General features: G+C 41.0%; 2 protein-coding genes across 3 annotated transcripts; both read left to right on the forward strand.

Moving 5' to 3' along the window:
- Window positions 1-384: 384 nt before the first annotated feature.
- SGCB (sarcoglycan beta) lies at window positions 385-15,818 on the forward strand. Its single transcript, XM_033106081.1, has 6 exons — window positions 385-491; window positions 4,489-4,698; window positions 8,086-8,271; window positions 8,932-9,123; window positions 9,437-9,568; window positions 12,667-15,818. The coding sequence occupies exons 1-6, from the start codon at window positions 453-455 to the stop codon at window positions 12,868-12,870; spliced, it is 963 nt and encodes a 320-aa protein (XP_032961972.1). The 5' UTR covers window positions 385-452; the 3' UTR covers window positions 12,871-15,818.
- A 209-nt stretch (window positions 15,819-16,027) lies between these two features.
- LRRC66 (leucine rich repeat containing 66) lies at window positions 16,028-40,602 on the forward strand. Of its 2 annotated transcripts, none has more exons than XM_033106078.1 (5): window positions 16,028-16,267; window positions 19,042-19,542; window positions 31,348-31,517; window positions 36,665-36,854; window positions 38,093-40,602. In XM_033106078.1, exons 2-5 carry the CDS (start codon window positions 19,047-19,049, stop codon window positions 40,417-40,419), a joined length of 3,183 nt encoding a protein of 1,060 aa, XP_032961969.1. In that variant the 5' UTR covers window positions 16,028-16,267; window positions 19,042-19,046; the 3' UTR covers window positions 40,420-40,602. The 2 variants fall into 2 exon arrangements, with proteins under 2 accessions (XP_032961969.1, XP_032961968.1); XM_033106077.1 differs by lacking the exon at window positions 16,028-16,267 and adding an exon at window positions 18,463-18,753.
- The last annotated feature ends 21,488 nt before the right edge of the window (window positions 40,603-62,090 follow it).

Raw genomic sequence — 62,090 nt, forward strand, 5'->3', positions numbered from 1 at the left:
TCGACGCTTTCAAGATTTTAGCAGGCTAACTGGCAACTTGTCACCCTCCGTCCACATGGTCGCCACCCCATCTTCGTCCACCTCTACCCTCGAAAACGCCCCTTTGGGCCCCAGCCAGCGAGACCCCGGCCCATGAAGGAATGAGAATACGCCCGCCGGGGATGGCCTCGGCCCCGCGTGGCGCGGAATGGGGTTGGGGAAGAAGAGGCGTCCTCAGTGCTTTGCGGGCGCCCTTTCGGGAGAGTCCAGACGCGGCCCGAAGTCGCGTGGAATCGCCGTGCGTGGAAATACGTTCCCGAGGCCACAGTCCTGGATGCAGGGCGCAGCGGAGCGCCGCCTCCGAACCTCCCTCCCGGGGACAGGGTTGGGGGGCAGCGAGCCGCAGGTCCCCCCTCCCACCCGGCCGCCAGGGCGCAGGCGCAGGCGCTCGAGGTGCGGCGGCCGCGGGGAAGATGGCGGCGGCAGCGGCGGCGGCGGCGGCGGCCGAGCAGGTCTGTGAGCCCCGCCGCGGCCGCGGACTGCAGGGGTAGGGGCCCCGGGGTCCTGCCGGTGGGGCCAGCCGCGGGGCTGGCCGGCGGGAGCGGGGCGGCGCGGGGCGGGGCGGGAGGATGCTGGCAAAGGCCGGGCGAGCCCCCGGGCAGGGGCTCCGGGGCTGGGGAGGAGAAGCGAGCTGGGCTCTCGGCCTGGCCTGCCTGTCCCTCGGCTGGGATGAGGAGGGGACGCTGTCTTAAGAGGCCGGAAGGCGGCCGCGGCCGCCGGGAGCCTGCGCGGGGACGAGCCGGGGACGTGCGCTCGGTGGTACAGCTGAGATGCGGGTAAAAATAACCTCAGCCCCGCGGCCGCCAGGCTCCCCCAACAGCAGCCAAGACACAGCTGTTGCCTGGGTGTCATTCTGCGGCCACTTGTTTCTGTCATCCCCAGTATGGAGGTGCAGACATCCCGATTTCTCCGCCCGCTTCGGTTTTTGGAGATCTAGTCACCAGTATGAAACTGTCTCCTGACCGATTGGCTTAAAATCATTTTTAAAAATGCGTTATGAAGTAATTCATGATCGGCATCGTGAGCTTGTAACTTAGAAAAGTTTAAAAGGCTATTTTCCTCCAAAAGCAAGCTGGACATAATGTATGTATATATATACATGAATGTGTGTGTGTGAAGATACATACACATACCTATAGTTACTAAGGTGATTTGTTATAAAAATAATTTTCATCGTCACTTTTTTCTTTAACTGTTATTTCCCTTAAAAAAAAAAAAAACTATGATACTATGATGTGGTAGTGTCTTTTGAAAAAGTACCATTCTTCAACACTGTTTAAAAAAATAAATAGGAGTCAAGCAGCCAACATTCTGTCCCCAGAAAATCTTTTTTTTCTGGGAAGATTTTCTTAGATAATTAACAGCTTTTAGAGATCTATTGGATATATTGGATATATATCACTGGAAGAGTCATTCTTAGGGACCTAAAATAAACTCGCCTTTTCCAGTTCATCTCTTACTGGTTTGATTTTGCTCTAATGCAAATTCTCTTGTTTCACTAACCTATTTCACATCTTCAGTAGTCCTCCATCGCCTTCAGATAGAATCCATCATTCTTGACATGGTACTTACATCCATTCATTTACTGGTCTCTAACCACATCTCTCACACCCTTTTGCCCCTTTCCTATACAATGCCTGTACACATTTCATATATAGCTGCACTTTTGCTTAACTCCTGTTTATCTTTCAAGATCAACTGAAACCTCAACTTTTCTTAAAAACCTTCACTGATGCTTCTGCTCGCTAAGTGGAGTTGCATTCCTCTGGTGTCTGTGCACAGCTCCTCTACAGCACTTGCCACGTTGAACTGCATTTGTTAATGACCTTGACTATGTACCCTACTTACCTGTAAGTTCATTGAGAGTAGGTGCTGTGTCTTGCTCATCTTAGTAGTCTGAGCATCTGGCATATAATAACTCTTCAATAAATGTAAAGTGCATTAAATGAATATAACAGTGCACGTGAATTTGCAGAGAAGAGTAAAGAATGCATCCTTGGAGGGATGCATTTTGCCCTGTCTCTCTCATCAGACCTATATTCAAACTCTGGCTAAGATTTTTAAATTGCGCATCTATCAGCATTGTCACACGTCTGTGAACAGTAGAAGAAAGCACACCTTCCTTAAGGGATTTTACTATCTTTGGGGGAGGGGATCTATCAAAATGCATATTCAACTCTAAAACATCTGCAGTGTCATGCACCCTGATGTCGCACCTCATGCAGGTACACAACCACCACAACTGTATTCAACATTGTGTTTTGTGATAAAATCTATTGAGTAGATTGTATTCTCTTCTACAGAGCTGTCCTTGCTGCTTTGTGGAATTTAAAAATTTTTATCTACCACATTACCCAAGATGATCTTTCCTGTCTTTTTCCATAAGCCCTCAACCAGCCTGCTACCCCCTGATGAGATTCCAGTAACCCTCTCCTCTCTTTCTTGGCATCCCTAGGAAAAAGAAGAAGGTTTTTCCCTTCGTGTTGTGGGAGCCCACCCTGTAAGACTGTTCTCTTCTCTTGTACTCTGTACCACTTGCTTTCCTGCCTCTCTTGGCATCTTTCCCTCTACCATCAAATATACTAGTCCTCCTACAAATTGAAGGACCGGGGAGGTACTAACAACAACAACAACAACAAAGAAAAGCACAATTTTTCTCTAACAGTACATGATTCTTTAGCTAGACTCCCTCTTTCCTCTTTTCTCCTTCTGAACTCAAAACTAGATGTGTACATGCTGGCATCGTTTCAGGACTAATTCCTACTCTCAAAGTTCATCTTACGGAGGCACTTCCTGACAAATCAAGTTCGGCAACAGTACACATCCTTGATTTTCTTACCATTCATTGTCTTTCTCATTGTCCACATTCCCTGCATATTTAAAGTTTCCCAGGACTATGTCCTGGGCTCTTCTCTTCCCTCTATACTGTTTTTCACAGTAAACTGACACAGTCTCATAGATTTAACTTACCTCGAGGCTGAGGACTCTCAAATCTCTCTCTAGTCCTGACTCACCTAATATCCCATCCTTCCTATGGGCTTTGAGGCGACCTAATAGCCCATCCTTCCTATGGGTTTTGAGGCACGTGGCATTTCTCATACAATTCAAATGCAACATATGTAGACTCTTCTCCCTCTTTCATTCCCCATATTTAACTAGTCATCATTCAGTAAACATGAGGTTCTTTTTTTGACCTAGCTACAAATTCAGTTAACTTTTCTGTTGAAGTATATTTTTCATCTACCTTTTTCATCCCACCTTAGTTTAGGCCTTCATTTCCACTAACTCCATTACTACAGCATCCCCAACAGCCTGCTTACAGTCTACTTAATCCTCTTTCCTACCGCCTACCAATGCCACATTTAGCATCCTGAAACATACATGTGCCATTCATGTTCAGAAATCTCCAGTGACTCCCAATTAAACAGACATAAAGACTAGAATTTGCACCCAGCTGTCCAAGAACTTTAACAACCTGCCCTACGTTTCCAACTTTATTCTCCCTGAATTACCAGATCTGACCCACCTACGCCTTCTGGTTTCCCTGACAACTCCAAGCCATCCTGTCTCTCCTCTCATTGAATTCCACAGCATATATTGTCTATACCATTGATTTTGGCACCTGAACATACAGAATCCTATTTATTCTAATTATTCCATATACCCAAATCACATTTGTATGTCCGGAGGATAAGGATCCTGGCCTATATTTCGTTTGTATTCCTATTTATGTTACTAGTGCTTAAGCAGAAAGTGCTCACTAAATACCTACTTAATAAATGAATTTTCTCAAAGTTCTATAAAATATATAAATTGTACAGTATCCATTTCTACCCATTTCTTTTGTGTTCGTGATGGGCCAGGTTATCACCTAAAATGTCATTCAACCACAGTCTAAGTCGGAGGTCACAATCTTTTTGGTCTCAGTTTCTCTTTGAACTCTTAAAAATTACGGACAATTCCAAAGAACTTTCGTTTATGTGGGTTATATCCATTGATATTTACCATATTGGAAATTAAAACAACTTTTTAGGGGGTGGCTCGTTAGATCAGTTGGTTAGAGCGTGGTGCTAATAACATCAAGGTTGCTGGTTCAATCCTCACATAGGCCACTGTGAGTTGTGCCCGCCTTAAAAAAAACACAAGCAAACAAATGTGTATGTCAGTTCTTTCCCCAAATGAGCTAACTGTACACTTACTGAAGTAGGACTGTTCACAGCAGAGAATGGAAATATGTTATCCAATAGTCACCCTGAAAGTTCTCTACGACACCTCCAAGCACAGTAAGGCCCTTACTGCGCGCCTGCAACTAAATGTGGCTTGAAGTTTATTAGTGGAAAACATATCACTAACCAATTCCGCTTTCTTTGGTTATGAATATGCACTTAATAAATAAATGGATCAAAAAGAGAGGCTATAGCTGTCCCTATGTGTTGTACTTTGTTTTAGCAAAGTTCCAATGGTCCTGTAAAGAAGTCCATGCGTGAGAAGGCTGTTGAGAGAAGAAATGTCAACAAGGAGCATAACAGTAACTTTAAAGCCGGATACATTCCAATTGATGAGGATCGCCTCCATAAAACAGGCTTGAGAGGGAGGAAGGGCAACCTGGCCATCTGTGTGATCGTCCTCTTGTTTATCCTGGCTGTCATCAACTTAATCGTGAGTATGCAGCACAGCATATTCTTTTTTTCCTTACCATGGGGAATTTTTCATCTGTTTTTCATTGAAATCATGGACTTCATTTCTATAATTTCTTTCAAGACCCTCTTACTTTCTTTTCTACACGTTTTATCTCTTACTGTGTTTTAATGACTATATATAAAAACATGCTAATATTGCCATGTATTCATTTTATTTAGAAAAAAATGTCCATGGATCCTTCCCTTTAAAGGACTTAAGTTTTAAAAGAGTAGGATCAACTCAGCAGAAAAGACCTTTGCCAAGGTTATTTTATTGCCTTCACCTCTCTTAAAAATATAATCGTGTCTGTTTTCATTTAGCTTTTCCCACACTTCGTCTTGTCTCCTTGGCTAGATTTTAAAATTGTAAACCCTTGGGATGGCAGTAAAGGGTTATTTTTTATAGTCTTAAATCTCTGTTATCAAAGAATGAAAGGATCTGGTAGGCTGGTTTACACTAAGGTGCTAAGTCCCTGGTAGGTTGCCTTTTCCAAAGATATTTGCTTTTTTATTGAAGAAGACTTTCAGTCCAAGGGCATAACTATCTGAGGGTTAAATCTGAAACCCTCTGGCATGTGTGTGGATACTATTTTCAGAGCGTGATTATTGGTGTACTTAACCTGATCATGAACATGGACTTTGGCAATTCTAAAGTGATTCCATTTACTTTCTTCTTTACTTCTAATATTCTCAAACCAGTCCTCTGTATTTATGTACATCCAAAACATTTGTGTCTAATTCTTTACTTAAATCAAAAAGAGCTGGTATTGTAAATAGCTTTACTAGGAGCACATATTCTGAATTTATTTTATTTTGTAAATTTATTTTCTTGGAAACTTTTGATTAAGATGGCAGAAAAAAGATATTATCATCCCTTTCTCTCTAAAAAGCTCATCTCCAGGTGAAAATGTCAAGAGACAGAAATATCTTAGAAGAAAGTAGGAGTTAACTGAAATCTAAATCATAACATATGAAGACAAAAAGGAGGAGGAGGAATAGCAGATAACTTACAGAGAAGAGAAACTGCTGTGTGTGTGTGAGACGAGGTTGCAGCGTGTGTTGGTGAAAGCTCCCTGCAGAATCCTGAAACGCCTCAGAAACTGGAAGTACAAGTACCCCAAAAAGCAGAGGTGAGGCGGGAACTGAAAACAGAGCTTGTTTGAAAATCTGTAGAAGGAGCCAGGAGATCCCTAGCCTTCCTCTGCCTTCCAGCCAGCAGTGAGGCAACTACTGCTCCTAAGCCCACACGAAAATACGCTGAACCAGAGAGGATTCTTTCTGCCTGAGGCTGTTGCACAGAGGAGGTAGGGGTGGGGTTCCCTACGGAAAGCAGGGAAGTCTAAATCCTGAGCACTGAGACTCCCTTTCCCAGGCTCCTTTGTCCTTATCTTCCACCTCGTTTTCTGATACTCCAGGCAAGAGATACCCTGGGCAAGAGATAAAATAGCCTCCTCTGGAGAAACTGAAGCACCTGGAAAAAAACCTGAAGATATTACCCTTGGCAGGTCCCAGTGAAAGAGTCACGTGATCTCCCACCTGCGAAGCCTGTCAATCACAAACCCCACCCCACAAAGAGAACTTTCTATGGACTTTTTACAACCTCACTGTTAAATATGAACACTGAGTCACAAAGTATCAATATATTTTGGAGGAAAACTCCCAGAATGGAAAAATGATAGAGACCTAAAATATCCAAACCATGGGGAAATTAGGAATTCAAGGAGATAGAGAAAAACGCAATGAATAACAGAAAACTTAAAAAACAACAACAAAAAAAAACACCTAAATTCAGTATTTTCAGAGAAATGAAAAGATATTACATCCATGAAACATGGATAACATGCCTTCAAAAAGGAGCAATTAAAGAAGACGGACCAACTCCCAGAAATACACATGGATGGATGGATGGATGGATGGATGGATAGATAGGTAGACAGATAGATATTGGAAGATAAAGAAAAGGAACTCTTCCAGAAAGTTCAATAACATTAAAGAATCAATTCAAGAACTGTAACATTCTGTTAATAGAAGTTTCAGAAACAGAAGAGGGAACATACTGGGGAGAAAGTTGTCAAACCAAGAAAATTTCCGAGAACAAACTGAAAACTACGTTCCAGCGTACTGCATAGAAAAGATTCACACCAAGGCCATTACTGTGAAATTTAAGAAAACCAAGAATAAATAGAAAATCCTAAAATCTTCCAGAGGAAAAAGAATACAAAATCAGAGTGGCATTGAACCTCTTCAAAAGCAGCACTGAACACTAGAAAGCAAGAAAGCAAAGGCCTTCAAAATTCAGAGAGAAAACAGTTTCTAATCTAGAAATGTTCACCAACCTAGACTATCGATCAGATGGGAGGGAATATAAGACATTTTTTAGCCATGCACACTCTCAGAAAATGTTACTTCACATAGATTTTTAAGGAGCCCACGGGAGGATGTATACTACCAAAAGAAGGTATAAACCAAGAAAGTTGAAGATAAGGATGCAGGAAACTGGGTATCCAGAGGGAGGGAAGGGAGAAAAACAAAAGGAAGTTCCAGCATGAAAGTGAAGGGAAAAGTTCATGACTACAGCTGTGCAGCAGACCCAAAGGGTAACAGTCCAGACTGAGGCAAGAAAACAGGGGTTCCAGGAAGATTTCTTGGGAGAGAAAAATAGAAGTTATAAATGATCTGAGAGGTTTGGACCTCTAGAACGTTTTAGTGAGAGACATTTGGCAGAAATGTTGGAAGGTTTGAAAAGATTTAGTTAGATTTTCGAAGAAACTAAGCAAAAGAAAAACAAATATTAAATTCAGAGACACAAAGTACAAGAAAGGATCTGCCATCATAATACAGTATTTGGCTTAGCAGTGAATAATATTTACATGGTTATTATACTGAAAGTATTGAACATGGGTTTAACCAAAACTTGAGATTGGAGTTGGAAAAGAAATACAGATGAGCTAAAATTCTTTCTTGCTAAAATAGGAAACCAACAAATAAAACCTAAAAATTGAAGAGTGAAGAAACAATATACACATATTATTTAGAAATAAGGAGGTAAATTCTGGACGAAATAGTGAAAATTATTGAAAGTGGTTGTCCCTGGATGAGATATGGAGAGGGTAGACAAAATAAGAAACTGCCCTTTTTTTTTTTATAGACCTTTTAGCGCTTTTTGACTTTTAACTATTTGCATGTAATACCTTGATAAAAATAAAATTGATTTTGTTTATAAGTGGAAAACCAATTGATATGTTCATCTCACCGATAAAACACTTTAGAAAGTTTAATCCTTTGGCAGTTATCTTTTCTATTTGTTTTCCAATTATGTTAAATGTATGCTACCTTATATTAACAGTGGGCTTGTTTTCTGTTTTAGATAACACTTGTTATCTGGGCTGTGATTCGCATCGGACCAAATGGCTGTGACAGCATGGAGTTTCATGAAAGTGGTCTGCTTCGATTTAAGCAAGTTTCTGACATGGGAGTTATACATCCTCTTTATAAGAGCACAGTAGGAGGAAGGCGAAATGAAAATTTGGTGATTACTGGCAACAACCAGCCTGTAAGTTACCACGTTAATTGAGAGACATTAAAGAAACCTAGGGGAAACCTAGAGTTGATTCTTAGAAATGGATGTTTTCCTTTAGGGAAAGTTCATAAATATATTTAATAATATTGTTGGTCTTACAATTTATTAATATTAGATACTTTCTTAATATTCTGGATTTTGTTCCATGGTAGCATTTTCTGTGATGTAATTACTGTAAGAATACATAGTTTACTCTTTTCTTCTCCGTACGAGGAAACCATTAAAAAAAAGCACCTTCCCAGATTAGAATACCCTCTACTTTCTGGGAGTCTAGAAGAGAGTACACCCATCTAGTCAGTGGCAGCCCATGCCAAGTGGCTGCTGTCACACAGGTTTGTAACTGCCTAGAACCTCAAGGAGGTATCCTTACCTCCTCCGCCCATCGTCAGCCTCCGTCCATTTGCCCTGTGACCCATGTATTTGTGCAGAGCAGTATAAGCAAATAAACACATAAGCCCTCATTTAAAGAACTCTTCTCCCAAATGGGTGGAGGGGGAATAGACAGGCGCAGTTAAAACTATTTAAAATTCTATTTAAAATTAGTCTGTTATTACAGAGTGTTCTAACAATGTTCTTGATGAAGTTTGGATGCAGTCTCTTTTGAAACCATTCATGAAAAGTGTTTTTCTGAAGATTGTTTTTCAGCAAGGGACAACAAAGCTCAGTGTAGAAAAGAACAAAACTTCTATTACAAGTGACATTGGTATGCAGTTTTTCGACCCAAGGACTCAAAATGTCTTATTCAGCACAGACTACGAAACTCATGAGTTTCATTTACCAAGTGGAGTGAAAACTTTGAATGTTCAAAAAGCATCTACTGAAAGGGTATGATTTATTTTCTTTGCTTTATTAATGGAAGAAAATTATTGTCTGAAGTTACAAAATGGGAGGGGAGTTTCACTGTTTGCTAGTGGTATGAAAGAAATTCCAGAGCAATGGAACGGATTAGTTCTAGATGTGTTATTAACTAGCTGATGTGATCATTATCAAGTCATCTCTCTTTGTCTCAACATCTGTAAAATGTGAATGAAAACACTTGCCTTTCATATTTCACATTGAAACACCTATTCCGCTGTCTCTGATAATAATTCTCACTGTAATTTAGAAACTCTTTTCACTACTTCTTTTTTTTTTTCAGATTACCAGCAATGCTACTAGTGATTTAAATATAAAAGTTGATGGGCGTGCTATCGTGCGTGGAAATGAAGGCGTGTTCATTATGGGCAAAACCATTGAATTTCACATGGGTGGAAATATGGAGTTAAAAGCAGTGAGTATTTTTTAAGAGTTTAAGAGAATTAATAGATTCTTGGGTACAGAAATCCATATGTGGAATAATATGCAATTATTGAAAATGGCAGGGTAGTTGTATATTTTTGACATGGAAAGATGTTCAAAATGGATTGTGAAGTAAAAGAAAATTATAAAACAATTTGTGAAATATCTCATTTTTACTTTTCAGAATATATGTATGTTTATAAAAACCTGGGCAGGTATGTCAATAGATCAACAATGATTAGCTATGGGTCGCAGGATAATAGATGATTTTAATTTTAATTTTATTTCTGCTTGCCTGTTATTTTCTAAAAAAATATATATATATATATTTTTACATAGTGATACCTATATTATTTTAAAAGGAAAAAAAAACAAAAAAACTTCCAAAAGAGAATTCTAGAAGATTAAAGTGAATATCTATTCCACAAAGTTGCCACGGTATTTTTTCAGTTAGATTTTTTATATCTCTTCCAGGGTTTTGTATCTAGTGATGTGAAAATCAAATAGCAAATGTATAAAATGTATTTTTATTTATACATCTATTATTAATTACAAAGGAAAAACCTTTTACCTTTATTATAGCTATTGAAAAGTGAGATTTTCTCTGTGCGTTACAGATTATATCTGAACTTTAATAGGTAACATATTTCATATGAGGGAGCCGTAAATCCAAAAACATTTTACCTACTCACAGTCCTGGTGAAAGTATCTTTATTCAAAATGTCTTTGGGCACCTGCTATATGCTACTTAACTAAAGCTAATTAAATTTGTTTTAACAAGCATTAAATGAAAAAAGAGAACTTAAACCTATGGACTTACAAAATAAATCTTTCCTTTTTTAAATTTAATTTCATAGGTCTTAGGAGGAAAAAACTTTAAAAAATTAAGTTCTTTCACTTTAAAAAATAGCTCTTCCCACTAAAGCACATATTCCAACCTCTAAATAATAAAGATGAACCTAAAATGTGATTCTTGCCAGAAATTCAATAGCAATACTGAGTATTTTTTACATGTACTGTATAGTAAGAAGCCATTTCTCTAAGAGAATAGTGTTTAAAAATGGTCTCCAGGGGCTGTTCTCTGCACTAGAAACTCGAAGAAGCAATAGATGTTATAGATTTGTACTTAGCCATTAGTGAGTTACTAAATCTTTTATTTTCCCCCCTGAAAATTCTACCTATTGTTAATATGACAAATATTAAAATACTTTAAAATATACATACACATGTCACTTTCTCCACAGTTAAAGAAAAAGCCAGTATTTAAAATAATAATTAGCTTTGTAATTCAGTTAATATTAGTGGTTAGTTTTTAACTGTATAGTTAATCATTGAAAGAGTTTTCTCAAACTGCTTTTAAAAAGTGACTGCTTTAGCAATTTAAAGAAAATAAAATTAAATGACCACAAGATGGCAGCACTGGAACAAAATTGGAAAAGTCATCACTTAAGACTTATTTATTCCATATACTATCACTTCATAGTCAATTAGCCATTTTCATTACTTTATAACCAACTTCCTCATTTCTTTAAATACCCTCTATAAGCTGATGATTCTCAAATTTGAAATTCTCTCTTTAATTTCTCCTCTGAACTGTGCTTATCATATCCACCTGCCTTCTTATCTTCTCTACTTCAGTATCTAATAGGCAATTCAAATTCAACAAGACTAAAATCTTCATATCCTCGCTCCCTCCCCAAACATACATTTCTATCAGGATTCCCTTCTAGTTAAGTGGTACCTATCAGTACATCAGCAAAGCCTTCAGGCTCTGCCTTCAGAAGACGTACAGAATCTAGCTGCTGCTTTCCACCTTCACCACCAGCACCACCACCACCATCATGGTATAAACCATCATTATTTCCTACCTGCACTGTTGGAACAGCCCTTAATTGGTCCCTGCTTCCTCTTTCACCCTGTAGTTAGTTCTCTATACAGCAGCCAGGATGATCCTTTTTAAAAGATCATACCACTTCCCTATTCAGAATCCTCCAAATGGCTTCCTGTCTAATTCAGAATAAAATCCAAAATCCGTTCCCTGGACTTACCTATCTGGCCCCTAGTTATTTCATTGACTCATCTCCTACCAATCTACCCCCTCACTCTCTCTGCTTCAGCCGCACTGACCTCCTTGCTGTTCCTACAGCACCAGGCACATCTTACCTTGGGGCCTTTGTGTGTAGTGTTTCTTCTGCCCAGAGTGTTCTTCCCCAGTTACCCACATGGCTTACTCCTTCACATTATCCAGTTTCCATTGCTGCGTGACCTTATCAGAGGGGCCTTCCCGACCACCCTGTGTAAAGTAGAACCCCTGCCTGGTCACTTTCTCCCTACTTTTCCTGAGTTACTTTTCTCAGATATCATATTTGTCTTACCTGCTCATGTGTTTACTGCCCCTCTCCCATTAAAATGTCAACTGTGTGAGAACTTGAATCTTGCCTGTCTGTCGACTGCTATATCCCCAGCACATAGAATAGTGTCTAACACAGTAGACATTTAATCGTTATTTGTTGAATGAATGAAAAAAGAAAAGGAACGAAAGGAGAGAGAAGCTTAGGAATTCCTTTAAAAAAGGGAGGTAGGGAGCCTACAATACAAGAATGTTCCTGGAACAGTGGGATTGAGGAAGAAATCCTCCAGGCAGTTTCCCTCGAGTGCCCGGTCTTCAAAATTGTATAGTTTGAATCCTCATTTGAGATGTTCAAAAACGTTGGGAATTAATTTTCTCTAGGAGAAAAAGTCTTTTTCTGCTTATCGTCAGAAACTTATCAACCAGTAACCTTATTAAAACTCTCTTAGGAAGAAACAAATAAAAATGATCTGAGACTTTATCAACATTAGTCTTATTATACACTTAGGAATTTTGATGTAATTTTAACTGAGAAATAAATTGTGTTACAAATATATTTGTATACATTTGAACTATTACTAAGAGGTCACTAGTTGAATCTTGATACTAGTTTTGTTTTCTTTGTTTTGGTCATAACTTTACTCTTTCTTATGCCTTCTTGTTAATATGCCAATAAGTTTTATTAGATTTGTTTTATCCTCATTTGTGGAGGTAAATAAATTATACTATTGTCCTAATAGGAAAACAGCATCATCCTCAATGGCACTGTGATGGTTAGCACAACTCGCCTCCCCAGTTCCTCCAGTGGAGACCAGTTGGGTCCTGGCGACTGGGTGCGTTACAAGCTCTGTATGTGCGCCGACGGAACTCTCTTCAGAGTGCAAGTCACGGGCCAGAACATGGGCTGCCAAATCGCAGACAACCCCTGTGGTAACACTCATTAGAAGAACCTGAGAGGTCATCCACATGTTCATGTCTGGACTTGACGTTTTTTTTAAGTATGCATGCAAATCATGTTTCTACAGAGTTTGTGATAACTGATAATCATTTTATCTGCAGAGCACTAACTACTGTATCTATTATATATAATCTCCATATTTAAAATATTCTCAGAGAGCCTACCTTCTGTTTCATTAATTTGCACTGATCTTCAAATTATAATTCGCTAAAGTAATTATCAGAAATTAATAAAATCAAAATTAATCTTTTAAAAAGTGTTTTTAAAATTCCACTATTCCTTGTCTAAAGGATAAAGGGCTGAAGCAACTGTTGAGACTCCCTATAAGTAAGCTTTTGGTAACTAAATATAGACCCACTTAAGATATTTAAAAGGTACACATCGTCAGTAAATGTTACGCACTGTGTCTCATGGCTTCTTAGAGCAAAGACAGGTTTTTGGTGCATTAACTTGCAGCCATATTCTCACATGCAAGTGAAGTCATTAAAGAACTTCACGTATGTGAGATAGTAAGAAACTGTGGTTCCTTAGTTTTGCACAAGGAAGAAAATACTCTAATATTATAGAATGTTTACTTGTTAAATATTGATAAATATTAAGTGTTCACAATGTGGTAGAAATTAAAATTCTATCCATCTCAGCTTTAACTTTTAGATAATGATAATAGCTGTCATTTACTAAGCATCTTATATATCCTAGGCTTTGTCCTGGGCATTGCATGTGTTGTATCTCTAATTCTCACCAGAGCTCTGTAAGTAGATGTTATTATCCAAGTTTTACCTATTAGGAAACTGAGGATCAGAGAAGTTAAGAAATTTGCCTAATGTCACATAGGAAATAGCAGAGTTGGGGTTGGAATTCAGGTGTGGGTCAAACCTAGATGTACCTGCTTCCAAATACCATATTCTTTTCAATATCAGTACTGTAGTTTTAATTATTTAAAACTGTAGAAAGTTGAACAAAGACTAATTCAAACTTACAGGTAAGAATCAAATAAAACAGGTATGCTTACTCTTGTTAAAAACATCAGTCACTCAATTGTGTCAAAAAGAAAATAGCCAATCCCTGTTAGATTTTAAACTATCCTAAGCCAATTCCAAAATATTATACTATAGAGATGTTAGATGGCCTAGTTATGGGTTACCCTACTTTCCGGACTGATGGGCCTTGGCACACTGGAGTACCTGAACTGGGGAAAAGGGTTGCCAAGGAATTTATCCCCTCCGCCCTCAGGGCAACACAGTAAGAAGTGAAGGGGTTAGGTAGGCCATGGCCCCAGGTAAGTCCCGCTGGCCAGGAATGGCCAGTGGCTTCACCCCAATGTGCGATGGCACCCTTTTTAATGTGTGTCATGCCTTGAAAAAAGTTGGGAAGCACTAAACAGTGCTAATGCAGGAAATTGTACAAGTAATTTTTAAGGAAGTAGGAGAACTGACTGCTCCTAATATCACCATCCCACTGTAATGATTTACAACCTTCAGGTCGGTTGATTTTTAATATATTTTATATTTAACTTGAGAGGAACTCTCTGGTATTATTAAGACATACACAACATCAGGGGCAGAGACTTCCAAGTAGTTTGCTATAAAGTAGGCAGTAGTGATAAATCATAGGCCCTACTCTGCATTCAACTATGACAATATCCTGTCATGGTGACTTTGAATTGTGTAGATAAAAAAATCAATACGAAAAACAATTTGCATTCAGTGTTGTTACAGTTCTCTTTGATAGAAAAACCAAATGCCTTAGAGATTATCAATAGTCATTAAAGTATACTAAAATAGAGATTGACTTACTACATAGTACTGAGTACAGTTTTTAAATGAAGAAAAAAGAAAGTAAAATTTATGACCTCTGAGTGTTATTAGTTGTAGTGACATTCAGAATCTATTTTAATACATTCAGTATCATTTAATATCTGAATGATATTCAGAAAAAAATCCTTTGGAATTTTCATTCAGATACATAGTATATTTTTAAATTTTACATTCATTACTTGTCTGCTCTATTTAGATTTGTTTTGAAAATTTCTTTAAATAAATATTTTTACAAACACTACAGATGCTATGTTACAAAATATTATTTATTGAATGTAATTCATGAAATAATCTATTTTTACTCCTCTTTGAGAAATACATGTGTTTTTGATACATTTCCATTAAGTGCTTTGGACATGAGAGTATATTTTGATGTTTTTATAGAATTGATTGTTAAGGTAACAGGTATAGTATTTGAGGACACTTTAAAGGTCATCCCTGCTTTTTCACTGAAATGCAGACCTGGAAAATTCCCTGGAAAGCAGATCAAGAACAAACTGTCTGTTTTACCTGTGACCTATTTTGCATAAAGTAAAGCTTCAGCTACTCATTCTCACTACAAGGTGGTATTTTTCTATAAACTGAAATGTTAACTTCCCTCTTTCTGCTGGTTGTTCCTCCCCTATAATGAGCATTGATGTGACAAGCAGTGACCGGGGAAAGGTAGATGACAAAGACAGGGTACCAGGAGAGGAGGGAACACATCCTTGTTTAAATAACTGCAGTACTTGAGAAGTGGGATGCAATGGCAAGGGAGACAAATGAAATACAAGCGAAATGTTTTCAAAACTAATGGGCAGAGAGGAAAAATGGAAAACAACACAAGGTGGGGACTGCCTACATCTGGTCTACAATATTTATACTTATTTGTATTCTTTTTGCATTATGAGAAAACAAATTTTGTGTAATAGATTTGTTGATGAAAAGTGAAAATTCTACCTAGTTTGAATGAGTTTTGTGTTTTTTTTTTAAGAGGGTAAGAATGTTTCGGTGCTAAACTTGATAAAAAAGATACCATTGAAATGCTGATAATTTTAGTAATCTTTTAAAACGTGTTGGGGGGGAGCAAACATTACAAATTACGCCATATAAAATAAACCTAAAAATCTGTTTCAGATTGCTAACTTGAGTTTCAGTTCATTCAATTTGTAATAACTATTAATGACCTCTGTTTACAATAAAGATTCTGTAAATTGTTTGCTGTTGATTTCTCAGTGGTTAAAATGTTAGCAGGTTTCTACTTAATCATACAAACATGAATTAAATTTAGTGTGAGACTGGGGCCCCAGTGAGAATTTCTGGAATCCTAGAGCGGGAAGTTAGAAGTTATACAGCCCCAGTATAGGTAGTCCTCCAGGGCAGTGCAGGAGGCCCCCCCACTGGCTATGACCTCAGTGTCCCACTGTCGCTGTGGCAAGAGGCCAGGGCCTGGCGATGAAACGGTGAAGGTTTGCCACAGGGCGGGCTCCGTGGGCAGATGGGCGGAGCCTCACAGGCTTAGGTCTAAACTTCCCACCTGGCTTGATCCAGATAGAGCCCGTTTGAAAACTACCTGAGGATCACAAGGTATACCTTAGAAACACTGTTACTCTTGTGTTCTTTCTACTTAATAAAAAAAAGACTCTTTCGCTTTTCTCCCCCCTAATTGTTTTAACTTCCTTTATATAAGAATGGAGTCTTTATTTCCTTTCTACTTTCTGGGTTTTTTCCTACTGCCCTCTCCCTATCTCTTTCACTCTGACACACACACACGCCCGATATTTTTAATTGCTTCCTCATACTTCAGCTTGAATATGTCTGTTTAAAGATTTACATTTTACTTGTTTTTCAATTTCCTCAGAAAATTTTTCAGGAGTTCTCAGGGGTTCCTTACCTAAGTCATATAAGTTTGTATGTAGTATATATAATTTTTCTTTACAGATTAATAGGTTTCACTTTAAGACACAAGATTATTATTACCTAGCTGTTTTGAATGCAGATCTATTAATGTGTAGATCTCTTCAACTTAGAAAGGACCATGTCAATGAAAATCTTAAGAATAAATATTTTTCAACCACATGTGTCTCTCTAATATTACAAAGTAATGGGCCTGTGAATTATTGTTGTTTATTTGGTGGTTGTTGCTGATATTGTTACATTATCTTAGTATACAGTTGTATATATAATGATTGCAGCTTTGAATATAGAAACAAATATCTTTCTGACTATACAAATCAATTCAATTTCTGGTATTGCATAAGAGGTACTCTATGAAAATAAATCACTTCTCCATGCTGTAGGGCACCTTTGCAATTCATGGCCATGTATAACCCGAATTTAGATGCCCTTCAAAAATGGGAGACTTGACCTTGTATGAAAACAAAGCTTAAAAGTTGCATGGTAAATTTTATTCACTCATGTATTCATCCAAAGAGCACAGTCCCATAACAGACTGCAGACTATTAAAAAATATAAAACATGAGGAAATTTTATATGTGTATATATGGAGAGAGAGAGAGCCAAAGAAAAGTACACACATTTTAAGAAAGGAAAAAGCTATTAAAGTTACGCTGATGGTAACCACTCTGAGCACCTCTTGTAATTGCAAAAGTCAAATGTTACTTGTATTCATCTTTTGTTATCGGGATATATTGAGTATTACAATTTTAATAGTTTTTCCCTTTCTTATGTATATATTTTTTTGGCACCCTATGTATACTCAAGCTTGTAGTTCTAGTAGTGTGTGTGTGTGTGTGTGTGTGTGTGTGTGTGTGTGTGTGTGTGTGTGTATGTGTATGTGTGTGTCTCACATGGAAAACATGACCCTTCTGGGAGCTTACAGTCTTTGGGGAGTTTAAAACAGACAAAAAGCAAAAACGTAGCAGTGCAAGATAGTATTGATATTCTGTCCAACTGAATGTTGCTAACGTGCATTCATTTATTCAATAAACATTTACTGAAAGATTTCTGAAAACAGACAAAATAGAGGCTAAAGCTGGACAAAAGGTCTTCAGGCCATAGGATTTGAAATGGATCTAGAAGGATATATAGGATCTGGACTGAGGAGAGGAAAAGGCATGGAGCTTGGAGTTGGAGAGGAACTAAAACCTAATTTTAGCATAAGATGTGCATATATGGTTCTGTGCACAGCCACATCCTGTAGTTGCTCCACAAGTATGTACGGTACCTCGTTCAGAAGGTTAGCTAGATAATGCAGTCATGAATGTCAACCTGAGGAATTTGGACTATACTCGTCGGCACTAAGGAGCCAACTTTGAGGATTTTGAATGAGGGAATAATATGAGGAAAACAGCAGCATGAGGAAATAACCCTTTGGAATTTTATAGGCTGGACTGAGAAGAAGGAAAATCAAGAGGCAGTGGCAGGAAAAACAGTTAAGCCTCTCTAGCATTTCAGAGTAGTGATGGGGACTTGAAGGGTGTCATCAGAACAAAAAGGAAGAGACAGTTTGTTGCCAACCTACATGCTGAATAATGTGGTTATTTGTATGCTCACTGTTTTTTAATTGGCATTTACTTTAATTAAAACAAATGTTTTAAATGATTCATTGACTCTTCTTTAAAAAATTTTTGTGTATATATTTAGCCATTGAGATTTGTAGATACCTGTTTTAAAACTTTCAATTGCTTCCCCAGAACCTTTGCTGAAAAAGGTACTGGATATGTCCATCTTATTACATCCTCATGGTTCTGAGGCAGAGCAGCTTTCGTATAACCTGTCTGATTTCTGTTGGCTATATCTAAATGATTTCAAAAGGATTTGAAAAGTCACAAAGACAAAGCTTGGAGTTCTTACAGTCATTTAAAAAAAAAATGGAGAGTCGCTTTTGTGAGCTGAACTTCCCACCCATACACTTCCACAGTTTAGTGTGACCGGCTGGCTTGTCACACATAATAAACCATGTGACTGATTACAGTGTCATAGATAAGCATGATAGACTTTGCTCAGTACTAATAACCAGCAAGGAAGCAGAGAAATCTTTCCTCTGGGTAGGATTCCCTCACTCCAAAGCAGACGGCAGCACAGCTGATCCCAGAAAAGCAGACACAGAGGTAAGGCCCAAGTGAATATTTTCTGAAAAATCAGCGGAGTTCTTTCTTTAGAATGTGACGTAAATGCAATTTTGTACTATAGCTATACCATTTTGGTAGCTCCATTTTAATCCCCCTATTTCTAAGCAATTCTAGGAAATTTCTAAGAAACGAAACATTCACTTAAATTGGCAATCAAAGCAAGATACTTTTCCTAAATCTTAAATTGAAAATTAAGTTTTCTGCTTATTTGCTGTTAGTTTTTACATAAGTAATGGTAAATATGTCAATTCATTTTCCTTTCTCCAGGCATTATGAAAATCCTATGTTTCACAGTCATTACCATGGCTATAGGTCTTTATTTTACTGGAACAATGGCAAACCCAGCAAGAAAAAGCAGTATTTCATTCAATTCTGAGTGCCAATGGAATGGATATCTTCTGACCAACTGTTCTTTTCCTGGAAAGCATGCCATACCTATGAACATATCACAGAGAGCAGCCACAGTGGATGTAAGTTCCAATTTCTTTAAAATTCTCTTACAGTCTCCCACGAAAAAAGAAGAATGGAATATAAAACATCTGGACCTCAGTAACCACCTCATATCGAAAATAACCTTAAGCCCTCTTGCACATTTACAAGCTTTGGAACTACTGAACCTCAGCAACAATGCCATCCGCTCCCTCTCATTGGCTCTACCCAGTCCTAAGTCCTCATCAGTGAAACGCCACAGGAGCAGCTTGAGAAACGGACTTCCACTTCTCAAGCTGCTGATTCTTCAAAGAAATAAACTCAGTGACATTCCCAAGGGTAAGTACAACCTTAAAAGATGGACTAGACCAAGAAACAGTATGTGGAGAGTTAATGTTTTATGTCAATAAGAATTCCATGTTTCTTTTCAGTGTCAAGAAAACAGCTGAAAATAAAACAATTTGGTCAGAGCGAATATAATAAAAAGAGTTTCTCCCTGGAATTTGCAGTTATTCTATTTGGACTGTATAGTCAATGCAATTTAATTGCTACAATTTACATTAATGTATATGGATTTGTTGCAAGACACTAAGACACTTTGTGTCACAAGATACTGAGAAGTATGTAAGTGCTAGATAATAATGCATAATTTTAAATTACCTACTTTGATTATCATATGTCTGTTACTAAATATAGAAAAGCACTGAGAAATAACTAGATCAGATACTTTAAATATGTTAATATAATTCAAATTAAATATATTGCCATAAGTATAATTTTTTCCTTAGAAGACATTTTGTGTCTACTTATCTAGTTGTCCTCCAAATGTAGACTAGAAATATGCTAATATCATATATCAATATGCAAACTTTCACCTTACCTAATCAAAATCCGAATTCTTTATCCTGGTTTCTAACAGAATACCCCATATAGCCTCTTATTATAATAACTTCTCATTCATTCTGACATTCAGTAATCTACGTGTTGGAGTTCCTTAACTAATCCACAATGTTTTATTTAGAAAATGTATCAGGTTCATTAGCCAGAGCTTCTTTTATTCTTTTTATATTCAGGAGAGCTAGACAATTTCCTTTCCCTGTTTGGTTTTAGTCTTGGTCACTATTCGCTAAGTACTTACTTTACAGAAGACACTATACTATAAAAAAAGAAAGTGTAAGGATATTGTCATATTTCTCCATCCCAAATTAATATTTAGTTTTTCTCATTTTTCAGTTCTTTCTCCTTTCCTTCCTTCCTTCCTTCCTTCCTTCCTTCCTTCTTTCCTTCCTTCCTTCTCTTTCTCCAGCTTCTGGTCTTGTATTAAACATCATTTTGACAATAATAGCCTTGCAGGTGAAGGAATGACTATTCCAGTTACCATATCAGCAGAATTGTATGAGTAGAGTAGGAGTCTTCTCTCCCTCGCCTTTTCCATAAAAGCAACGTGAAGTATTTTCAGTGCAAAGTGTAAACTAATTGTATTTTATTTTATGATTTTATTGTACTGTTCTTATTATACAGGAATACTTGTTATTTGTAGAACACTGGGATTTAAAGAAAAATTTTAAGGGAAAAATTAAAAGTCCTTCATGTAATATATATTCTTTAAGTTTATTGTTTATGTCTACATATATATTTTTATTTCAAATTGAATCATACTTTCCATAATATTTCATAACTTGTATTTTCATATCACAGAATATTTTGAACATTTTTTATCTAATTAAGCATCTCATAAATAACATTTTAAATAGGTTTCATATATACATATATTATAATTGGTTCAATCAAACAACATTTAGGTTATTCCCCTTTTGTTTGCTGTAACTCTTTGATGAACATCATTATAGCTACACATATACATATGATGTAACATATATTTTAACTAGTATGGTAGATGTGAATCTCAACCCACAAATTCAAGTATACTAGTGATATAACCCTCTATTGTCTATGACTCAACATAGTTTCTGATTCTGAACCCCCATTCTACTCGGATCAGTTGGGGGTGGGGTGTAAGGTACTTGTACTTAACATCAATCTTTTGTGAGCTTTCCTCTGTCTTTCCCCAGACTTGTAGCACAACTCTAGAATCTCATACCCTGACAAGGCATCAAAGTGAGTGTGTGTGTGTGTGTGTGTGTGTGTGTGTGTCCCTTACGCCCAATAGCCAAAGAACATTTCAGTTTGGAGAAAATTCTTTCTCCTTTTTGTTTCTTCAAAAATCCTGTCTAGTTCTAGAAATTCCTTTCCTCTAAAAGTTTAGGCCTTCGGAAAACAAAAGCCAGAAAGACTTATAGACTCCTCTGCTTTGTACCTGGCAATGTGCCTCCCCTGGGACAATTAACACAGAGCCAATGGAGAGAAATGGAGAGAAAGCTTGAATGGAGAGAAAGGGAAAGAGGAAAATAGAAAGAGGTAAAAGAGTAATATGTCAAAATATCCCACCACAAAAGTAAATAGAGAGATGCTGAACGTATTTCCTTAAGGCAGATGATTCCCTAGAGCTAATAGGATATTAGGGCAAATACGACTCCTTTGAAGGACCAAATATCTAGGGTTTCCAGGAGGGAATTCCAGTCCATTCTCAGGAAAGCTCTTCGCTTTCCTGTTCCCAAATCCTGAGATACAAACTGTTTTCTGTTCTCCACGATGAATCATTTCCACAAAGTGAAGGCCGATACTACCAACCACCTGGGTTCAAGGAGCCGATTTGCCCGATTTTCCTGACCAACTTTTCTCAGGATTCGGGAATGGAAAAGCGAAAAAATTTCCCAAGAACGGGCAGGAATTTCCACCCGAAAGCCCTACAAATATCCCCATACAATGCAGATACAGCCCCATCTTCCTTTTCTGAGTTTAACTCTGCCTCCCAAAATACTGGGGAAAATGTTGACCTTGCGAAGGGGGGATAAAAGGGAAATTAGCAAATCCTGTATCTGAAATTCCATTAGAAGTCTAGCAAATGAAATCAGAGAGAGATGCATGAAACAGATGGGTGATGGAAGTCCAGTGTAAGCCCTGAATCTCATTGGATACAAGTCAGAATTCTTTTACCCAGAGCATTTTGTGATTTGAATTATTTTCCCAAAATCATCATACATTTTCAGTTTTTACTAGATTAAGTTCCCTCCAAAATCCCTTCCCATGTTATGATTCTGTGACTGTAGCTGGATAACTCTGACTTTGAAATCTCATTTCAGAGGGAAAAGCCCTCCAAAGAGGGTAAGAAAGAGATCTGCCTAGCATGCCATGCTATTTCTGACCTATCCTTTGTCCTTTTTTGATTCCTTTATTCTAAGCCTGTTTAAAGGTAACATCTGGATAATATAATATTTACTCATAGAATTGTTGTGAGGAGTAAAGAAAAATGTATCTCAAGAACCTAACTTTACCACAGTATTTGGCATAATAAATGGTAGCTATTAAAATATGTGAAAAGTAGTTTGTAACCTTGTAGTTTACAAATAGTAGTTCTGATTACTCTCTTGGCACAAATTGACAATAGCAGTCTATTTATAAACAAATAATAAATTTGTTTTTGTCAAAATCCCAAGTTATCTTTTAAAATGTTAAATAATTATTGCAGTAGATGGGACTCCTTAGTCCACTATAATTCATGAGCCAAGAATCATTTGTGTCTAACTATTTATACAGGTGTTTGCTCTCATCTAAATTAATAACTTAGAGATATCTGAGAAAGCAGCAATCAAGCTACTGGCCTTGTAGCACATGTGTACCTTTATAAATCATTCCCACATCTCTTAAAATGGTGACAGTTTATAGAGCCAGCAAAAAGTCGCTTTCAGTCAGTAAAGCCCACTTTTGTAAAGCTGGCTAACCCAATGTCAGCTGATCCCGTCTTCAGAGTCAGCTGCGATGTCACCACTAAATTCCATGTTGGAAAACACCCAGAGGAAGTGCCAGCCAATGCAATTTACAAAACAGAAGCCAGACATGAATTTAACCTTAATGATCATTCTATCTTCCTACCATATTTTGGAAGTTCGGTGTTAATAATGGAAAAATCAGTTTTAAAAAAATTTAAAATAATGGGGTGGGTGTCCAGTTAAACTATCCCACCTTCCTCGGGCAATATTTTTAGAGTGCTCATAGAGTACCTAGAAATCTATTGGGGCCAACATCTTATTGGGATTCCAGTTAGGTTGACAGACCAGATTGTGACAGCCTGACATTAATGAACTCACTAAATTCCAGAATCCAAGAGATAAATGTGTTATTAATGAGATGAAATAATACCTGACTTTGAAACTGGTGGAGTAAAAAAAACATAACCAATGTACTGTAAAAACAAAAGTGTGTTATATTCTTTGCATTCGTAGGGAATTGAACATTTCATCCTGATCGCTATTGGATTACAGAAACATTAATAACCAATGTTTTCAAAACCAGTTCAGGTTATAAAGTAACAAAATGAATGTAATGTCGTTGAGCTAAGAGGGCAAACTCTTTGGCTCACCTATATAAATTTGACCACATTAAGGTCTGGCTTTATTAGTCAAATTTCTTGTCTAGAGCCATTTACGACTCTATTCTAATTATTAATACTCTTTGATCTGGAAACCATCACCCTTGAATATCATTGTTCTGTGGTATCAGTTTATCACACTTGGGAGAGCATGTAAGAAGTTGATAGTCCAAAGGGCTGCTTCTAAGATGGCTTAATGTCTGGACATACCTTCTGTGGCCGTTTTTCTAATAGACACTGAGATAATTTCTTGGGAGTAAAATTGCCTCTGGCCACTTAAATGCAAAAAGCTAATTAAATTCCTGCCTCTCATGGCCTGTGTGATCATCAGAAAGCTGTTCAATAAATAATTCCATCTCCACAAAAGTGCCTCACTCCCAAAATTCAACTCTACTCTCTTGGAACATAGAATCTACCTACCCTCTGATGTCCAAACCCCAGCCATTAATGTACCTCCCAACCTCTTTCACTCACCTGAATACCTACCCCCTCATCATTGATTCACCATGCAAAACTTTTAAAAGAACATTATTTTTCCCCACTGAGAAATGCAGTCAAGTATCATGGAAGAGTTTATTCAAATTTCCCAGCTCCATCTTGGGAGACCCTAAACAAGCAAGGTTACATCTCTCATTTTCTTTGGATCAGCAGGCTAATCACAGCATGTTATTTCATGGCCATGTTCTTGGCAGAAGCCACAAGAACAAGCCCCTCCACGTGCGCACATTTAAAATCTTTGCTCACATTGTTACTGCTAACATCTCATTGGCCAAAGCAATCACATGGTCAGCTCAGTGATGGGATATTCTGCTCACAGGAAAGTGAATATTTGCTGAATAATCTAAACTGTTATACCTTGCTTCCATTGAGCTCAAAATACTTGAAGATCATGGTAATCAAAGATAGATCTCAATTCTACTGTGAGAAACAATTTTTAAGAAAGGAAACTGAAGCATCGAGACCTTAAATGATACCCCCAGATTCACACCAAAAGTCACAAACAGAGCTGGAATAAAACTCAGTATCTTAAGTACCCTATTTGCTAGATGATACAAGTGGAATCACAAAACAACCCCCAGTACATTTGGGAATTTTATGTATTCCATGGCCCAAATCATTCTTTTCCGTAGAGAGCTCTGTCCACAGCCCCCTTTTCCCTTTTCTTTTTCTTTTTTTTAATTTATTGGGGTGACAATTGTTAGTAAAATTACATAGATTTCAGGTGTGCAATTCTGTATCACATCATCCATAAATCACACTGTGTGTTCATCACCCAGAGTCAGCTCCCCTTCCATCACCATACATTTGATCCCCCTCACCCTCATCCCCCACCCCCCAACCCCTTTACCTTCTGGTAACCACCAAATTACGTTCCCCAGATTAATTTTCAAACCCGTGGCCATCCTGTGGTCACCGACTTCCCTTTTCTTAATTCAAGTTATCTTTCAAGGACTTGCTTTTTTTTTTTTTTTTTTTTTTGTAAGAAATGTGCATGGTTAAAGCCTAATTGTTAAGAGATCCGAGTTTTGATCCCAGTTCCACAGCTCCACCCACCATGACATAGGAGAAGTTCTTAACTTTGCTGCACCTATGTTTTCTCTCACAAAATGGTAATAACCCTCAGGGCTTTGTGGGAATTAAAAAGATGTTTGTGAAATGCTCAGAGCATAAAAAGAGTACACAATTAAGTAGGGATTTTAAAATAATTTCTTCCCTGCTCTCCAAAGCTAGGCATGATCTCCCCTCCACTGAACTCCTAGCACACAATTCAATTCAGTTCATATTCAATTCACGGAGAAATTTCAGGAACCATAAATTCACATCCCTGTGTAGGCCAAGCAGGTATCATGAAAATGTTAAGAAAGTTATAGCTTCTTTCATACTGGTGTCTTCTTGTTGCATTTTTTTTTCTCACAAACCCATATGTTTGCATATTAAAACATGTAGGAATATTCATCACTCCCAAAGGAAACCTTTTCTCCAGGGCGGGGAGGGGAATACCCAGAACAGCGCCTAGAACAGTGGGGCAGCCCTCAGAGGTGGGGGCAGGACACAGGCTTAGCAATGGCTACTTTACAAACCAATATGGAAGCATTTCTTACTAGCATATGCCAGCTGAATATCAACCGTGGTTTTCTCCCTTTTTTTTAATCATGCAGGCTTCTTGGCCTATCCTTTGTTTCCCTATTTTTGACAGAGACATGAATGCAAAGAAATTATATTCCTCTAGAAGTGCAAGGCTCATGTAAAGCAGACAGTCCTCATTCAGCTCCAGCTAAACGTTGTCTTCTGCCAGTTGGAACGTCCAATATTTCAAGAGAAGCTGGAAATGCAAATTGTTTGTATTGACGCTTTATCATTGGCTCAATAATTTTTGAATCTCTGTGCAAGCCAAACACTGTGACCTGTGGCTTATTGAATGCATGTTATATTCCAGGCATTACAAGAGTTCACAAAGATGTGAATTCTGCCCTCCAGGGACCAATCATATGATGGAGAGGACAGTCGGATGGCGGGAGCATAATTGCCTTGTCTAACTAGTAACTTTTCCTTGTGTATATATCTTATCACTCAACTAGACACAAGGATTCTATGCCATATTTATCGTCAGCACCAAGTGCCTTCACTTATAATGTTTTGATTGAGTTGTCGTCCTAATGATCACTTGCTTAGTCTGTACAGCTGAAGTTAACATATGATAACATAGATGCACAACCATTTCAATTAAGTTATCACCTCTCTGCATAATCAGTCTCACAGTAAGTACTTTGCAGACAGTAAGCAAGGAATAAACCCTCCTGGAACTGAACCAACCTGATCTGTTACATAGCAGTTGGTTAAAGACACAGACTACATGTGAGAACACGGCAGAAGGCAATGTAAAAATGCAGAGCTTCCTTGTGAGAGTCATATGGGAAATCAAATTTAGAAAACTGCTATGACTGGCACTTCATTCTCAACCTTTATTTTCAGTGCCAAATGGGCCTCCTGGTTACTCTCTGGAATCAAGTGAAATACAAAGGCAGAGACCAAAACTCAATTAGATTATTTTGCCAGAACACAAAATCTAGCAATAATTTATCACCTTTGAAAATACATGAATGCGGACTTCCGGTCAAGATGGTGCAGTAGGTAAATGCTGTGCTTACCTTCTCTCATAACCACATCAAAATTACAACTAAACTACAGAACCACCATCATAAAATCCTGCTGAACTGAAGCCCTAAAACTAAGGACATGCAGAAGAAGCCACCTCGAGATTGGTAGGAGGGCCAGAGATGCAGAACCGGATGGTCCCACACCTGCGTGTGACTATTAAAAATTAGGAGGATATCTTGGCTGTGGAGGGACCCCTCGGAGGAGCCAGGGGTCCCAGCCCAGGGTTCCAGGACCAGGAAGAGAAGTCCCCATAATTTCTGGCTGTGAAAACCAGTAGAGGTTGTGACTGAGTGAGACAGAGGGCAGTTGGAGTCCCAGTTGCTCCTTTTAAAGAGACCGAGCATGGATTTACTCACCAACAGAATCACTGACTCTAAGCTCCAGCGCTGGGGCACAGCAGGAGAGGTAGCAGGGACAAATGGTGGGGAACTGAGTTTTCTGGCTTCAGGGAGAGGGATGGAGGGGAAGCTTTCTCCGGAACGGAGGAGCTGGTGGAAGCCATTGTTTCTTTGTTGAGCCCTCCCCCTTCCTTGCATTCAGATGCAGGTGGCCCCCATATTTGAGTCTCCATCAAGCTGATGCAGTTCGTTGGCCACACCCTCGTAATTCAAAACCCTGCCTCACCCAACTTTCAGGCACACCCAATCTGCTTCCAGTGGCCTTTTTGTACAAACCGCCCACCTTAGCTCATGCTTCAGACTTTCGTAGGGTCTCCCAAAGGTTCAAGTAACCAAGACAAGCAGCAGCTGGCTTAAGCATGTCTTGTATCTCTGGCTGAGCTGCCCAAAACCTGGCACTACCTGCAGCTGGCCATGGTTTGAGGCTTGGCCTCTCAAAGCACTTCCAAGCACAGCACAGGTGCTAGCTACCTGGGAATTTCTTTGTGGCTCCTTCTGGGTGGCCCCAGGCGGGGCACTGGCTGCAGCTGAACTTGACCTGCAGCAGATCCCCTTCCAGGTGCCCCTGGGGCTGACATCCCCAATGGACAGATTTGAAACAAGCTTGATCCTCACCCAGCCACCTCCAAGGGATGACACACCCAAGGGGCAGATTGGGCAGGCACCAGAGCCCTGCCAAGACAGATCCTGCTCTGTAGGGTCAACTCCTACAGCAGTACTCCTTCACTGTAGTCAAGGCCAGTCGTCACAACCAATGAGCTTGAGGGTCAATCCCTATCATTGACGTGCAGATAGCAATCAAGGCTCAACTACAAGAGGAGGGCACACACAACACATACAAGGGACACATCTGGAGTGTGTTGCTCAAATGAGCAGAAAGACTGCACCACCGAGCCCCACAGCACACCAACTACATAAGGCCAACCTACTAAGACTGGGAGACATAGCAGATCTACCTAATACATAAAAACAAACACAGGGAGACAGCCAAACTGGAGAGACAAAGAAATATGTCCCAAATTTAAAAAACACAACAAAGCTCCAGAAAAAAGAACAAAATGGAGACAAGCAATCTACCAGATGCAGAGTTCCAAGCACTATTTATAAAGATGCTCAGTGATCTCAAGGAGAACTTCAACAAAGGATAGGAAACATAAAATGGAGATAGAAAACAAAAAAGAACCAGTCAGAAATAAGGACTACAATAAAACAGTAATGAACAATAATGAAGAATACATTACAGGGAATCAAAAGATTAGATGAAGCACAGGATCAAATCCTGATTTTATTTAGAAGATAAGGTAGAAGAAAACACCCAATCAGAACAGCAAAAAGAAAAAAGAATCCAAAAAATTGAGGAGAGTTTAAGGGGCCTCTGGGACAACATCAAGCATACCAACATTTGCATTATAGGGATACCAGAAGGAGAAGAGAGACAGCAAGGAATTGAAAAGCTATTTGAAGAAGTAATGACTGAAAACTTCCCTAACCTGAAGAAGAAAATAGATATACAAGCCCAGGAAGCAAAGAGAGTCCCAAACAAGAAGAAATCAAAGAGGCCCACACCAGGACACATCATAATTAAAATGCCAAAGGTTAAAGTCAAAGAGAGAATCTTAAAAGCAGCAAGAGAAAAGCAGTTAGTTACCTGTAAGAGATTTCCCATAAGACTAGCAGCTGATTTCTCAACAGAAACTTTGCAAGCCAGAAGGGATTGGCAAAAAATATTCAAAGTGATGAAAAGTAAGAGCTACAATCAAGTTTTCTCTACCCAGCAAAGCTGCCATTTAGAATTGAAGGACAGATAAGCAGCTTCCCAGACAAGAAAAAGCTAAAGGAGTTCATCACCACCAAACCAGTATTACAAGGACTCTTATAGGGACTTCTTTGAGTCCAAAAAAAGAAAAAAAGAAAAAATATGAATAATAAAATGGCGATAATTGCATGCCTATCAACAATTACTTTCAATGTAAATGGTTTGAGTGCTCCAGTCAAAAGATAGGGGAGTTGAATGGATAAGAAAACAAGACCCTTACATCTGCTTCAAGAGACTCACTTCAGATCGAAAGACACACACAGACTGAAAGTAAAGGGATGGAAAAAGATATTTCATGAAAATGGAAACAAACAAACAAAAGCTGAAGTAGCAATACTTATACTAGACAAAATAGACTTTAAAACAAAGGCTATAACAAGAGACAAAGAAGGACCTAGTAATTCCACTTCTGGGTATTTATGCAAACAAATCCAAAATGCTATTTCTAGAGGACAGGCTCATCCATATGTTCATTACAGTATTATTTACATCAGCCAAGATATGAAGGCAACCTGGGTGTCCCTGAATGGATGAATGAATAAAGAAGAGGTGGTGCATATGAACAATGGCATATTACTCAGCTGTAAAAAAGAACAAAATCTTGTTATCTGTGACAACATGGATGGACCTAGAGTGTCCATGTAGTAAGTCAGACAGTGAAAGACAAATGTCATATGATTTCACTTACAAGTGAAACAGACACTTGAAACAGAACAAATGAAATGAAACAGAAACAAACTCATAGATACAGAGAACATTTTGATGGTTGCCAGATGGGAGGGCGGTTGGGGGTGGGTGAAAACGGGAAGGGATTAAGAAGTACAAATTGGTTGTTACACAGTAGTCATGGGGATGTAGGGTATAGCATGAGGAATATAGTCAATAATATTGTAATAATTATGTATGGTGTCAGATGGGGACTAAATCTGTCAGGGCGATACATGGGAGGGGGTTTGGGGACAGGGTGAAAAAGGTGAAGGGATTAAGAAATACAAATTGGTAGTTACAAAATAGTCATGGGGCTATAAAGTATAGGGAATATAATCAATAATATGGTAATAACTATGTATAGTGCCAGGTGGGTACAAGTCAGGGGGATCACTTCCAAAATCACATAACTGTCTAACCACATTGCTATACACCTGAAACTAATGTAAAATAATATTGAATGTCAACTCTAACTGAAAAATGAAAAAAGGGGGGGAGAGATAAAGAAGAGTAAGAGGTTCAGAGTTCCAGATATAAAACAAGTAAGTCTTGGGAATGTAATACTGTGTTTCCCTGAAAATAAGACCTAACTGGAAAATAAGCCCTAGCATGATTTTTCAGGATGACATCCCCTGAACATAAGCCCTAATGTGTCTTTTGGAGCAAAACTTAATATAATATCCAGTTTTATTTTCAGGGAAACATGGTATACAGCATAGGAAATATAGTCAATAATATTGTGATAGCATGGTACAGTGTCAGAGGGTTGCTGGACTTGTCATGGTGATCACTTCTGTAACATAGGGAATATAATCAATAATGTGGTAATAACTGTATAGTGCCACGTGGGTGCTGTTGAATAACTATGATGTACACCTGAAACTAACATAATATTGTATGTTAGCTCTATTTTAATGAAAACCTTTTAAAAATAAATAAAAGAAAGAAAGAAAATACAAGAAAGCCTAGAAAATAGTTATAATATCAATAAGTAGATAAAAGAAAGATATAGCTACAAAATAGAATAAGAAAATCTTAAAACTCAGAGTTCATCCACATAAACAAGTCATCAAAACAACTAATCAGTTTTACCCATAGTTCAATCCAATAAATATTTACTTATCACACCCTTCAATCAAAGTTAGATTTTTAAAATTGATGCTTTTATGATAAAATTAGCACATGCTCATTGAAAGAAAGAATTCAACAGTATATAAAATAAAGACAAAGTTGCCTTCCTTCTCCCATCCCACCTTCCTCCACCGTCCCCCTTTTTCACTGCTCGCTCAAAATATATGTGTATGTTCGCATATGGCTCTTGTTTTTCCAATAACATTGTACTTGTACTCTATACAACTTAACATTTTCCTTCCTGTTCATCAGTCAGTTCATGTTGATCTGCCCCCATTCTCTTTCAAGACTACATAGTATTTTATAGTATTGATATACCATATTTTGTTTAACCACTTCTCTATTGAAAACCAATTAGGTTGTCTATAATTTTTCACCCTCACAAACAATGCTGCAGTAAGTATCATCAGTTTATATTTTAATTTGCTTTTTAACTTTAACAGGACTATGGAAACTGAAGTCATTACAGAGTTTGGATCTGTCATTCAATAGGATATCGCAAATTGGTGTTTCTGATTTTCATCACTGCCTGCAACTGGAGAACCTCTATTTAAAGAGCAACAAGATATTCAGAATTCATCCAAAAGCCTTCAAGGACCTCAAAAAATTACAGGTTATAAAATAGTTCTTATAATATTTCAAATATGCAGACATATGGGCAATTACATTAGAAGAATATGTCCATTGAAGTTTCTTCACAGCCAGTAGTAGTGACTATTAATCAAAAAAATGTAAGTCTATTTTAAGATTCCCCTAAAATTACTGAAGTCTCTCTTGCCTTAAAAATCAGAGGCCTCAGTAATGGATATGAATTTTACTCGAACAGCAGCAAGAATTGACACCTTATTTTTCTAAATCAAATTAAACCCACTCCAAGTTTCCACTTGCCAATTGGCAAGAGATTAAATCTTAGTTACTCGTGAGGCCCTGTCCCTGAACTGCAAGGTCAGTGAAAGGTCCTGGGGATCTTATGCAATCTGGAACACTTGGGGAGGTTCCTCTAAACCACCCTGGTCGATGCTGAGATGTTACAAACCCAGGACTATACGGGCCTCTGAATACCAGTGACCCTGTTGCCTCCATACCAAAAACGATAATGATAAAAGCTCATACTTTTATAGCACTTCCCATGTGCCACATATTGTTCTAAATATTACGGGAAATCTGTGTCCCATCTTGGAGCACCTAGGAGTTAATCTCACTTAAGTTGTGAAGTGAGGTGAAGGTGAGGAACCCCCAAAGTTCTGCTGTACTTTCAGCAGCTTCAGCCCCTTCTCTTCCAAACACTTTCCTCCACCCCCTCTTTTTTGGGGATGCACTCCCCTCAGTGCTCCTTTAGAAACACCAGGGTGGCATCCAGTGGAGCATCTAGAGATGCCTTAGGAAAAGCTTTAGCCTGCAGTCTCCATCACACATCCCTATTCTTTATACAGGCCAGCATGGCTCCATAGAAACAAAGTATGAGCCACATATGCAACTTTAGATATTCTAGTAACCAGACTTTGAAAGTAAAAATAAGCAGCTAAATTTCATTTAGTAATTCATTTTTAACCCAATATATCCAAATATTATCTTTTACGCATATAATCAATATAAAAGTCATTAATGAGCTATTTTACATTCTCTTTTCCATAGTAAGTCTTCAAAACCTGGCGTGTGTTTTACACTTACTGCACACCCAATTTGGACCAGCTACGTGTTGATGCTTGATAGGCACATGTGGCTAACGGCTGTCATATTAGCATCGACGTACACACCTGAGGTTTTCTCAGTTTTATGTACAATGATATGCAAGCATAGCTGCAAGATAAATCTCCAACTCTCCCCGTTCCACCAGAATGACCCCTCAACTCCCTTCTCTTTTGAAGGGAGACTAGAGAAGCTGGACTCTCAAGCCAAATTCCTGGGTTTAAACCTAGACTTTCCCACTTTGCCAGCTACATGATCTTGAGCAAGTTACCAAATCTCTCTGTGCCTCGGTTTTCTCATCTGTAAAATGGAGATGGCTTGGTTCCTTTCTCATAGAGTTTTGTGACAATTACATGTTTTAATACATATAAAGTGTCTCAAACAGCACTTGGAATATAGTAAGCTCTTTATAAATGTAGTTTACATATAGAAATTCTAAAGTGACCACAGTATCTTACTCATTTAACATACAAATCTGATTGTGCCAATTCTTATTTAAAATCCTCCTAAGCTTTCACAGCGCAGACCTGGCTGCTGCCTGCCTCTCCAGCCTCATTTCAACTGTCCCCTGGCTCGCAGCACTCCTGCCTCTGTGTTCACCTCAAGCTCTCTCCACTTGCTGATGCTCTGCCTGGAAGAGCTAACTCATATCCATCCTTCCCATGTTACTTCCTCAAGGAAGCTTTCCCTGGTCCTGCAGATTGAATCAGTTGTCCTTTTATACACACTTATGATATGCTTTTTTCACAGTGCACGTACAATAACTGAAGTTATTCAGTTTTAGGTATGGTGAGTTGTTAATGCCTGTATCCCCATAATCCGTCTCCTAGATGGTAAGCTCTTTGAGGACATACATCATGTTTATTTTGTTTTCTAGTGCTTAGCATTTGTCTAATACATAATACATATTTAAAAACACTTGTTGAAACAAAGGAATGAATGAATAGATAATGATCACGGATAGGTATGTTAGTTATCTATTGCTGCATAACAAATTACTACAAACTTAGCAGTCTACAACCACACACATATATTATCTCACAATTTCTCTGGGTCAGGAAACTAGGCAAGGCTTAGCTGAGTCCTCTGCTAAGGGCCTTTCAGGAGGCTGCAATCAAGGTGTTGGTCAGGGCTGGAGTCTCACCTGAATGCCCAGCTGGAGAAGAATCCACTTGCAAGCTCACAGGAGTGTTGGCAGGATTCGGTTCTTTGTGGGCTGTTGGACCGAGGGCTCGGCTCCTTACTGGCTGTCAGGCTAAGCCTGCGGTCAGTTCTGTGCCATGTGGGCCTCCCCATAGGACAGTTCACAGCTGGCAGCTTGCTTCAGAGCCCAAAGAAAGCCTGCTAGTAAGAACATTACAACCCTAAGTAATGTAATCATGGAAGTGACATCCCTTTGTTTTTGCCGTATTCTATTGGTTAGAACCAAGTCACAGGCCCCGCCTACCCTTGAGGAGATTACTCAAGTGTGTGAATACCATGTTTCGCTGAAAATAAGACCTAACCGGAAAATAAGCCCTTGCATGATTTTTCAGGATGACATCCCTTGAACATAAGCCCTAATGCGTCTTTTGGAGCAAAAGTTAATATAAGACCCGGTCTTATTTTCGGGGAAACATGGTACCAGGAGGCGGGATCATTAGGGTCCATCTGAGAATCTGTCTGCCACCGTAATTATGAGAGCAGCTGAGAAAGCCCACTTAACTTGGCAGTCCTCCCCAATTCACTACAAGCAGGTTGTCAGATTGTCTGGCAACCTCATTTAGTATATTGTATACTGATTATAAGTATATTTGTATATGTAATTGCCGTACGTCTGTTTTATTTCCTATGCATTTTTATTGTGCTTTATAAGTCTTCTGTAGCTCACGGGTAATGGATGCTACAAGCAAACTGAAAAACAACCCCAAGAATGTTTTAAATCATCTGTAATTCTCAATTCACCTGAACTGCCCAAAATTAGACAATTTCTCCTTCTCTGTTATTCCTTCTACCTTTTCGGCAATAACTTAAAAACTGGTTTTGGAACATGATGAACATATTTGGTACCAGAAAGCTGCATATTAAAATAGATAGGATTTTTCTTTCAGGAGATGTATTTAATACTTACACTGTACAATATGTCTTCCCATGTTGGAATCTACTCAGAAGCCAGATAGATGTTTCAAAGCATGAATTCATCATCGTGTTTAGATAGAATAAATTAAGTTTCATTGGCATTTCCAATTAGCACTGCTGTGTACCTTTTTCTTAATATTATTCTATTCATCTTAGATTTAGTGATTTGTGTAGCAACATTATATGCTTCTCCCGATCTTTCTGTAATGTACAATCCTTTCAAATGATGGTGGATGGCTATTTCTTCAGCCAAACTGAACTATTCTGTTTTAATCTTTTCTCAGAAATTATTTCTCCTGAATCATCTTATGTATTCTGTCTTCTCTCCAGTTTTGCTTTCAGTTACATGATTTGTAATATAATAGCTGCTAGAATGAAAAAAAAAAATGCAGATATGCACTGAAAAGAAAATAATTCCCTGAAAAACATTAGAATATGTCACTCTGTTCTTGAGGAGGGGTGCATAAGAAAACGATGGATCCTAGGCAAGGCTAGGCCAAAGCAAAGTGTTGTTGTTGTTGCTGCTGCTGTTGTTATTTTCTTCCCAATCCCAGTCTCCTATTTCCTGCTTGGGGGAGCTTTCCTTTGGGAATCAAGACTGCTTAATTACTCAACATTGGAAAGATCATCCTCACTACCTAATTTCAGGGAGAATTCTGATTTTACATGTAGTGGTCTTGGCTATAGTGCTGATTGTTTGAATCAGCTCTTAGGAATTTATATAACCTGAGATAATGCCGCCTTTTTCCTGCTGTTTATAAAACAGTTGACCTGGACAACATTCAGCCTCTCTGGTTTTCATCCATAGCCCTCTTTTTATTTTTCAGCAAGGTTTGAAGGATTTCTTTTACGATTTCCTCTTCTCCTAATAACCATCTGCACTTCCCCGAACCCCAAGACCCCACTCTGGTACTTCATGCCCCAAGCCTCCTCCACCCAGTGCAGTGGGAGCTCAGGTTCTGAGAGGCTGTGTTCTGAGTAAAAGGCACATGGCTGTGAAGCCAGATCAGATCTCAACTCTGCCTTTCATTCATTCATTCCTTTCTCCATTATTTACTGGGCACCTGCTATGAACCACACCCTATTACTAAGGGCTATGTGGGATATACTGGGTGACCTAGCACAGTTTCCTCCTCTGTAAAAAAGGGAGAAATGAGGGACTTGCTGGAAGGATTAGTGATAATCTCTATAAAGTACCCAGCAGAATGCCTAGTACACAGCAATGCTCTGCAAATGGTAGCTAGAGGTACATGTAACTGTGCTTTCCATGCTGCTTCATGCCACTGCCATGTCCAACTTCAACAGATCCTTCTCTGTGTTTCTAGTGCCACTGAATCCTTTTTGTTCCCTGGTTTCCCCTTCATTTCTGATTCGACTAGAAAAAGTCGTCATCTTGTGTGTAGTGAGTAGCCATGGATGCAGGGAAATGTCCTAGTACCCTTGAGATAATACTTGATGCAAATGACGTCTCCTTGTTATTTCTGGTCAAGCACAACTCTTCTGAGTTCTATGTCCTCCTCATCTAGTATCTTCCGCCACTTTCAAGGTCACTGTGCTTCTTAAACACGAGGCATTGTAGACCTCGTGTTTAATTCTAGACCCTGATAACAATGGGGGGTCTCGGTTTTATCTGACAGTACAAATCACAACTCATAGGAAAGAAGGAAGGGAAAATGATTGGGCATCTAATAGAGGCACGATACTTACAGCTCTCACATACATTTAACCCTAACAACAACCTTGGGAGGTAGGCTCATAGAGAGCAGACAAGTAGCTGAGGCTCACAGAGTTGTTAGAAGCAGGGCAGCGATTTAAACCCAGTATTCTCTGACTCCCAAATCCGTGCCAAATTCTTATCGCCTCCATAGAGATGTTAACAATAACTGTAACTCATTTATTGTCTCTAAGTGTCGTTCTTCATGGACCGCCCTAAATTTGTTTCTTCCTGAGCAGGCTGTAGACCTCAGCAGTAATGCTCTGACCAGCATCCTGCCGATAATGACCATTGCTCTAGAACTGCCCCAGCTGGAGGCTGACTTGGCAGACAACCAGTGGCAGTGTGATGGGAGCCTGGCTGCCTTCCAAACTGTCATGTCTGAATCCTGGAAAGAGAAGTGGAATGGAATTTGCCCCAAGACTATAGGTAAGTCAGTAGTACCTCATCTCTCGGAAAGGGTTCCTGCTGAACTGAAAAAAGTACACAAAACATTTAGTTTCATTTGAAACAATAACGGCAAGAGCATTAGTCAGCCTTGGGCTGTAGCACGGAACCGTCATTGGTTCCAGACTGTTTTCCTCAGTTCATGAATTTTCTTCACGTGGTCAAAGAAACCCAGTTCAGTTAGCTCAGAAACCACCGGGTTTGGTCAAAAACAGAAATTTCACAAAAAGCAGAATTTTGCCGAAACCCCAAATTGTCAGAATTTTGCCGAAACCCCAAACCTCAACAAATAATTGATTAAAGAAAGAACTTTCAAAACTTGAAACATGATTATTTAAAATGTTTACTAGCACTCTAAAATAGATAATCCTACGCATACACAACATTTTTACGCTATTTCAAAAGTATATTTTTCCTTGATTTGTTCCCGGCCACTCTCCCAAAGCACTAGAGTATGTTACTGGAGTTGAACATTCTGGAAAGTTTTTTCCACTATTAACTATCTTAGCTAAATCTTAAACTCCTAACTGGGGGGAGAAGGGGAGTCAGATTTTCTTAAGTGAGTCCTGGACTCTGTTCTATTCAGGACTGACATTAAAATAGAAAACGGGCCATGCCTACCAGGTTTAGAAGAAATCTGTGAAGATCAGAGAGCCACCTTAATATTGTCAGCCACACTTATTTCGCTCCCCTCTAAAAGCCACAACTGTCATTCTGAGTGTGCTGGGGAGAATAGCAGGAGCCAGCAAAGAAAACTGAGTATTTTTGCTGTGTACCAGCACTGGGGGATAGTGAGGAAATGATATTGCAAACTTAGTTAGGGCTGACGTAGATTTTGCAGGGGCCTGATAGAATGTTCTCACAAACATGCGCCAGGTGAGGCTATGGAGGAAGGAGAAGCAATGAGGCTGCCCCTCCAGTCTGGCTTCTTTCCTCCCACGGGTAGCCATCCGTCAAGAAGCCTAAGAAACACACAACCTTCTGGGCCTAGAGCAGCGGACCTCAGCCTGATAGCCATGTGGAAACCTGCACAGAGCCGTATACGAACTATTGGCGTTAGACAATATCAGTCAGTCAGTCAAGCTGCTTATCAGCATGTATATTCATAACAATGGGCATCACGGACATGACATACAGCTAGATAAGGACTGAGAGAGACTTACAGAAGCTTTTCATACCGTTGGACTCTCCTTCCAACATGTGTTTATCCCCACTTTTAGGGAATGAGGAGGCATACCGGTGGACTCCCAGAAGCAGAATTTCCAGGAAGAGCTGGATTCCTCACACTAATCTGAGTCACATGAAAAGCCTCACACAGAGCAAAGCTGAGAGGCACCGGGAAGGCATGTACATTAGCTTTTCCACTCCAGGGGAGAAGGACCACGCCAGCTCTGATACCAGTGAGCAGAGAGCACGGCTGTCAAGATGGGTGAGGAGCGCCCGGGATGAGCAAACAGCCGATGGAAAGGAAGCCGCTCCCCAGGACTTCACCCTGGCCATCTGCCTGGCGGTGTTCATCACATTCTTCGTGGCTTTCTGCCTGGGGGCTTTGACAAGGCCTTACGTTGACAGACTGTGGCAACAGAGATGCCGTCGAAGAAGCTCTGGTTCAGACCATGCATATTCCAACGAGGGCTTCTATGACGAGATAGAAGCTGCAGGGAACAAACGGCATGCCACGGTGGATCCGCGCCAAGCTTGCCACGATCTAAACCTCTGTGAGAACCAAGACCCTTTCTGGGGGACAGAGGCCAGACCACATGCTGCAGTCATTGCTGACAGAAATCTGGGAAGATGCAGAAAGGAGACTGGCAGCCAGCAGAACAGGGAACAATGTGGGGACCACACTGGGGCAGGAAGTAGAGAGGACATCGTGCTACCAAATGACAGTGCAGCCCGGTCCATCCTCCACGGACAGCCACACGCTGATAACAACGCACTAATTGCAGCAGGACAGGCCCGCATCTACAAGAATGTTATTCCTGGAGAAATAAATTACGACACTGTGGCCCAGGAAGATTCTCTCTGTGAGCATTCAGTGGGCGTCCCTGCGCTAGCTGGCAGGTCACAAACTGGCTCTGGCTCAAACCGTAAGGATTGGGATGAATTAGACCCACCCCCCTCAAGTGAAAGGACAGCTGCTCTCTCTGAAATGCAAACACGTACAAAAACACAGAGGATTGGAAAGAACAAGGAAAGAGAGGGCACTGAACAGTTACCTCCAGAGTTTTCTAAGGAAACGCAAGTGAGCACTTCCATTAGTGTGCTCAGCCCAGAGCAGCAAAGGCTCAAAGGGGCCGTTACGGAGGAAGAGCTTTCCACCTACTATAGTTCAGTCACACTCAGTAACCCAGGAGATATGGACCCGTCCCCACCGGTCTTTCCTCCAGGATGGGGCAGTGACCTGGCCACCACTCCTACTAACGAGGAATCAGTGCAGAAACATCCTCCTGACACACAGTACGAGCTGGACACCAACTACGATTCTGATGAAGGATCTTTATTTACTCTCAGTTCAGTCAGTTCTGAGGATGCAAGAAATGTGGCTGAAGAAGACACAGATGGCAAGGAGAGCTGTAGAGCCAGTGAGCCCCTGGAGGACAGGGACTCAGAGGTGAGGAAGGACAGTGTTACGTCATTCGAGAATCTTGAGGACAGCATCACCTTCCAGAAGATTCAGGGGAAATGTGAGGATCAGGAGGATCATTTTGAAAAACCTCTCATTTCTGGTCCAGACTCTGGTTTGTGTGAGAGTCACCTGGAAAGCGCCTCTAATACTAACAAATGCGAGACTCCACTGACCTTGCCCGGCTCACTGGGCAAGAATCCTTCCGGTGATGAGATCCCAGACATGCTTGTTTATGACTGTGTCACAGCGCCTCAGCCTGAGGCAGCAGAGTGGCTCCGCTCACTTAGCGACTTAGAATTTTTCACTGTGGATAATTCACCACAAACACCACCATGTTCTGCAGAAGTTCCCTCAGATCCTGACAAGGATCTCAAGAGTGCTCATCGTGAAAGAGACTCAGACTTTGGTACATGCGAAACTTTCATTCAGGAAACAGACACAGCTCAAAACAGTGTTCTTTTCCAGATCACTACAGGGGACACCGTAAGACCCTCACAACAAGATTCTGAAGGGAGCAGTGTGAATTCCAACCCTCTGGACATTGATGCAAATGAGGGGTTTGTATGTCCTCTTGAGAACTACGGTTCCAGAGAGGCTATAAGCCAAACACAACTATCAGAATTCTTTGGCGATGAAGCAGCTCTTCAGTGTGAAAGAAGAGGAGGGGAATATTTTGAAGAGGGTCCCAAGAGCCAGGTACCATTATTACAAGAGCTTCCAAATAAAACCAGTTCATTAAGAATACAGGAGCCCTTCAGTGATAGAGATGGGTGTAAATATTCAGAGGAGAATATGTTGCAGTTAGAAAAAGATGGTTCTGACTTTTATACTCAAACGCAGACCCAGAGCCACCTGACAGGAGCTGGCTCTCTAGGTGAGGACCAGCTCCACTATGACAAAGACAGATGTGGAACTTGAAACTCAAAGGGAATTTAAGCCACATTTTAATACAGATTGAAGCACTTAGGTGGAACTGCTGAACAGATTCTAATGAATTCTGCACAGAGAACAGTACAGCTTTTGGGAGGTTGATCATGAAACTACAAAATTGGAGGGATTCAGGGCAATTCTAAATATTTTTTAATAAGGTATGTTAAAAGAGGGATCATTTTGTAAAACTAAATGTAAATTAAAAATCAATTTGCAAGAAAACACGTGTTTGTTTGTTTTTTTCGTAAAAGAAAAAGGGACTCCACCATTGTCCTTGCTTCGAACTTCCTTGGCCTGACTCGCCCACCGGGGCTCTCAGCTGTGTTCGTCTGTTTATCCTCCTGCTTTCTGACACTTTCTCCTTTCCTTTCCTGACACTCCTCCTCTGCTTGCTCTCTTAAAGAGCATTCTGCAAGGGTCCATTGCTAGTCAGTCTTTCTTTATGTCCCCTTTGTCCCTCCCCTTAGGCTCCCCTGCATTCCAATCAGCTCTACACAGATGAGGCCCAGATATACACGACCTCCCTTCCAAGCTCCAGACTCACATTCTCAAACCCAGTTGCCCAAATCCAGATACCATGTTTCCCCAAAAATAAGACCTACCCCGAAAATAAGCCCCAGTTAAGATCGTCAGCCAGACGGACGCATTTAGTACATTATGACGATGTTCCAGAAGATGATGAATACATGTAGATTGTTGTATGTGAAAAAATAAGACATCCCCTGAAAATACGCCCTAATGCATCTTTTGGAGCAAAAATTAATATAAGACCTGGTCCTGGTCTTATTTTCGGGGAAATACGGTAGATCGTACGAGGACCTGAAATTCATCATTTTCGTTCACAGACAAGACCTCCTATATTCTCTTTCTTGGTAAATAGTATCATGACATCCACCCAGTAAAGCCAGTTAAAATTTTTGATTAATTTCTGACTCCTTTTCATTTATTTCTTATATCCGACTGGCTTGTAAGCGCCATGCAATGGAAGGTCCTGTATATCTCTAGTAGGGCAATCTGGATGGGTGCTGGACAATTGATGTCAGACCAGTGTTTGCATAGAAAGCAGCGTGTTTTTACTTAGAGTGTATATTTAGGGTAGATTATGATGGAAGGTGATTGAGTTTGGGAAAGGGTCCTAAAGATCCCCCAATTCAACTGTTGGCATCACCACTAATCTTACAGGATCTAGCTCCTCAGTAACTCTTAACTTTGTAATCTCTGCTCTTAGCCCTCAAATAAGGTATATTCCTTATCTATCACCGAGTTAAGGCCTCTTTTTCCCCTTTGTGGACTTCTCCTTGCCCTGATTCTCCCCCAACTGATCTTATATCCTATTCATCCTTCCTCTACTCAGAAACCTTTGATAGCTCCGCCATTGCCTATATAAAGACTAAATTCCATAATCTAGACACATCCCACCTTTCCAACTTCACCTCATGACATTATCACTTTGCCACGCATTGTCTATTCTAGCTTTGATCATTTGCATCATTTGATCATTTGATCATTTGCATCAATCATTTATTCATTTATTTTCGCAAACTTCTGAGGCCTTCACTGGTTCCTGATCAATCCCCCCGTCCCCATTCACAATTACCATTTTGAAATGTCCCTGTCCCTGAACTTCCTCTGCGAAAATTTAGGCTATGAGGAAGAAACTCCCTCACTCCCCTCGCCCATAGCAGCTAACATTTTCCTATCCACAGCTACAGTCACGCCTTTCCTCCAGTCTAAGAAGTCAGCCTTCTGCGGTCAAGGTTAATCCCTCCTGTCTACAGCAGTCCTGAGTATGGATCCACTCCTGTTTCCTAGTCCTGCATTTCCAAGCCTTCCCTATGCAATGGCTCCTTCCCACAAACCAACAGCATGCTCAAGTCCCTTCAACCTTAGAAGGAAAGAAAACAGCACCTTGCAGCTCCCTCAAAATACTCCCTTCTTCTCCCTTCCATAGCTTCTCATAGGAATGGTCAGTGACTCCCCGCTGACTCTTCAGGGCACTGAGGTCATACTCTCCATTCCTTTAACCTGTGCTAACGGAATTCACCAACAACCTCTATTTGCCATGTACCATGGACTTCAAGCATCACCTCTGCAGGATGTGACACCGTAGAGCACTCCCACCTTGACACTCTGTTTCTGTGTTTTTGGGACATGACTGTAAAGGTGAAGATCCCAGCAGGACACCGATGGCAAGGAACACGTGTGACTGGAGAGAGCTGAATGAAGGAACCATTTGGAAAGATCTGGACAGGATGAAGAGAAATTGGCAAGGGAAGGTGAAGGACCGAAGGGCTAACAACAAGAAAGCCTTTTCCACCCTTAGGCCTGGAGAGACCAAAGGAATTGCAGCTGTGGGTGCACAGCAGGGAGTGTCGCCTTTTGTAGCCACGAACAATCCACAGTCCAGCAGAGAAAGCCCAGAGAACAATCAGCTCTCTCTTCCCACCCTCCAATCTCCTGACAGCACCTCCCCGTGGCCGAACGCTGGGAGCCAGTGGATAAGTGCACAGAGGTCTGCCTTCCAGGCCACTGAGCAGGATGCAGAAGGGTACAAAGTCGTTTTGGAGGGGCAAATGGAGAATATCCGGCACATACTTTCTTCTGATTCTTCTTCTGCTTCTCTGGTCATTCTTTCTCAGGCTTCTTTTCTACCTCCTCTTTCTATGTTCACTTCTTAAATACCCGTGTTTCCCAGGGCTTGGGCTTGGAACCTCTTGTCTTCTGATGAAAAATATTACTAATAATTATGCAGGGAATAAGGGAATAACAAATTTGCTTCCCCTCCTTTTTTATTTTTTTTTCTCAAACTTGTCATTCTTTCCTTCCTTATAGATGATATAGACAACTAGAGTGACTTCAGGGAAGCATTGTTGCAACTGGGAGCGGTTCCCCGGAGAATAATGAGACACGATCTGGAAGAATCCACCATTTATTCCAACCTTACTCTGTCAATGAGGCAACTGAAGCACAGTTTAATAACTTCATGTGCCCAAGGTCACCCAGCTCGTTCTTGTTTCCAACCAGAATTCACTTTGGATAGCCCCATCAGTGAAGAAGATCCTTATCTTTTCTCTACCACTCCCGCTGTTTGCCTCCCCTCTGGTTGGCTGCCTTGCCTGGGAGGCCATGCCACCCAGGAGATTTAGAAAACATTCTTTCCAGGACATCACAGCATCTTCCAGACCCTCCTTCCCAGGAAAACCAGCTGCCTGCTGCAGCAAACACCGTGCCTGGCATGTTCAGAGCTCCACTCACAGGGACAGGGGTAGGACCCCATGGCTGGATGTAATCCTGTGTGTTCCACCGTCCAGCCTGAACTTCACCTTCCTGCCATCTTTCTGTAGCTCCCTCCAGATCCGAGGGAACTGTGTTGCTTCTCCCTCTCCGGATCCCCACAATGCCAGTCCCCTCAGGTTACCTGGGTGCACAGGGAACCTCTACAGCCACAGGAATGGTAACAGCTAAAATGGTCCTCAGTTCCCCCACCCCCTCCCCTTTTTTTAATTTCAGCCACCGGAATGTGTGTTCTGGAGTTGTTCCTGCTACAGACAGCCCCACTCAGCGACCCAGCTGGCGGCAGCTTGTCTGCTTTAAGAGCATCTTTCTGCTCCTCCCACCCCACCTGCCGACTGCAGGCTGCATGCCCGCTCCCCATCGTAGGAAACGGCGTAGCACAAGACCTTGAAGAAAACAGACGTGCTCCACTCAACGTCTCCCGGTTTACTGAGGGAGAATACCAACCAGCAGTGCTCGCTGGGACTGTGATTTAAGTAGGGCTGCCAGACTTAGCAATAAAAATAAAGCAAGCCCAGTTGAGTTTGCCTTTCAGGTAAACAACAAATACTTTCTTAATATTTAAGTATGTCTCATGCAGTTTGGGGGATTTATTTATACTAAAATAAAATTCATTGTTATCTGAAATTCAGAGTCAACTGGGTGACCTGTATTTTACATGGCACCCGTACTGTAATGTTCAAATACTAAAATGAACTGAAGAATCTTCCATGCGAGGTACTGAAAGGGCCTGCATAGTTCAGCAAGGGCGGAGGATAGCAACTATTGCTGAGCTGCATTTGCTGCAGCAAAGAAGTGATTAGCTCTCTGGTCGGTTCTGCGTTAGGCATTAAGCACATGCCATCCATGCTTACAAAAGTGCCTCCCTCAAAGCTTAGGCAATGATTTACAAAGCAGTAAACATGGAAATTCACTCACACCCCAATCCAAGGGGGAGAACACCCAGCACATCAAGTCCTGCCTGCAGTTGCCAAGGAAATAACAAAATAAACAGTGACAAAACCAAATGGCTGCAAATGGGTTTTCTTGCACAGAAGCAAAGAGCTACTTGTAGGGAGAATGGATGACATAAAAACTTGCCGTTGTAAAAAAGAGAGGTCCCCCGGGAGCCTTCCATTCTGTGAGTTCTGCCTCTCACACCAACTCCACCCCGGCCACAAGCTCACGGCTTCAAAATGCATCGTCCTTTCCTGGGGCTGACTCGGCAGCCTGGAATGGAGGACTTCCAGTTAAGTCGGTGGCACATTTTAAAATGCCACAACCACCACTTTGGCCAGCTAAACTGTACACACATATGCACAGAGACACTCTTGTATTTACCACGCAATTCAAACGACCGCTTCTAATGGGCAAAATGCCGTGCAAGCCGCGGGGTGAAGAGGGGGTGCGGGGTGTGGGGGAGCACTGGTGTGAGGCTGGACCCACACAGTGCCGCCCTCAGAGCGCTTCGAATCCAGAGAGAAAGTCTCACAAAGACAAGCTTCCAACACCAGAAGTACAACACAAGCTGTCCAGAGAAATCAATTCCACGTTTGGGAAGGGAGGGCTGGAGGCAAGGGGGAGGGAATGAGAGGGCGGTGGCGAGACTTCTGTCCACTTTATAAAGCAATCTATGGACGGATGCAGAAGGAATGTCAATGTATCATTTAGACCACACACCTAAATAATAGATGTTAAATTGAATCCAACAGCGCTAAAATATAATGGGCCCTATGTGGGTCAGTAGAGGGAAAATCAATTTACAAATGCAGGAACAAGATTCGATTTACATCTAGTGATAAAGGCCCCCTTCAGACAACCTAAACCTACCGATGGAAGCATGTAGAAATTGTGTCTTAAGATATTATGCACATAATGCTATGAACGGCCATATGTAAGCAACACTCCACACACTGGAGGAAATGCTAATAATGTTAAACGCTAATAAATAAGATTACCATTAAACAAAACATGACATGTTTTTTTAAAAAATGTGAATCCTGACCCAGAAGTGAATATATAGATTGCTCTTTTGTCATCCTCCATGAAGACATAGCTGGGATATGCAGTTTCCACCAGGCAGCTAGATCATGTCACTGTCCTGTAGAAAACCTTCCAAATCAGCTCCCTCCTTGGCCCACAGCACCCCGTGTCACCTACGCCACTCACCTTCTCGCCAACCTCTCCACTGCTATTCTGCTGATTTCACCACTGCAGCCACACTAGCATCTCTCAGCTCCCAGAACATAACAGTCATGGCCCCACTTCAGAGCCTTTAACTTTTTCCTCTGCAGGGAATGGGCCTCCCGTAGTTCTCACCATGGTTTCTTATTATAATAAAGATCTCAGCTCAAATCTTATCTTCCCATCTTATTCTGTCTAAAGTAGCACACCCCACCCAAAGCATTCTTTATCACATTTCGGTTTTGTCTTCATACCTCCTAAAATTATCTACAAAACTATTTCTCGTTAAATGTGTCCTAGTGTTTTGTCTGTCTTCCCAATATGGACAAACATCTTATTTGTCTCAGTTACTAGAGCATCCCCGGGGACAATACTTGGCACAGAATAGGTGCTCAATAAAAATCTGTTGATTGAACAAAACACATTTAAACTCCAGATAAACCAGAAACAGTGCTTTTCAACATACTTACATACTTACTCATATATCATCAGTAAGTACACGTATATTAGTGATGGTAGAAAAGTCCCAGGCTGTTCACTTTTCAGAAATGACTAAAGAAAAATGCATTTAATCTCCTTTAAAAAAAATGATTTTATGTAATTTCTTGGGAAGCATCCCCATGTTCTAGAAAATTTTTAAATTAGGAGAAAAATGTTTACTATTCCTGACTTTCAATCTAAATTTTTCTTCACTTAAAACAATTTTATAAAAGTTCAATAGAGAAGGCTACCAAGTACTGGCTCTCTGACCATTTTCACCATTGGATGACAGCTGCTTTAATCCAATATTTATACGCTTTTTCCTTGGTCAAAGGAAACCCACCTGTAAGTGTATTTTGAAATAGACTGGGTAAGCATTCCCAGACTTTCTAGGTCCGCAGTGGTATCTACTCTTGCCTTTCATCTCTTGAGTCTGACACACTTTTCTCCGCCTTTTTTAGTGCTTTAACCAGAGTCCTGTACTTGCCCTGGCTTGGCGCCCACACTAGGACACCGCCTTTTATTATAATTCTCCATTGGTGTCATCAAAGATAGGTTTATATAATTCTCTTGGTGCAGCACCAGAGTCTACAAAACTGGGACAGTAGGTACAGTCAAATCCTCTGGGGGGCAGGGGGAGGGTCACCTGAGATGCTACCCCCCACACAGACCTGCAGCCACCAGAGCCCAGCAGACTCATGGTGCAGCAGGTTAGGAGATGGGGCTGGAAGTCAGCTTTCCAGAGCTGCTCTTTGTGCCATGATGATGTGGCTCAGACCCAGACAATCCTGCAATGATCTAGAAGGGGATGTACTTACCCGAATTTATGTGCCACACAGATACCTTTGCCACATGCTCCTGGGCCCAGTCATGGGGCCGCTGCCAGCTGCCCTGGACCCTTTCCATTCTCTGCTAGCAGCACATCACTACCTATGGGCCTTAGTTTCTTCACCTATGTGAGGGATAAGAATAGCATCATCCCATACGTTTACATAACCTCTTTGTCCCTCAGTTTCCTCATCTGCAAAATGAAGATAATAATATCTACTTCTTTTTTTTCCAGTTTTATCGAGACATAATTGACATACGGAACAGTATAAGTTTAAGAAACAAGCATAATTATTAGACATATATATATAAGACATATATATATATGTCTAATAATATATACATATATACATGTATATATATACATTGCAAAATGATTACCACAATAAGTTTAGCTAGCATCCGTCATCTCACATAATATTCCCTATTTCAAGTAACTGTTGTAAGGATGAAATGATTTTGCATATGTAACGCACTTAAAACAGTGTGTGACACTAATACACATCACATAAATGTTTATTGTCTCTGTTATTCTATTTCCAAGTTCGGTTTGCTTCATCAATCTTTCTTCGTGAAGCATCACACTTAGGAAATGAAAATATTTAAATGTCACAGAATTGTAGCCTTTTAGAGCTGGAACAGGTTTTTAAAAATTGATCAAGTCCACCCCTTTTGTGTTGTAAATGACAAAAACAAGCTCAGAGTAGCACATTCAAGCTTAGCCAGCCCATACTGGCAGGTCAGGGACTGAAATCCAGCCCACAGCCCTTTCCAACACACCTCACGGTGCTCGGTGCTTATCGAAGAAAGCACCACGTGCCAGTAGCTCTGATCAAGCCGGAGCCTTTGCTACACAATGAAACTTAGACCGAGAACACAGAAGCATAGTGGAAGAATTTGAAAATCACCCCCACACCACGTCCATCTCACTGTCTTTGGCTTTGTAATATCTAGAGAAACCTGATTCTTTAATCCCCTCCCCTCAAAAGCTGTTCTAGAGCTCCACCTGCCACAGCTTTGAATGGAATTCTAGGGGTTAAACAGGAAAGTTCTTCCAAGTCTTCCCAAATGAACTCTGTGTGTACCATATCTTAATTGTCCCCAAGAAGCCCCTCGTCCACAGAGAGTTTATGTAACTTTCTGCTAAGGTCACAACACAGTTCTCTTTCGGCAGCTGGATAGTAATTGGTCCCTGATCTTTGAACTCTGCTTTTCAGACTGCTGGGTTGAAAAACATTTGTCTTTTAGAGAAAAGAAAGAAAAATCTCATCCATTCTTTCCTCTCCTTTGCCACTACCGCCACCCCACATGGATCCATTTTCCATACTGGGTGATTTAACTCTGAGGTGCTAAAATGCACTGGGGAAGAGGACTGTTTCGGTGGGTGAGAACCGGGTTTGAGCCCTGGCTCTGCCATTAATGAGCAGGGAAGTGGTTTGGGGGAAGTTCCTTAACCACTGTAAGCAGAGCCGTGCTAGAGCTGGCTCGAGTCAGCACACAGAGCAAATTTTATGCATCTTTTCCCAACTCTGTGTTCAGTGACATCATTATGGAAGCTTGAAAATGGTCATGGTGATACTTGACACCATGGAAATTAGCAAACGCTACAGATTAGGATCTCCCTGTTTCCCCAAGCTGGTTGTTAAACATTTACCAGCACACCACTACATGTAAGACTTGTTTCTTCATCTGTGTAATGGGGATGATGAGAGTTAACTAAGATAATGCATGCAAATGCCCAGAAAGCATAGGACATAGAGTACTCAATGTCATCGCTATTATTATCCACCAGTCTAGTAGTTCCAAGCTATTTCCAATCCAATCCATCACTCATTCGTTCAACAAACATTATATTCAGCTCTGCCATAGTCCAGGTAAATCTCCTTACATCATTTTCCCCATAACTTTGCTACTGTCTATTATAACTATCCCCACTCCCAACTCCACTGCAGACCTGTTCTGGATCACAGGTTCTGTGAATGAGGGAAGAGGAGCAGAGGGGATGTGAGTGAGAGGAAGAGAAATACAGAGTAACTATAGCACTAAATACCTGCTTCACAATTATAGGGACTCGATTTTATTCCTGGCTCCTCCAATAATTCTGTTATCCTGGAACTGTGACATTTTCTACATGCCTCTGTTTATATATCAGCAAAATATGGGCAGATGCCCCTGCGTGTGTGCACCAGCACAGGTGCATGTGCACACCCACACGTGCACAGGCACACCCACACGTGCACAGGCACACCCACACAGGTGCACGGGCGCACCCACACAGGTGCACGGGCACACCACCACCAGCACCTCCACCGCCCAGTGTGGGAGGGTTCTCAGGTTTACATTGTGAGGGTGAAAGCTTCTCCAATAGAAAGTACTGCTTGCCACTCAATTCTTCAAGGAAACTCGACAGGCCTTTCTTTGATTTTTCTATTTCCTGATCGGCTTTCAGCTTTCCTTGTCTGTCACATCATCACCTCCTGGTGGAGGAAGGGAAAGAAGGTTATACGGAGACTGTGCCCACGAGATGACAAAAAGCTACTGAGCCTCAATGTATAAAAAGCAAACTTAGTTCTGAACCAACCAGCTATTTATTGATTTCCTGACTTCAGAAAATCTGCTTTGTGATTTGCTATGAGCTTCCACAGAGTAGTGGAAGAAAGGTAAAACGATTAACTGTCCTTACTTTTGAAGTGTGCAAGGTTAATTATTTATGCCAGGATTCTACACACTCCCTTGAAAAGAGGGAAAGGGGAGGTGTTTTTCCACTTACTCTTTCCAACGTCTCCTTTCTGCCCACATTTTTACCACAACTAACCTAACTCTTCCCTGATTTTCCAGCTGGCCTGCTCTGACCATTCCTCCTCCCTGACCCTCTCTCAAACCCATAAACGTCATCTAGGCCACTTTGTTTCCCTTAGCTAACTTACTCCCCGTTCAGTTCAGTGCAGCAGAATTTGGATGTTTTCATAAAAAGTCGTATTAAGAACCTGAAGGGCAAGCCTAGTATGGAGCTGGCATTCACCAGTATGAGCCTACTGGGTATAAAAATATTGAAACACTGCAAATGACATGATGTATGTAAAAAACCCTAAAGACTCCACCAAAAAATGTTAGAAGTACTAAACAAATTCAGTCAAGTTGCAGGGTACAAAATCAACATACAAAAATCAGTAATGTTTCTATACACTAACAACAAACTATTCGAAAAAGAAATTAAGAAAACAATTCCATTTACAATAGCATCAAAACTAATAAAACACTTAGGAGTAAATTTAATCAAGGAGGTGAAATATCTGTACACTGAAAACCATAAAACATTGATGAAAGCAGTGGAAGAAGACACAAATAATGAAAAGATACCCTGGGTTCATGGATTGAAATAATTAATATTATTAAAATATTCATACTACCCAAAGTGATATACAGATTCAATGCAATCCTCATCAAAACTCCAATGGCATTTTCACAGAAATAGAAAAACAATCCTAAAATTTATATGGAACCACAAAAGACCCCAAATAGCCAAATCAGTCTTTAGCAAAAAGAACAAAGTTGAAGACACCACACTTCCTGATTTCAAGATATACTACAAAGCTATAACAATCAAAACAGCATGATATTGGCATAAAAACAGATATGTTTCCAGCCTAAACCTGGGCTCCCTCCTGGAAGCATAAGGCTTTCTGGCCCAGTGATTCTGAAACAGCCACTGAGGATCAGTGCCTATATTGTGCTGAAGGTTTTACCAGCCTACTAAGATGTGAGTGAGGCAAAAGATACCCCACCCCATGTAGGGTAGTTTTTGTTTTATTTTGTTTTAAGAGGAGAATGATGACTGCATTTATTTTATTTTTTATTGTGGTGAAATACATATAACATGAAATTTTCCATCTTAACCATTTTAAAGAGTACAGTTCAATACTGTTACGTATATTCACTGTTATGCAACACATCTCCAGAACTTTTTCATCTTGCAAAACTGAAATTCTGTACTCATTAAACAACATCTCCCAATTCCCCTCTCCTCTAGCCCCTGGCAACCACTATTCTACTTTCTGTCTCCATGAGTTTGACTACTCTCTGTACATCATATAAGTGAATCATACAACATTTGTCCTTTTGTGACCGGCTTATTTTACTTAGTATAATGCCCTAAAGGTTCATTTGTGTGGTAGCATGTGTCAGAACTCCATGCCTTTTTAATATACAGAGGGTGCCAAGAAAATGTATACACATTTTAAGGAAAAAACAATATTAAAGTTGTAATATTCAATATAAACCAATAACAAAAGATGAATACAAGTCACGTCTGATTTCTGCAATTACAAGAGGTGCTCAAAGTGGTAACACCATCAGCGTAATTTTAATATAGGTTTTTCCTTTCTTAAAATGTGTATACATTTTTTGGCACCCTCCGTATATACATCATGTTTGTCCATTTTTCTGTCAATGAACATTTAAGTTGCTGCCACCTTTTGGCTATTGTGAATAATGCTGCTATGAACATGGGTATGCAAATATCTCTTCAAGATCAGCTTTCAATAATTCTGGGGATATTCCCAGAAGGAGAATATAGCTGGATCATATGGTAGTTCTATCTTTAATTCTTTGAGCAACCACTATACTATTTTACATAGTAGCTACACCACTTTACATTCCCACCAGCAATTCACAAAGGTTCCAACATCTCACCTCCTCATCAACACTTGCTATTTTCTTTTTCTTAAACAGTAGCCTTTCTAGTGGGTATGATCATGTAAGGTGTGAAAAGATAAATGTATTCCATTGTCCTTTATTCTAGGATTGAGTCTTTTCTTACTTTTTTAAAGGTTAAAATTCTCCTTTCTTTCATCAAATGATGGCGATCGTAGATGTTACTTTAAAAACATATCCTTCCATGGAATTGGGGGCAGTGATGGAAAAATTAAAAATTGACATTGCTGTGTCAGTCCCTGCAATTCAAAGAACATGTTCAGGTCATGCAATCCACGTCTAGAAACCTACTGGGCAGGAGAGAGCAGTAAATGCACTAATATTTGCTTGGGGTAAGAAGAGAATGTGTTTAAAAAACCAAGAAAATAAATTGATTCTATCATAGGTGCAATCGAGACAGAATAACAAAATGCCTCGCTCAAAGTCAATCCCACTGACTCTAATGTAAGAGGAAGAGCAGATGGATACCAGCGACTGCAGAGCAGCACCTTGCCGCACTCACTAGCTCCGCTTCCAGGGAGGCCGTGAGCTGAGAATGAATGACTGCAACAGAAACGATGACCGATTCAACTAGACGTATTTTATATTCTTCTTTATTTTATATCCCTCTTTAGATTTTTTTCTCACGTAAATAACTTGTAGAAAACTAACTTCTTTATGCAGCTAATAACTACCTTGGAATTTGTATCAAATTATAGGAATTGGTACTGCACATAACAGGTGCATGTAGAAATGCTGTGCTACACAGTCACCTCACAGAAAAAAAGTCTAGAAAAACTCATCTAATGGACATTGTTCAGCTTTTCAAGATTTTAGATGTTATTCTACTGTAGACCTAAAACCATTCAAGTTTCTGTACCTTGTTGATAATTCTTAGCACCAGGGAGAGGGGAGCAGTGATTGATTTCATAGGGCCGAATGGACAAGGGATGTTAGCACTGCTCAGTTCAGAAAACCCAGCCCAGGTCATGTAAATGAGATGCAGCCTTATATTAGTGGCTAGCTTTTTAACAAATAAGAATGTGAAGAGATGTCTTGGTGTGTCGTTTTAAACATCATTAATCTGAAGGCCATAAATGTATTTTAATGAGTTTTAGAACACACTCTTTTCAATGATTCCCCGTCAGTAAATCATCATGCATCCGAATGGATGTGATTTCCGGAAATAACTAAAAGTGATTCTGAACCACATCTGGCAAAGACGGTTGGAATCATGCAGTGAAATGCTAGTGTCATCAAGAAAAGGAGATCTGGCTACAAAACAATAGAGCTGATTTGGAAAGCTTTCTGAAGGCAATTCCAAAAGAGGAATTCTGAAATTATTTTTAGCAATGGAAGCACTATCGGTAAAAGTATGTACGTGCCCAACTCGACTACTCTGAAGGAAAACCTACCAGTTTAAACTCTGAATATTTGGGGGAAAACAAAACAAAAACATTGCTTTCCAGGGATAGCTCATAACTCACACTCTTAGAATACCAGACACAAGCTGGCAACCCAGAGGCCATCGCTTGGCCCACAGTTTGGTTTTCTTTGCCTTGCAGAGTATTTTATTAAAATACTCTGAATATTTAAATTGGGGTATTGAAATTTTTTTAAAATCTCAATTTCTGACTGATCATGAACATTCAGCCAAACTGTGCTGTCATTAGCGGGCATGCTTGTTTGACCTTTAAGTTACTTAAACTCAGTGCCTTAGGATGCAAAGTAACTCATTATTTTCCCCATCTGAAAAATAGGGATAATAACACTGTGTTTCCCCGAAAATAAGACCTAGCCAGGCCATCAGCTCTAATGCGTCTTTTGGAGCAAAAATTAATATAAGACCCGGTATTATATTATATTACATTGCATTACATTACATTATATTTTAAAGATTATAGTATATAGTAAATTATAGTAAAATAAGACCGGGTCTTATATTAACTTTTTGCTCCAAAAGACACATTAGAGCTGATGGTCCGGCTAGGTCTTATTTTCGGGGAAACACGGCAGTACCTCCAGCACTCGGTTATTCTGAGCTTACAATACGACCATCTATTTGTCTCAGTAAACGTGAGCTATTGTCTGGGATCACTGAATCGCCTTTTCTGCAGGAGCCGATTAGTGGCTGCCCCGTTTATGAGGGGCAAACATCCTCCAGTTTGACACAGTTCCCATCTGGGCCACTTCCCCCATTTACATGACCCGCCGGGCCCCATTTGCAGTCTGCAACCCCTGCCTTAGAATTATAAATCTGGCCAAACAGCCACATTTCAAGATAAAAAAAGAATTGCCTTCCAATCACGAAGTTAGTCAGCAGTCGTGCTCGCCGGCCGTCTGCCAGTCCAGGGCTCCCTCTACGGCCCCATAACCTTGGCCTGCAGCAGAGGCTCTCACCTACTACTCTAGGGAATTGCAGCAGGGCCACAAAATCATTCCCAAGGCACACAGGCTTGCAGAGCGAATGGAATTTCTTTCTTTTACCTGTAACTGATATTCTTCCTAGGAAAGCAGGAATAACTTAGACCTGCCAGTGAAAACAATTTGTATCTCTTCCAATCTAAATTGTCTTCTTTCTGTTTAAAATTCTAGTCTGTTGAAAATTAATTGAACTCTCTATCAGGAGTAGGTTAAGCAGCTTTGTTGGCATGACTTCATCTCTCTGATTTTTGTCTCGTCTCCATTCCTTTCCTCGGGTTGGTGTCTGGGTATATGAGGGCCACACTCTGTCTTTGAAGCTTTGGGGAGAAAGGGGCTTTGCAGGAGGTGTCCCTGGACCACCAGGTGGCGGCTCGTCTTGTCCTTCTCCGGCTGTCACTTGTCTTGGATTTGTTAAGGTCTGGTAACCTGCACTCACTGCCTTCCCCACCCAGGCTCTCGCAAACACCAGGGTCTGTCTCCCCTGAATGCCCATCTCCAAGCCCTACACTCTTTGATAAGGTCCCAAGCAAGCCCTTAACTAACCTCCCTTTGTGCTGCCCGAGCCTGGGGTCCCTAGAAAAAGAGTCTGCAGTAAAATGTAAAAGCCAGTATATTATTGATAGAAGGATGGAAGAGGGAGCATCTTCAGGGAGCTCAGAGAGGAAAAGGTAACTACAGTAGGGGACAGGAAATGCAAACACAAGCGGCTGCACAGGGAAACACAGCTGGTTGCTCAGGCACAGGGACTTCTCTGGAGAGGCTGCACCGAATCACTGAGTCTCGGAAGAGTTAGGAGGCGGGAGGTGGGGTAGAGGGAAGACGAGGCAGGGTAAGGAATGTATCTGCTGGCTTCTTTCCAGTTCCTGTCTCTCCCTGTTCAAACTTCACTCCACAGTCAAAACTCATCTGCATTCTGGGCGGTGTCCCCTGACCCCCGTACAGCACAGAGAGAAGCCAAATCCCTGTGACATCGTGCTGCACCTGAATTTGAAAATCGTGGGGGCCCTGGCTTCAGCTGCAACAGCTCCCATAGGGCCCACATTTCAGACGGTTAGAGCAGGAGGTCATTACACAGCCTGGGCCAGTTGCACGCTCAGGCCATGCTGCGGCAGGCTGAGTGGCCCAGTGGTCACTGTTACTGCCCCAGGGTGCCTACAACGGGTACAGACTGGCAGAGAACGGAAAGGGTCCAGGGGGCTGGCAGCAGCCCCATGACTTGGCCCAGGAGCACGTGGCCAAAGGCATCTGGGTGGCTCATCAATTAGGGCCAGTACACCCCTTCTAGATCATTGCAGGATTGTCTGGGTCTCAGCCACATCATCATGGCACAAAGAGCAGCTCTGGAAAGCTGCCTTCCAGCCCCGTCTCCTAACCTGCTGCACCACGAGTCTGTCTGGTGGTCCCAGGTCGGTGTGGGGGGGTAGCGTCTCAAGTGACCCCTCCCCCCCCCAGAGTCCTCAGTGGTACTCTTGGCATTCTCCTGGTCACATCTAACCCACGTCCCTACCTCCATATGGAGGTGACACATCTCACTCCTTCTTTCCTGTTTCCTCCTATCACTTCCTACAATCCTTCACGATCAGAGGCGCCAGTTCCAAACTTTCACTTCCACCATTTCATATCCTCCTGTCCTCCACAGCAAGCCTGTGGGCAGAAAAGGGATCTTCCCTATTCAGCGGCAGAACTCTTTGGGCCAGGTCCTCTGAGACTGCTTCTTACTGGACCTCACTGGGAGAGGTGATCCGCCATGTGGGTCCCTGCAAGCTCTTACTGGTGTGCCAGCAGGGCAAGCCTCTCCGCGCCTCTCCACAGCCACTTCTCAGGGTTGTGTTTGCAGGGAGGGCCTGGGGGATGAGGTGACAGCTTCCCCAAACCAAGAGCAGGCTTGCTATAAAAGAGGCAACTCCCTAAACTCGGTGTTCCTTGGCCACGACAAACCACACTCTCCCTTTCCCCAGTGTTTCTCGTGAGCCTGTGGTGAGGACCAGTGAGGAACCTGCAAATGGATGAACATTGGGTAGCTCCACGGGGTTCTGCATTCTTAGGCTAGTGGCAATTTGTTACAAATCTTAGTTGAATTCTTCTTACCAGTTTGTACAGCCCCTAGAAACATGCGCCCTGGCCACCCAAGTGCTCACGACCCATTCCTTCTTGGATGTTCCTGTCTTTTGTTAGTTAGCTGCATGCTACCTTAGCTCTCTGATAGGGTCAAGAAAAGCAAATATGCAGATTTTCTGGCAGATTATCACTTATTCGATTAAAGCCTAAGACATTAAAGAGAAAGACCATGACGAAATAACTGAAGAAAATGATTCAGCAGTAAACAGATAAATTGGAGAACAGACCATCCAATAACAAGAGAAAACTCTTGGGCATTAAAAACATGATAAGCTGTAAACTGAGCTGGGAATGAGTATTACAGGGACTGCTGGTTTTCATTAGAATCCTGTCTGAATTATATAGTTCATAACCATGTTCATATATGACCTTGATAAAAAGATTTCAAAATTATAGAAGGCACAGAAAATCTTATTTATCACTACGTCATGAGCAAAATGCAAAGCACCCCTGTCACATTGTTGTTGGTAGCTGGCAGAGTTTGGGGACACCACATCAAAACCACAGAACCCAAATCTGTTCCATTGAGAGAACTCGAATCCGCGCCTCTCCAAGAAATACAAGTTGTTAAGTCTGGGAAATGCTGGCTCTTTGTAAAGTTGGCGTTGCTACACCTCTGTATTGATTGAAAGAAAATTGAGTTGTTTGTGGCACCAACTCGGCATCTAAGAGTATCCTTAAAATTAGGATTCATATGGTTAAATTGTGTCAGAGGAGCCGTGCCTAGCAGATCCCCCATGTTGAGGTTGCTGCCCAGACAAACTGAAACATGGCACCGGTTACAAAAATTCACCTTGGCTTCAGTCAAGCTTCATTCCCTCTGACACCCAGTAGTTACCTGAGTTGGAATCATAGAGTTCCCAGACAGCCTGGCACCCCGAAACAACCTAAGCTATGTCAGGGTTCTACTAGTCTTCTATTACATCTCTTTCTATAATCAAGCATTTCCAGAAACCCATTTACAGAAAGAAATGAGTCATGAGGATATGATGTGTCATATTTGAGCTGTTAGTGAATTTCTTGGATACTTTCCATTTAGTGGCTTAGAACTTAATTTGAAGAAGAAACTAGCTTTCACTTACTATAAGGTGAAGTTGGGTCAAGCAGAAACTGAAACTTTGGAAATGCAGAATGTGCTCAACAGCTTAAAGGAGGGAGGAGGGCAAGTGTCAGAATCTGTATCCCTGATTCCCACACTGGTTCAGTTGCTCAACAGAGAAACAAATAATAAATTCATATAATTTTATGTATCTTCAAATAAACAGATAAATAAAAACCAAGAAGATCTGACCAAACAAACATAAAAATACCGAATAGGGTCCCACTGAGAAAAGTATGATGTTACAAAATCTATAATCTCCCTTCTTCCCAAGGAGTTGGGGTTTGAGTCCGAGAGGGTATTGAGCGGAACAGGGCTTCGCAAGGGGCAGGCTCCTACTGCTTCCAGAACCGGGTAGAGTTCCTGTCACAGCCGACCTCTCCTGAGGTCGGAAGCTTCCTCTACTTGGTCAGCAGCCCCCCTAATTCCAAGCCTCCTCCCTGACTAAGCAGGAGGAAAGTTTTGTAGTGCAAAGCTGCCAAAGCAAGGGTTTGGGCTTTCCACACACAGATGTGTTTCTAACCACAGCCAATAGAGAAAAAAAACATATATTTTTTCTTTGGGCAGGAAGAACATTCTTCCCGGACATAAAAAATTTTATTTTCCATACGATTACAGAGCATGTATGCAAGAGCAGTTTGAAATGCTGCTAATTAGCCTACGGGAGCTGAGTGGATAGAAGTTAAGAATATGGGAATTTCCATGCGTACGATAATTCCCCAGACGCACATATTAAATCTTGATTTTCTCCTGTTAAAAAAATCTGGCTGCTTCACTGCTTACCTGTGTAACCTGGGGAAAATTGCTTCACGAGTCTGTGCCTCTGATATTTTCATCTGAGTAATGTGGGTAAGGTTGTAGTGAGGACTAAGGAAGTTGTTGCCTGCGAAGCGCTTAAGATAGGGTCTGGCTCATCGAGAGCACTGCGCAGATGTTACTTACCATTATTCTGGTGGCAGACTTTTCCTGTCTGAATAGCCTGTGATCCACGAGGCGCCTTCTACCAGTCGGCGGCGGAGGAGGAATACCTGAGAGGTCCCGCAGGGGGTCTGTTAACCGAGCCTCCTTTGAAACGTTCCCCATGCCTTGTTCTACACACCTCTTCCATCTGCTGTTCCTGTGCTATATCCTTTTATAATAAACCGGTGATCTAGTAAGTAGACTGTTTCTCTGAGTTCTGTGAGCTGTTCTAGCAAATTAATCGAACCCCGAAAGGGGTGTGGAATTCTCCAAATTATAGCCAGTTGTTGAGAAGCACAGGGGGACTTGTGATTGGCATCTGAACCGGGGGAAAGGCACCACAGTCTTGTGGGACTGAGCCCTTAATCTGTGGGATCTGATGAGATCTCCAGGTAGACAGTGTCAGAACTCAGTTAATTGCTCGGTGCCTTGGAAAACACCGTATTTCCCCGAAAATAAGAGTGGGTCTTATATTAAGTTTTGCTCCAAAAGACGCATTAGGGCTTATGTTCAGGGGATGTCATCCTGAAAAACATTGCTAGGGCTTAGTTTCCGGTTAGGTCTTATTTTGGGGGAAACACGGTACCTACATCAGACCATGCCTTTGGGAGCCAGGCCCACACTTCTGAAAGGTGGCCAACCAGTGACCTCAATTCCTTGGCTGAAGGTTAACCAATCCCTAAACATTGCCACTTCTGAAAAACCAGCCAATCCCTGAACTCTGTTTCCCAGAAACTCTCTGTAAAATTAGCAGGAGAGGGGCCCAAGTCATCCGCCAAAGAACCACACGGCACACATGGGGCTTACATGCCTCAACCTTCCTCCCAGCAAACTTGCCTCTATACCACGTGGGCTCCCTGCTGGGGTGGAGACACCTACCTCAGTGAAAACTCAGCTCCCCCCACCTCCCAACTAAGTGACTTAGGATAAGTTCCTTAAACAGTGTGAACCTGTTTCCTCCATGCACTTGCCACGATTGTTAAAAGGCATTCAAGGAGCTCAGCGTGAAGCACAAGGTCTGCCTGGCCATCTCCTCTTCTGAAAGGAGCTAAATGATGACAACAAGCCACCAACTGGTCTTCTTGACCTCATCCCTCGAATCCCTCACAGCTTGCTGGCAACCAACTCTCAAAACAAAACCCAGGAGTATGCACACGACATCAGTGTGCATACTAAAGGACCACAATGACCGTGTTGAATCAGAAAGATAAAAAGTCTGATTTTTCTTGGTCACTCACCTGAGTCTGTCACCTGCATAGTGCTCAGAATTCAAAAAGTACTTTGCCTAGAAAGATCCAAAAAAGTCTGCTGCTCCCTTATCTCCAAATGTCCATGCTGGAGGGAGAGGGAGATGGTTACAGGTGCCTTTTAGCAAATGATTTTTTTAGCAGGGAGGATTGGGGCAGAGGGAACAGAGGGGGACAAAGCAAGGAAACTACTTAGCTACAAAGGTTTCGACAATGTAACTGCACAGAAAATCATATGCTGCGTGAAAATTGTGTCAATTCTGATGAGGAGGAGAGAACACAAGGTCTCTGCCAGCCTGCAAGCTCTCCCTGTGACTGAATGCTGGCAGTCAATGCCTCCTCTGTGGGAGATTCGATACAGTATGAGCTTTGGCTCTCTGAAAATTAGTTAGCAGGAAGACTTCCTGTTCTTCCCACACTGTCCTCCCAGCTCAGTCCTCCCATCTACACCTCAGCCCAGCTCGCTCCATCTCCCCACTGCAGCTCCGCTCCACTGAATCTGCCTGTGCCACACGGACCCTTCTCACCTGCCAGCCCTTCCGCTTCCCCTCCCAGAATCTGAGGTCTGCCTCCCATGGGTGTCGTCCGCTTTTTTAAAGTGCCTAATGGCTGGGCCTGGGGAAGGAAGATGCTCCTAGAAAACTGACCTTCATCCCCTTTCCTGTAGGGAATGAGCTGGGGTGTTGGTACCAGTTACTTCCATCTGGTGAGTGGGCAAGCTTGCCGCCAGGGTCCAGAGGGCAGCAGGTTCAACCCCGTGAAAAGGGCAAAGACAGCGTATTCTGCCCAGTAGAATCCTTGCTGTGTGTGGGCAGTTTCAATCCTAGTTGGAATTTTGGAGCCAGGGGAAGCAGTTCCCCCACTGCTTTATCATCCGCTTTACGCAGCTGCCTCACGATACTCCGCGTCCTTTATCACCGAAGTCCCCAGTTTCTGTTGGTATCTTTCCAGCAATTGTATTGCTATCGCTTGGTGACAACCATAAACTCTCTGTCCTGAAACCTCTCTACCGTCTCTATTGCTATGAGTGTGCCAGACCTCTCTAAGGGGAGACTACACTGAGTCCCCCTCTTTCCCTATAATGCCCTGCTCTCCAAAAGGAACTCCCAGCTCCGAGTCGGTATCTTCCTACCATCCATAAGCGGCTGATGCCACTTAAACTTAGTTGGCATAAGACCTCCCATCAGGAGATCCTTCCTAATTCTTCAGTGTACTTCCTATTTACCCCAGCCCCCTCTATGCACACTTACTAACTTTAATGCCTGTGTTCCCAATGTCACATAGGAATTCTGCCTAACTTACAATTGATGTTTGGTGACAGAGACAAAGATCATGCTGAGACTCTGCAAACCCACCTTGCTGTGGGAGGAACCAGGACTTGAAGGACTTACGTCTTCGTGGCATGCAGAATAGGTTGCTAAAAGGCTCCTCCTATTTTATTCAATGATTTGGGGTGTACCTGTGATAGGATTGATTATAACACTTGACCAAGTGCCACTCTCAAGACGGAATATTTAGGAGCCACCACAGGTCATGAAGACAAAATAAATAATAAGTAGAGACAAAATACTACAGCTCTCAATATATGTACGATCAGAAGTAGGCCCGAAACTTTCTGAGTTTGTTCACTGGTATTGAGTACAGCTGCCGCTCTCTTGATCATCACACATTTATTGGAAAATTTCTGGAGAACACTAGTTAGAATTTCAAATACTCAAGTTTAGGCAATTCTGAGCTGTCTCTGCTGGAAAGTGTCAGAGGAAAAAACAAACCCTTCACAGCTTACTCTCTCATTGCCAGGGTTCACCACAATCCACATTCTCCAGTGATTGCCAAGGAATCTCTTTCAAAGGACTGAATACATTTCTTTAGAAGGGATTTACATTTTAAATGATGTGCTTAAAATTTTCCATTTAATTATTATAGTCAATTTTTTTCAGTTCGCAATTATTATTCTCAGCATAGCCTACGTACTTACCATAATTTCTAAGCAAGTACTTGTATCTACATGGGATGGTTTTACTTTTTGTTAAGGCAATTGAAGATAAATGCCAGGGACCAAATTCAGTGGGGAAAAAACCCATAGAAAACTATTTCCTGCGGAAAGTGCCAAAACTGGTGAACAGGCCCTATTTTGGATTATTTTCTGCTTAGATAAGTGATGGCCATAAAGCTTGATATTATTTCCTCACAAGTGTTTTTTTTCCCTTCGAGCTGTAATAAAGTTCCAAAGGCAATTCTTTTCTTAATAAATCATAAAAGGTTTTCGCTCATCTTCTGCCTAAAAGTCCTTCTTCACACCAGCATTTGGGGATAACATTCAAATGAGTCACTTCAGTGTGACGTAACGCACA

Source organism: Rhinolophus ferrumequinum, chromosome 5, assembly GCF_004115265.2.
Source record: "Rhinolophus ferrumequinum isolate MPI-CBG mRhiFer1 chromosome 5, mRhiFer1_v1.p, whole genome shotgun sequence".
Classification (NCBI taxonomy): Eukaryota; Metazoa; Chordata; class Mammalia; order Chiroptera; family Rhinolophidae; genus Rhinolophus; species Rhinolophus ferrumequinum.

Bases quoted from the DNA above. Each gene is read 5' to 3' on its own strand.
- LRRC66 (XM_033106078.1), top strand. From the start codon at position 19,047: ATGAAAATCCTATGTTTCACAGTCATTACCATGGCTATAGGTCTTTAT. The intron at 31,518-36,664 runs GTTATAAAATAG...CTTCCTGAGCAG, and splicing joins AGGACCTCAAAAAATTACAG to GCTGTAGACCTCAGCAGTAA. The intron at 36,855-38,092 runs GTAAGTCAGTAG...CCCCACTTTTAG, and splicing joins AATTTGCCCCAAGACTATAG to GGAATGAGGAGGCATACCGG.
- SGCB (XM_033106081.1), top strand. From the start codon at position 453: ATGGCGGCGGCAGCGGCGGCGGCGGCGGCGGCCGAGCAG. The intron at 492-4,488 runs GTCTGTGAGCCC...ACTTTGTTTTAG, and splicing joins CGGCGGCGGCGGCCGAGCAG to CAAAGTTCCAATGGTCCTGT. The intron at 4,699-8,085 runs GTGAGTATGCAG...TTTCTGTTTTAG, and splicing joins TGGCTGTCATCAACTTAATC to ATAACACTTGTTATCTGGGC.